This window comes from Gracilinanus agilis, chromosome 1, assembly GCF_016433145.1.
Source record: "Gracilinanus agilis isolate LMUSP501 chromosome 1, AgileGrace, whole genome shotgun sequence".
Lineage (NCBI taxonomy): Eukaryota > Metazoa > Chordata > Mammalia > Didelphimorphia > Didelphidae > Gracilinanus > Gracilinanus agilis.
In genome coordinates this window covers 113,826,651-113,898,739 of record NC_058130.1, presented here as the reverse complement: position 1 = coordinate 113,898,739, position 72,089 = coordinate 113,826,651, and the positions used below count along the sequence as shown (strand labels likewise).

Sequence of the window (72,089 nt, the reverse complement as noted above, 5' to 3'; positions counted from 1 at the left end):
AATACCTAACAAAGTAAATTAAAATATAATAAAATATAAATAATATTGCATTTTAGAACTATAAAATTAGTGGCTCTGTTTCTATTTTAGTTTGACACCACTGGCTTATAGTCTGAGGCTGAAGAAAGCAGGTACATCTGGTCTTGGCCCAACCTGGAATCTGATGTTGATTTAGAACTAGAAGGGGCTTTTTGGAGATCATCTGATCCAATCATCTCATTTTAAAGGTGAGATGAGATTACATACAAGTGGTAAATAGGCAGAGCAGAATTCAAATACAGATCCTGACTCCAAATCTAGGGTTCTTACCAGTATGCTGCTTCCTTTATCAACTAAACCATAGTAGATTCCAGCTTCCTCTGATTCAGTCCAGAAGCCCCTTTAGCTATGACTCACCCTGAACATTCTCCTTACAACTGTCCCTAAACTTCTCTGATCTCAGAACCCCAAGTCAAGGCAACAAGAATCTTAACTTCTTGGCTTCTGAGCCACCTTAACCCCTTTGGTACAAAACCTACCACATCTCATCTCCACTTATCTTTTCCTCCTCTGCCACTGCCACTATAAAAGGATGTCTAAATCTATTATTTGATCCTCCTTTTTCATACATACTGGACTACAAAAAGATGTTTTCTTGGATTTACTCTTAAGGAATACAGAATGCATGTAAATTCAGAAATAACACATCAAAGCCTAAGAACAAAAAGCATGTGTAAAATAAAATTACCTAGGCCTAGGGCATTTGGGGAATGCCAAAGCTTTCAAACCTCATTTTTAACTCAAGTTTCCCAAACCCAGATTAATTTTCATGCTCCTCACCCTAAAGCTTACCCCATAGTACTCAAATCTGAAATGGGATTTAAAAAATATGTATATATGTGTGCATATATATGTGTGTATATATATATTATATATAAAAATAAAATGTACAACTAAAACTGTCCTCAGACAGTTTATATTAATTTAACTAAAGATTTACTTAAAACCAGCCATACAAGTTACAACATAAAATTAATTTCTGATTTATCATGTAACTTCAAACATTTATTAAGGTTTGCCATATCATGAAATATATTTACACTCCACTCAAAGAACTCACCAACAAATGGCCAGCCTATAGCTATTAGTAATGAGTTTCTCAGCACATAGCTAAATTGATCCTTGGAAAACATGCACAGACTATTGCTGAGACTGTAAATAAATTCTTTCTAGCATGGCAAAATTTGTCAAAGGCCATGGTCCACTGGTGTAGCCTTTGAGAATCAAGGGTCGCCTATACAACCACTATGAGGCATCAGACAGCCTGTGTACAGGCAGATGCATGAATATATGTATGGGTATACGTGCACATATACATATGTATATTTGGGAACAGGCGTGTATAAGTTGGCAGATATAGGTTGCAATCTGCATTGTGGGAGGAAACTCCCATGTCCATGACTTTATAGAGCCATATGAGTATAAGTATAGTTTTAAAAGCATTTTCATATGTAAATTATCTTGAGTCTCATAATAACCTAGGCTTTATTGGATTTTATAGGCAGAGCTGGAAGTTTTATCATTCTATAGATGAGAAAAATGAGATATAAATGACACCCTAGATATCAGTAATTTTAAATAATAGCACACTATGTTCAATTAAAATGGAAGAAAAAAGGAAATTAGCTAGAAGCAACTGAATAAAAATCAGAGTTTTTCACTGGCAAAAGAAAAAGGCCCAATGTAATAGAAAAAACAACAGATTTGGAGTCAGAAGACAAGGGTTTAAATCCTTGCTCTGCCACTGTGCCACACTGTGGGACAATGGGCAAGTTACTTGATCCATTCAAGCTAAAACTTTAATTTACAAATCAAAAGAGGAAAAGAACATGAAACCAAAGGAGATAATTTTCTTTCCAGTAAAAGGAAAGGAAAGTTACTAGAGGAGTACCTTTTTTTACTTTTGAAGAGGTTAAATGATACAGAAGGCATATTAATGCCTTATTTATCTGAAATCAGTAGGAAATAACATATGAATTATATTTTCCAGGTAAATGAAATATATACCTTTTAACTGTTAACCTTTTTAAAAAACATTTTGCATATAAGTTCTTCAAAAAGGTGTCATGCCTTCCTCTCTTCAGTAGCACAGTTTACTGAAGATAATTGTCTTTTCCTTATTAACTCAGGGTCATCATCAAAAAATATCACTTATCAAAATAGGTTGCAACACAATGCAATCCTACCTTTGACTTCAAGGCTTACCAAAGGATGGAAGGTTGTTTGTTCCTACATTGATGTGCCAAACTGCTGTAATTTTTCTTTAAAGCTAATTTTATAATTCTCCCCTCTTCTTCATTAAAGCACCAAAGTCTTAGGAGGCGCATAATCTTTTCTTTCAAACCTTTTCAGGAATATCCCACTACCAGGAGTCCTCTACCACTGACATTCATATAACCTCCCATTTTTAATCCCTACTTTCACCATGGACGACCAAAATCTAGGATAGCCATGCGACTTCATTATAAGACTTCTTATATCTTATACCCTCTCCCTCCAAACTCCATTCTAATCATCAAAAGCCTACTCCCACACACTTTTTCTTCAAAATCAGAAGGCAGAAGTTTAATTTGACTTGGCTGAAGCTGAGATTAGCTGACTATTCAGAGACATCAACTAAGATGGGGTCTAAGGACTAAAATAATCTAGATAATAAAATAACCAGAAAAAAAACAAAGATTCAAAGTAAACATGTTATATGTTAGGAATAAAAAAAGCTGTCACATACTTTAGTTTCTCTTATTCAGCCACTACGGATGATGTAGAATGAGAAGAAAGAAGGATGGCTTGGGAGACAAAGGATTTGAGTCTAAATCTCACCTCTACCACATGTTACATTAGACAAATTATACTTAACTTTCCTAGGCCTCAGCTTATTTATCTGTCAAATGAAGGATCGAAGGACAAATAACTTCTGAGTTGCCACACAGCTCCAGATATGAGATCTCTTTGCTTGTACTGAACTACCACTTCTTTCAGCTTGTGAGAGCACCAGAGCATCTAGTCTTCAATCCTTTAATATATAATATCTAATTTACTATAATCTGAAAAATACTAGCACTATTAGAATTGTGCTTAAAATAAGAGTTGAAGATCTGAATGAGAAACTCAGTTATAAGTAAAATATATGAACTGTAATATTTATTTTGGCTGTTCGAAGGCTTGAATTTTTGTCTGCATTTCATAAATTAAGATAAGGGGGAGTATAAATCACAAAAAACAGACAGTTTTAGCAAAAGTAAATAGATACAATATATACATTTATATAATTTGATGGATCCATGATCTGGCTAACAGGCATTTCCTCTACTAATATACAACACACATTTTTACATGATTCTTCTCTGGTTTTCCATAAATTCTCATAAAGAATCTATCAAATACAATAAAAACCTTCCTATGACTTAATATTTCAAACAAGGTTCTCCATCTGTTTTCCCCTCATTTTACTTCAAGAATAGTCTGCCTTTTCTTCTAAACATTTATAACCTTTGTGGTGTGACAGGCTATGGCCAAGTCTAATAAGGAAATCATTAAAATTTCAAGGGGTAAAGTTCCTGAGCTTTGATGAGAACAAAATTTCTGAAGGGAAGTCCCTATCCTATAGAGCCGATAGGATTAAAAACAACAAGGATTAAGGGAATGCTGATGGATGGCACCCTTTTATCACCCACATAAGTCATCAAAAGCATAAAGGCTTCTTTGTTTCACACAAAACTTAAGGCTTTGGACTGTTGACTGCCCCAACATATGAAGCAACCAGCTGCCTCCTCAGACTTGACAGTTCTCCTACCATCCTTTACCCACTAATGGCCACTACTATAAATGTGACCTATGTAGGGGAAAGGTAGACTGAAGATGGAATAGGAATTGAACTAAACTAGAACTATCATCATGTGTCCTTTTCTGTATTCAGCACCGATAGTAGCCTTATTAATTATACAAACCTATTTTTTTTATCATCTTGGTCTTGTGATTTGTGCAATATGGATACCTGTGCTTCCTGAGCTGCTCAGGACAGGTGGTGTCTTATATGCCACCTTGCCCTCAAGTCATCACTGGAAATATGCTTCAGGCCTACATACATCCACAGGTGTATGGAGTTAAGATGGGTTTTAGGGCTAGAAGACACTTTAGACATCTAGCATTGGAGTTTTTAACTTTTCAAATGTGACATAAATGTGACATGAAGCTTTATGGTTCTCTTCAGAGAATAATGTTGTTTGCCCATATTTCTAACTGAAGAAGTGCTATATCAGTTAGAAGTAGTGAAAACAAAGAGGAGATATTTTTCTCACCTACGTTCACAAACCTTTGGGGGCTTATACACAAAGCCCTAAAACATAAACCTCTGGTTAAGAACTGATCCAGCACCACATTTTTATTTCACATATATAAAGAAACTAAAGACCAGAAAGGTTATGGTCACTTATTCAAGGTCGCAATGTGGCAGAGGGCACTGCGACATGATCCCAGGTCTCTTAGTGAAAACTCAAAGGGAAGTTAACCAAAGATGATTCTATGCTTTTGGGCTATAAATGATAAGCAAGATGATTTCAGAAAAAGCTAGAAAGATCTGCAGAAACTGATGCAGAGTGAAATAAGCAGAACTGGGAGAACATCATACACAGTAATAGCAATGTTGTCCAATGATTAACTGTGAAAACATGGCTACTCTCAGCAATGCAAAGATCTGGGACAATCCTGAAAGACTTATGACAGGAAATGTAATATACCTTCAGAGAAAGCACTGCTGGAGTCATCTTTCACATTAGTGTATTTATGGTTTTATTTTGTTATGTATGAGTGAGCTCTTACAATAATGACAACAAGAAAGTGTGTTTTGCATGACAACAAAAAACAAATTTTAACATAAATAAATAAATGAAACAAAGATTATTCCATATATTTAAGAGAGAAACTTCTTCAAGTCAGGATTGGAACTTGGGAAATTTGGGGGGAAACATGAACATTTTTTACTTGAGGCTAAAGGGAATGGAAGAACATCAAAATGAAAGATGAAAAGAAAGGACAATGGTATAAAAGGACTCTTTGATTTCCCCAGAGACAATCTTGAATATATCCAAGCAAGGCTTTTCTTATTTCTTAAAAGTATATTCACTATTTCTAATAGTGAGAAAATGTAATAGGCATCTCTTGCACAGCTGACACAATGAGATTTCTATATTTCAAAACAATTCTTTATTTAATTACCCCTAATCTGTGAAGAACTAGGTCTAAAACTGTGGATTAGGTAAATTTCCATACCTAGTCCTACCTTCATCACCACAGTAACCATCATTATGAACAAAGGTGAGAATAAAACATATTTCTTATTTAAAGATTCATCATAAAACTCAATTTTTTAAGAAATATGTACTTACAAAGGGAAGCTTTCAAAGGCATCTTCAAAGGTTTCCTAGAAAAAGAAAACAAAAATAGTGGGTTTGTCATAATTACAGAACACTGATCCTTAAGGTGAGGAGGAAAAAAAATCTATTATTCATTAGTGGCTGATTCTACATATGGCAAGCCCACCAGTCCTTTATCAGCCACACATTCCAGGCTTTCTTGCTCCCTTCCTTGTGATTACTATTTTATGCCATTTTAGTTTCACCAAAAATCATAATCAAGGTAAATTTTTGCTTTTTTTTCCCCATTTCCCTAGGTCAGATTGACAGACTGGTTCCTATACCAGCCTGATCTACAACTTTAGGAGAGAAGAGGGGTGAGTCCTTCCTCTAACCAACCTCCCAGAGGTTACTAAAGCAAATTCCATTTGTGCCAAAAAGCAAATTCTACCTTGTGCTGCCAGCCTGATCCCCAACCAGAATGAGAACTTCTAGTGCAAAAGTAAACAATCTTCCCTTTGACCTCAGGCCTTCCCATCTCCAGCTGCACCTGTCCCTTATGAGAAGAGGAAAGTTTGTGGGAAGTGAGACTTCTATCACTTGCTACAAAGTTCCTTACCTAATCTCCAATCTTTGGAGGGAAAAGGAGTGAAATGGGATCTCCCATCTGACCATCTGCCTTCTAGCTTGTACTCCAACTTGTCTCCAGCCCAATCTCCAGCTTCCTTTTGTAAAAGTGAAATTTGGGAAAATGCCATCTAAAAGTGTATATTTCTATGGACATGGGAAATTATCAAAACTACATTTCCCGTGATCCAACATGGTCCAACTGGTTTCCGTTTCCGGGTTTTTGGGCTTGGGAAGGCCTACGTCTTGACCCAGGGAAGGGTATATAATCTCCTGGGTTAGGAGGGAGTGGTCTCTTTGCCAGTAGGCTCTTGGCCAGCAGACTCAAGACAGTAATGGAGGCGGCAGTTTTGAATGCTTACGAGCGCGTAGTCTAATTATCTATCAGCATGGCTTTAATTAAATTACTAATATATATATATATTTATACCAGCCTTTATCATTTTTAATAATAAGACTTTAGAAAGAGGAATGGTGCCTTCCACTGAATGATGAACTTTCTCACACCTGGTCATACTCAATATGTCACCACGATTCTGAACCCCTGGTAGGTCATCATTCCCCATATTCTACCACTCAATTCCTTATTCCCATCTCCTCAACCTTCCCATCCCAAAGTTCTAATCAAATGCCACCAACCTGCCTCAGTTAGTAAGCAGCTTTCCTCATTCATTCCCCTCTGCTTACTAACCAAGGCAGATTAGTTGGCATACTCTTTAGTCCCCTTGCCACTTCTATACCCTCCTCTTATTTCTATCATTTAGTCACCCCCTCCTCATTTGAGGCTCATGCAATTCATATATCCTCAATCAATATCCTGGTAGCTGTTGGCTATAGACCTCCAGATCATTCTCATTCCTTCTTCAATGAGTTAAGTACCTGGCTCACAATTTTTCCCTCTTCCCCAACTCCTGTCCTCGTAGTAAGAACTTCAACATTCATACTGACTCTACCTCAAATACCTTAACCACTCAATTCCTAAACCGAATTGCTTCCCAGGGCCTACAGATTCATCCCACCTCAGCCATGCATAAAGAGAGTCATACCCTAGATCTTGCCATCATCTATGAAGGTACCACCTCCAGGGTCAAGAATTACAAGATTCCTTTATCTGACCATAATCTACTGGCTTTCCACTCTTCCCTCAGCCTTCCCTTTCCAAATTCTGCTCTTCATCCACAACATGACCTTTAATCTCTGGGCATTTCATTTCTCTCTCAGGCTAAAATTCCTGCACTAGGAAGCACCTTTGTCATCATCTCTAAAAGCAGCCTGTGAATCATCTTTCCATTTAGCTGCATGTTCCCTTTATTTTCTTTTTCATTTATATTATATAATTAGAAGTTTGCTCCCCAGAACTCTCTTTCCCAGCTTCCCATGTTCCTTTTCACGTTACATGCTAACACAGGGAGGATATATTTGGGTAGCTCCTCCCTCTCTCTTCTCGAGAAAATGAGGCTGGTGGAGGTTGGGTGAGTGCCAGGAAGGAGAAATTTACTCACATATTTTTTACTTAGGCTTTCATACTTTTGTTCTTTTATTTCTTCTACTTTCAAGTTATTATTAGTAAATCTTATAAAATATGATACTTGGAGTTACTGGATATTAATTTAAATCTTAAAATTGGGAGATTCATATAGTTTTATTCATCCAATAATGTCCATTAATTCATTACTGTACAAAGACTTCACACATAAAATGCCGATAGATAAGATAAAAAAAATATTTCTCTGACCATTTTCTACCACCATCACTATGGAAGTAGATGGGGAATACATAGCACTGAAGACTAAGTTGTTTTCTTTGATTCATTCATGAGTGGCCATGGCCATATAATTCATCACTCAGGAACCAAATTCCTAAGGATGGACTAACCTGGTACTCAGACAACAGACTCAATCCTGCTCCTGTTAACATGCCTGAAGTCTTTTCAGATTGGCCAAATCTACCAATGCTTACGCATTCCTGACTTAGCTTTACAAAACTTGGCATCACCTTCATACACTGAAGAATCCTCAAAGGACGTTTCCAAAGGAAAGCAATAATATTTTCATTTAAATAAAAGAATACTGTATTTACTTACTTATTTTTCTTTCTCCACCAATAACTTGAGAATAAAGAATAAATATTTTATTCATATGGGTTTCTTATTTTTCTTTCTTCTAAGCTACTCTAAAATAGGGTCTAAGCTCTCTATAGAAGCTTTAAGTAACATAAAAGTATTTTGTGTCTACTGGGTCAACAAGTGAAACTTTTAAACAATTACTAGTACAATACTTTTCACAGAAAAGGCACTCATATATATGAGGAAAGTTTAGTCCTTGGCTAAAATGGGAACAGAAGAAAGAATTACTGACTGTAAGTGATAAAAAAGAACTCTAAACACCCAATCCAAACAGATGAAAGAGAGAGGAAAGGCCTGTTATTCAATGACTACCCAGGTTACATGGCAAGACAGAAGTGAAGTCAGAACTAATACTGACACACTCCTGTGTCCAAAGCTCCTCCCTTCTGTGTAAATGCAATTAGCTCCAGCCCATTCATGGTCTAAACTCTACTATCAGAGATGATGTCATCCCCACCTCCCTTAGTGGGGAGGGGAGATGAGTTACCCACACGTGACAGTAAGTAACAAATCAAGAACAAGGGACTGCCCTTTGGGCAGTCCAAATCAATGTAGAGACTGCCATTTGTCCACTTGAATTAGAGGTGGACCCACAGGAAGTGACGAGAGACACTATCTCTTCAAGTATGTTGGTTACTTCCTGTTGGGGCAGTTCTGGCTTTGAACTTGGTGCTGAAGGATCTCAGCTGAGACCTCAGGCTGCTTCCACTCTAAATGGTCACGTGGGTAAGTTAGGCTGACTTCCTTGGCCTTCCTTGGCGTTTCCAGACTCTACCTTAAGTAGGCTTCTTGCCTCTCTGATTGCTAAGGCCTTGCGGCTTGTAGCCTAGTTTAAATAGCCTTCCAATCCTCTCTCCGCCCAGCCTCAGGTAGGCCTGGGCTAGTCTCTCCCTCTCTCTATTTCCCTACTTTCTACCTTCTTAATTGTAAATAAACTACCTTAAACCCCATCCTGACTTGGGTCTATTTTAATTATGGAATCAATCTGAACTATTGATTCCTGGCAGCCACACCTTAAATATATATCTATAAAATACCTAAAATCTCTCTCTTACACTTCTTTATCACGCAGTAAACTCTCATTCATTTATTTCCTGTCAAACCCCCTCTCATCCTCTTCTATTACTATCTGTTCTTTATCTCAATTTCTTAAAAAGAATATAGGCCTTTTGGACAACTCAATACACTTCTAAATCTAGGAGAAAAAAACACAAAGAACATAAAGATTTCTTCTTCTGCTTCACATATCATAAATACTAAGGTAGAAGGAAATAATAGGAGACTCTAGTAAAATCTATAAACATTTATTAACTATGAAGAAGACACTGAGGTTTTAAGATATAATGATTTAAGACAGAGGCTAGGGGTAGAGACAGATTTATTAGTCATCTGCATAAAATGGGAGAGAAGCCAAAATAGTATAATTGTTAAGAAAGAACAGTAGCATAAACATTCAACTTATGAATTCAAATCCCTGCTTGCTTCTTTTGCCTCAGAAAGGTTTCTTTTCTGAAGTGAAAGAGGTGAAAGTGAAATTGGAAGAGATTAAGGAATAAGTAGAAAGTAACCAAAGATAGACTACTCCATGCAGAAGTTTAGCAGAAAATGGGAAGAAAGAGAGAGTAGATGATAGATATTTTGAAAAGGCAGTCAAGGGACAGTATCTGAGGGCAGTGGGAAGACATGGATTTATTCACACACTCAAGTAAAAAAGCTAGTAAATAGGAAATAATCAAAGATGAATTTTTAAAAAAAGATGAATTACAAAGAAGAGAAGCCAAGATGGCTGAATAGTAGGAAACAATAGAGTGAACTTTCTCCTACCAAAAAAAAAAAATCTCTCCAAAAATATCTAGAAAATGAACCAGATTAAATCCTGATAGAGAAATCTAAGAATAAGTCACAAAGAGTCATTTTTCCCAGCCCAAGTCAGCAACCAGGAGACAGTCTGAGGTCTGTAAACGGGGGGAAAAGGGTCTGGTTAGGAACACCCCTGAAGAATACTCCAGGGTTCTGGGAGAGGCTATGCACCAAGGCAAAAGGATGTCCTAAATCAATTAAGGGAAGGATTATTCCTAAGCAAAATAAACAGATGTACTGAAATATTTATAGCACTTTTTGAAATGGCAAAGAATGGAAATTTAAGCAAGTGATCATCAAATGTGAAATGGACAAATTATAAAATGGAAAGGTGAAAGAACACTACTGTATTATAGGAAATGATGAAGGGAATGATTTCAGAAAAACCTAGACAGATTTATATGATTTGATACAGAGTAAAGTGAACAGAACCAGGAGAAAACTTTACATATCAGTAATAGAGTAAAAACAATGTTGGAAGAATTAAGAATCAGTATACTGACCAACCAGATTTCCAGAGGATTAATGATGAAACATGCTACCCACATCCTGATAGAAAAGTGAAGGACTGAAGAGTAAAGAGTAAGATGTTTTTTTAGACATGACCAATATGGGAAATCTGTTTTTGACTATATGTTAACAGGGGTTTTGTTTTTTCTTTTATTCTCAATTAAAGACAGGGGGAATGAGAGAGAAGGCAGAAAGTTTTTTTAAAGGAATAGAATATAAAAGATGACTGGAGAGGAAAAAAAAAAAAAGAGAGACAAGAGAAGATGGGATCCTAAATATGTTAGCTCCAGTAAGACAGCAGACTGCCCCTTCCTTAAAAACAAATGAGAAGTAGAAAAAGGAAGGGTACTGAGAGATTTAGAGGTGAGGAAGAAAAGTAGAAGATAGATAGATCATTGATGAGTAAAGTTTTTAAAGAGGTGGCCAAAGGAAAGGAAATGCTCATCTGTCAGTCTGTTTCTAAGGCAACTCTTTCAAAGTTTCACTGCATTGTATCCTACTCATTGTATTCGTCAGATTAGGAATAATGTTGCACAACTGGATAGAACATTTCAGGGGACCACAACCGGCACAGGAGCCATAGTTTGACCATCACTGATCTAGATTATAACAAGCTGTCATTGGTTATTGTATAATTCTGACCTACTCATTTATTACTTAGAAAACATAGTTGAGGATCTCAAAGAAGTTTCAAGACCAGGTGTGAACCAAGATGCACATGTTTTATATCACTACAGCTTCATTTTAGAGAAAGAATACAGTGGAGAAGGTAGGATATCAAAAACAACAGAAACACATATGCCATTCAGAGTAATGATTCATTGCCTAGTTTTATTCTATCCAAATCTGTTCAAGTGATAACCCAAAATTCATGTTAACTTAACTTAATTTTTTCTAAGTTCATGGCATATGGTACTTTTAGGGAAAGAAAAAAAGAAATACTTGATACAAAAGTCAACTATGGAGTCACAAGTACTTCCTACAGAAAATGGCTTTATCTTCCAAAATACTACTTACCTCTAGCACATTATTCTCAACAGCTAACTCCATTAAGTCTTTAGATAACCTGCCAGATGGATCTTGATAGTCATTCATTTTACAAGATCAATCAACTACAGGATGAGCAGAGGTTTTCCAGAGACCTTACTTGAATAAGCGATTCCTTATCTGATGTCCTGGCCTTCTAAGCCAGTTTTCACTAAACATTCTATTTGCCTCTTCACCAATGAAGCTGTGTGTTTAGAATAATAGAATCAAAGAACCCTAAGGCTGTAAAGAATGTTGAAAGGTCACAGAGTCCACTGATCACTTTTGCATTAAGCCACTCTTGAACCATACTAGATTCAAATTTATCCATTTATTAGGCAGGAAATTCAGAGAACATCCTATCACTTTTCTTAGTTCTTGGAATCTTGACTCTTTACAAACTGCATTAATTTCTGCAGAGCAGCCTATGTAATAGAAAGAAATTCTGCAATCCTGGCCTTACATCTGGCCTCTGACACATACTAGTCCAGTAATCCTAGGAAAATCACTTAGCCTCTTGCTGCTCCAGACAACTCTCAAATCATAAATGGTAAAGAAAGTGCCTATGTACCCTAGCAGAGGAAAGTGTCTCTTCTGACAGTTCTTTTTACCAAGGGAATCACAGGTCCAGTCCCCATCGACCAATTAAATATCTATGATATGCCAGGCCCTCTCCTACAATCCAGGGATAATACCAAGAATAACAATCCCTACTTGCAAGGAGCCTACATTCTCATGAGGGACACAAGAATATATAAAGAGATAAAGTTACATAAATACAAAGAGAATATACAAAGTAGTTCAAATATAATGTCATATGGGGAAAAGGCCACTGGCAGTTGAGGGGCTCAGAAAAAGCTTCTCACAAAAAATGATACCTGAGATGTATATCTTAAAGGAAGAGAAGGCCTCAGGCTCAGAGGTAGGAGGGAGCACTCTCCAGGCACAGGGGCCAGTTCAGATGGAGCATCCTTTGTGTGGAGCATCCATTGAAGAATAAAAGAGAAAATCAGTATGAATGGATCAAAAAGTGTAGGGTGAGAGTGGATTGTGGGTGGGATAGGTTAACATCCAATAAGTTTGGAAAGAGACTGTGGAGGGTTTTTAAAGCTAAAAAGAGTATTTTATGTTTTATCCTTTAGGAGTTCTTAACATTTTTTTGTATAATGGCTCCTTTGGCAGCCTGGTGAAACTGATAGACCTCTTTTCAGAATAATGTTTTTAAATGAATAAAGTAAAATATATAGGATTGCCAAGGAGACCAATTATATTGCAATAAAGATGTCATCTTTTTTCTTATCCAAGTTCATGGATCTTGAAATCTATTCATGAGTTCCAGGTTAAAAAGAAGTCCATGACCTGTGACTTAAAATCTTATTTAAATTGTTTGAAAAAGTTTGATCCTCACAATTATCTATGTAGCTTTCATCAAATATAAAATCCTTCTTGTGACCTGAGGCAGTTGGTAATACAATGGACAGAACACTGAACCTGGAGTCAAGAAGTCAAGAAAGTTCAAATCCAGTCTCTCGATCTCAGTTTCTCTTAATCTCTATTTTAAAATGGGAATGGCACCTACCTCATCATGTTGTAAGCATCAAATCAAATGAGTAATATTTATAAAAAGTGTTTAGCACAATCACCTGGCACACAGGAGGCACTATGTAAATACTTATTCCTAAATAAATAAATGTTTATTCCTCCTTCCCCTTCCCTCTTCCTTTCCCATGTTACTCAAGTTATCATTTTATCTCTCCCACCTCCTCCTTACTGTCAAGCTTTCTGGGAAAAATCTACACTTACATTTCCCCTTGGTTACTCCCCAATTTTCTCAGTTCTCACCCTCACTGATCTCTCCATAGTAGTTAATACAGTTGACCAACCTCTCCTTTTTAATACTTTCTCTTCCCATGGCTTTGTGTGATCTCATGGTTCTCCTAATTTCTGACTGATCCTTCTCTACCATTCCCCAAATTCATCTCATTCTGTCATCTTTCTTGTGCATTCTGTCATCCACCCATGCCTACAACAGACTGACTCCCACCTCACATCTCCTTGAGAAATGCTTTCCTTCTTTCAAGACCTAATTCTGAGGGTTCCTAGTCACACAGCCTGCCCTAATCTTCAAATCTCTCTGGATCTCTCTCATAAATTCCACAATGATACAAGTTATAAAATAGCAACAATGTGACATATTTCGTCCCAGTTACAGAACCTCTCTGAGCCTCTATTTCCTCTTGTTTTAAATGATGGACCTGGGCTAGAAGATCATTGAGGTCCCTCTCAGCTCTAAGTCTTACAGCCTAAGAAGAAGCAGTATTTTCATGCCAGGTAATTGACATTTCACACTTGTTCTTCTGTCTCATCAATTCTTATTTTTGAGGGTCTCAGAAAATGAAGTAACAAGTACCTACTGTATTCATTAGCTAGCTCAACTACCTTTCACAGCAGGGGTCGGCAATGTATGGCTCTCAAATTCTGCAGGAGCCATAAAGTCAATTTTTTTTCAGGCGCTGTTACAGGAGCGCACTGTGAGCGCTGTACAGCTCTCATGAAATTACATTTAAAAAAATGTGGCGTTTATGGCTCTCACGGCCAAAAAGGTTGCCGGCCCCTGTTTCACAGTATTATTGGTACATTCATGTAGTATCTGCCATTCAGAAATCTGCTCAGAATGTATTTACAGTCAATCAACTCCCATCGCAATGGAACAGAACACTCAGTTATATACTCCCTAATAGTTTAACCTTTTATTTTCTTTTTCTTTTTTTAATTTATTAAAAGGACATTGCTGCATCTGGAAACCTCTGTTCCCTAAAAATAAATAAATAAATGAATGAATTTTAAGGAAATAGAAAAACTGACTCAGAAATCAAAAAATAGTCATTCTTCTCATCAAGTAAGCAATAAGAAAATGAAAAATTTCTCACACACAAAAAAACCTCTAAGAGTTCTGATATGAAAGTTTATCTCTTTTAAAACACTTGTCTGAGGACAGGTAGGTGACTCCAGTGGATTGAGAGAGCCAGTCCTAGAGACAAGAGGTCTCAAGTTCAAATCTAGTCTCAGACACTTCCCAGCTGTGTGACCCTGGGCAAGTTCTTTAACACCCATTACCCAGTCTTTAGCACTCTTCTGCCTTGAAACCAATACATAGCACTGGTTCTAAAATAGAAGGTAAGGGTGTAAAATAATAATACTAAATACTTGCTGAACAACAACATTCTACATAAAATTGACAGAAAGGCTCATAGCAATCCATTAGCCAACAAGCATATATTGATTGTCTACTATGTACCAGCAACTGTGCTAAGCCCAAGATACACTCAAAAACCTGCATTCTCAGGAGAATGTTGTACACAGAGACAGATACACTGTGGCACAATCGAATATAATAGACTTATCTACTAGCAGCAATGCAACGACCCAGGACAATCCAGAGGGACTTATGAGAAAGAACTGTGGGAGCAGAAACGCAGAAGAAAAATATGTGATTGATCACATGGTTCGATGGGGATATGACTGGGGATGTTGACTTTAAATGATCACTCTATTGCAAATAGTAATAATATGGAAATGGGTTTTGAACAATGATACATGTAAAACCCAGTGGAACTGCTTGTTGGCCCCAGGAGGAGGGAGGGATTGAGGGGAGGGAAAGAACATGAATCATGGAATCATGGAAAAATATTCTAAATTAATTATTTAAATAACGGGATTAAAGTATTTAAAAAAAACAACAACAAAAACAACAACAAAAAACCTACATTCTAATGGCAAGTCACAGATGGACAGGGACTAGACATTTGTGGAAGTGAAAGAACACTAGGGAGCAGCACTTTTCTGCAAACTACAATACAAGAATCGTCCAGAACACAGACAAGAGACTTGCTCAGGGTCACAAAGCCAGCACTTGGACCTAGGTCAACCCGGCTCCAAGGCTGGTTCTCTATCCCCTAAGCCTCTTGTGGGGAGACATCACATAAGCCAAGATGTACATACATGACACATACCAAGTCAATAGATGTTAACAGGGAAAAGAGAGGTTCTCATAGCTGTGGTGAAAGGAAAGGCCTAATGCAGAAAGAAGGTAACGTGAGCTGATTCTTAAAGGATGCCAGGGATTCTTAGTGACAGAGGAGAGAAGCAGAAATTAACCCCTCATATTTCTAAAAAACAAAGAATTCATTAAAAGCATGAGGTCTACCTTCTAAGATTTAGTTCAATATATACTTTTTTTTCTTTTGTAGTCAGGACTTATCGATTTCGTCAGTACAGGAAACTCTCAACAATATTGGTAATTGTTCTGCAATTTAGTCTTAAAAGGCTGTACAGGACACTGATGGATTAAGTGACTTGTATGGACTCAAACAATCTTTTTCAGAGGTAGCATTTAAGCCCAGGCCTTGACTCTGTCTGAGTCCTGTTGTATCTGCTACAACTATGAACTATAGCTGACAAAGATGATCACTATATAGACTTAATCTGAAGACTAGTGAGAAATACCATTAAATGTGATGCTGGGAGCATACGTAAATAGTTTCTACCTTCAAGGAACTGGCATTCTTTTGGGGAGAACATATATATGCAGCATATATACTAAATGTACTTATCCAAATAAATACAGTTCCAACAACCTATGAAACTAAACCTTCATTTTTTCTTCACCTTCACTGATCTGTTCCCTCAAAACTACAAAGGAAATCAAGAGTTAACTTGTGACAGATTCAGAGTTGACAAATAAATATTTTCAGATTTTTCATAAAGAAGTGAACAAACCCCTGTTTCAAAATAGTCTCTTCTGCCTCCACTTTCAATTTGGAGGTTTGGGGGGGGCAGTTCCTTGGAGGACCCCAGCTGAGGGGCAAGAGTGAGGGCACACATATAAGGGGGGGGGTCACCAGGTGTTCACTTATATGCGTAGTTTCAGTCATCCAAAGTAAGTATAGGGCCCTACTGTATTTTGTGTTTTAATTGAATTCTACTGTTCTTCTTTAGACATCATCAAGTTGGCCCTTAATATACCAGCAGAATCATAACTAGGAATGGTAGTACTTGGTACAAAACTGTTTTGGAGGGGAATGGCAGGGGAAAATATGTTCAGTAGCAGCACCATAGAAAACAATCCAGCTGTGAATGTCATCCTACCAGGAAATGGGTAAGCTTGGGGCCCAGAATATAGTCTATGGCTCCAGAAAGGATCTGAGGAAAGAGGGACCCAGGATAAGGAAAAAGCATGCCTCTCTATGGAAGTGTCATTTCTGCCTCCACTCTCCAACTCTTTTGCCCTGCACTTCAAATGCTAAGAGCATAGTCTTGGTCACCTTAATCTATTTACATCCCTACATAACATGAAGGGTCACGGATATTCTTAGGTTATGAGCTGGGCTTATAGGATAATATTTCAAAGGATCTGTGATTTTATCCCTATAGATACAGTACTCTGTCCAAAGTACTGCCCTTTCAAAGAAAGGCCATCTTGGCAAATTACGTACTTATTTATTATAGACTTATTTCAAATCATATATATATTTCAATTATTCTTATGTTGCACAAAACTTGGTGAGAACTCCTTTTTTAAAATTCCCTTTGGAGCTTGTACATTTGTTTGAATATTCTCAATGGTAGCAAATTTTTATCTTTTAAGGATATATTTCATTTGAGAAGAAAGAGCCAAAATTCATTCAAAGCCAAGTCTGGGGAAAGAGATGGTTATGCAATCAATATTAATTTAAATAAAAAACTTTACCAAAAATTTCACTGTATGTCAAACAGAGAAGAAAACAAAAATCAGGCCACAGATCATTCTTTCAGGGTCACACATAATTTCTCAAATACATCTACATTTCTACAAAGTAAACCCAGATTGAGTCTACAAGATAATTCTGCATGACCAAACTAAATCTTTTTACCTTTTCCCTATTTTCATAAGTCTAAAGTATGACTGGTCAACAATTTTGTGCATTGTCTTCATCATGGCTACTATGTTTACAAGGTGTTATCAGCCCCACTGAAAAAACTGAACCCTAGATGTTGAGGAACATACTTCTAAGCTTTTTCTATTTTTGAAGAAGACACCAACATTCTTCCATACTCTCAGGTTCATAATCTTAGCTTTATTTGTGACTCCTTGCCTATTCAGCAATGTAATCGATCGCCAAAACTTTGTTTCTACTTCCACAAGATCTCTTGAATCTGATTCTTCTCCCAAAGTATACAACCATCATCTAAGTTAAGAATCTATCATCTCCTTGCAAGAACTATTACAATGGCTTTCTAACTGGTCTCCTGGGAATCTCTCTCTTCCATTTCTATTTATTTTGGCCACAGTGATTTTTTCTTAAGAGTAGGTCTGCTTATGTCAGTCAATCAATTCCAAGGGAATTCTACTGCTTCTAAAATCAACTATAAAATTCTTGTTTAACTTTTAAAGTCCTCTAACACCTGGTCCAAACTAACTTTCCAATCTCATTTGACATTTCCCCATTATACAATCTCCAATCCAGACAAAATGGCTTTCTCTGTTCCTCCATCCCATATCCATGCCCTTCCTTTTACAAGAAGTCCTTCCTGATTCCCTCCAACTAGCTAGTGCCCTCCCTCTTCAACTACCTAATACTTAATTGCTTTACTTATCTGTATTTATTCATTTTATATAGATTTGTATACATGCTTATCTCCCCCCATTAGAATGTAAGACCCTTCAAAAAAGGAATTTTTCTTTCATTTGTATCCTCTATTCTTACCACAATGCCTGGCACACAGGAAGGCATTTAATAAATTTCTGCTGACTGATCAATATCCTGCAATTAACAGTCAGGACCAAAACATGAATGCAGGTTTCCTAGGTCTAGCCAGCATTCTTTGAACTCCATTATATGTAGAAGACACATTTTAGGAAAGATACTTCAAACAAAGCAGAGCCATGGAAGGTTAACCAGAATCATGAAAGAACTAAAGGCTTGTTAATATATAAGCATGACCAAAGGGGCTAGGGATATTGAATCTGATGAAAAGGAGACTGAAAGAACCTGACACCAGAAAGACTGAAATAACAAAGAATAATTAACCTTTCTTGGTCTGTCCCCAGAAGGAAAAAGGAAAAGCTGTGTTTGAATAAAAATTACAGGAAGGTAGATTTAGGTTACAGGACAGGTAAGCCTTCTTACATTTAGGATGATCCAAAAGTCTTTGCGGGGGGGAGTCTCCTCTTCTCATACAGATCTTCAAGCTTAGACTAGAGGGACAGTTATAAGAAATGTAAAAAGGATTTGACTCCAGGTGCACAATGTCTCATCATCATATTTGCTACCTTTTTTAAACTTTCTGTCAGTCAAAAATTACTATCAAATTGTCAAATTTATCAAATCAAGAAAATTTGGAAAACCTATGTGTAAATTTGTTATTGGACTAAAATAAAGATAAAATAAAGGGAAAAAATTACTATTCAACATTACCTTATTCCAACACGCTCCTTTTACCAAGTCTGTTCACTTACCTCACACACAATTCTATAGCAATTCTTTTTTTCCAATAATGTCAACCTCATTTTTACACCAGCATTACATAAATACACACCTTCTATTCAATGTTCCTTCCAGGACAATACTGACTTATCAAACTAGCAATAAGTTGACAATATGCTGCTTTGTGTCCCTGCTATAATTGCTCTCCCTTTTCTACAAGAAATTTGGTGCGATTACTATTCTTCCATAGAGAAAAAAGTCAAAGGATATGAACAAACAGTTCTCAAAAGAACTACAGATTACTGACAACCACATGAAAGATTGTTCCAAATCACTAACGAGAGAAATGCACATCTAGCTAACTCTGAGGTTTAACTGCCCAACCAGCAAAAAGTTTTAATGTGTACTTTGTGCCTGGCATGGACACCCACAATGTAACCCCTCACAAAGGGTGTGTATTGCCTATCTATTCATTCTCTAGGCTAGCTCATTCATCCCAATCTATCCTCATGCTGGCAAGTCTGGATTTCCAGAAAACTTTGTGGTTATAATTTAAACTCATTCAGGATCCAAGGAAATTCTGTTACCAGTTGTCCATAATCAGTTACTCATCAAGATGACACCATTAGATCTGAAATATAACCATTTACATAACAAGGGAAAAACAATAACAACAAATACATCACAGCTACTCAATATAAAGCAAATTCAGGAATAATCAATACATCAAAGACCACACATACACCTGTGTCACATACACCTACCAATGTAATAAGTAACTGTGGAAAGCGAATGGGCACACAACTTAGAGATACCTTGAAGGGAAGTATATGAGTAAAGAAAACCCATGTGCTTAGGCTAACTCACAAGCGTGGCTTAGCATCATTGTTCCATACTGCAACACCAATACCATAGAACTATATTCACATATCTGTTGGGCAAATTCTTTTAGATTCTCTAACTTATGAAACACTCTGAAAAATTCTTTTAACTCCCAAACCCCATTTTCCAGGCACTGAAGAAGTGTTATACTATTGAATGGGCTAGTTATTCCCATTAGCCAATAATGCCTTATGCAGCCAACAAGCCACCTTCTTTATCTCATTATATATATCAGTCAATCCCAGAGCCTCTACTCTCCCTTTCTACTTTTTCCTCTCTCACTGAAGAGGCTATGCAGAGGGCAACAAAGCACCTTCTCCTATTGCTGATGTAGTAATAGCCCACTAATCAACAACTAGCAACTGAAGCCTTCTTGTCATCTGAGTTTCCAACTGTGGCTTCTGTCAGATCCTTCTCAGGTCTCTCTCCTCAGTTTTTCATTCCAACATAATTCTTCACCATCCCAGCACTTATAAAAGCTCAAATCAGAGGTTCCCTAGCACTCAGGGACCATATTTACCTTCATGAGGTAAAAACTCAAGAACTCCCTTTTTTCTGTCAATTCCAAAACCAAGATTTCTTACTTGAATACCCCATAAACTTCAAATGTTTTCATTTAGTGAGTTTAACTATCTCTTATACCAAAAACAATTATATACATATGAGCATAAGAATCATAAGGCCTCAATTACTTCTCTTCTCAAACAGTTTTCTTACCACTATGGCTCTGAAACTGTTTCTTCAAACTTGCATTGTATACCTTTATATTTAATATGTTTGGGGTTTTTTTCAGTCCATTCAGCCAACAAAATGATTCACATACAAAAGAGACATATATCTAAATCCTATATTTATGAAGTGAAATTGCTTATATTTGCCAAGTTCATTTTCTGCCCCTCTTGCAACCAAATTATCCCTTATAATCATGTTCTGACCAATTGTTTGATGCCCTCTTGGTACTGAGAACTCCCAAAGCTGTTGCTGTTATTCTTAAGGCCTGTCACTGTTGTTGCTGCTATGTGCACTCCCTGGCCAAGCCTCATTCCCATGCCACAGACCTCTCTTGGCAACTTAAGTTTTCTCAGATTGGAAAAATACCTCATTTTTTACCATTGTTTTTAAGATTTGGGAACTCAATGCATATTTGAAGTGACAGACAGTGAAAAATCAAGAATAACAACACCAACATTGAAAACGGAATACTTAGAAGGATGAGAAATTCATAAACAGAAATAATAAGAAATTCATAAAATTTGAGTTTTGAGAAAAAGATAAGACTTGTTGTGAACATGTTGAGGTAGAGATGCCTACACAACATCTAGCTTGCAATATCTAGTGGACAGCTGGATAAGCATGACTATAGCTCAGGGGAGAGACTCAGGTTGTATGTATATATCTAGAAGTCATCCTCACAGAGAAGATAAAAAAAACCCATAAGAACTGATGAAATCACTATGTTAGAGGCTGGAGAGAAAGAAGAAGATATTGTGATAATTAGATTAAGTCTACACTGCCCATCTTTAGAATTAATCACCAAAGGTGAGAACACCTCTAATTCTGGGAGGTCTGTAACCCACGTGTACTAGAGTGAGTGAGGAATCAGAATCCGCTGACCGCCCCCCTAGGCGTTCTATGAGAAAGCGTCTATTGTGATTGGACATGCAGGCTAGGGGAAGGCACAGGAAGTGCCACATAAGTGAGGGAGTTGAGTGAGTGAGAGGTCTATGGCTGAAGAGGGCATCTGGTGACAGACCTCTTCTGGTTCGTGGAGGAGTGTTAGAACTCTGAGAGGATCGTAATAAATTACCTACTGGGTTAGATTCTTATTTCCTTATTTCCTCTCTCTCTTCTTAATTGTAAATAAACTTCCATAAAAGTCAATTTTGACTTGAGATTATTCTTAATTGAGGATTGATAATAGTTCAATCCTCTGGCAACCATCTTTTATTATATTGAACCCATAAAACCCCTTTTTCCCCCTTACAATAAAGCTCAGAAAAGAGTCCCAAGGGACACCCACAATTAGGAACAATGGAAATAGCAATTTCAATCACATGATGAGGTTGGAAGACAATACAAATGGTTAAGGAACTAATGAGTTGATGAAGGAACTGAAATAAATACCACAAAAATGGACAGCCTTCTCTATGGTTTTGGGTGTGAAAGGAAGCTATAGGACAACAATCTAAGGGAATAGTAGATTCTAGTAAAAGTTTTTAAGAATGAAAATTGGACATGTTTATGAAACACAAAGAAGAAAGCAATAGAGAGAGATTGGAAATTAAAAATAAAAGGGGAAGTGATTGTGAAGGCTGGAAAAGAAAGGAGAAAATATAACCAAGTGTTACATATACAAAGGTAGATGGTGGCAAAAAGAGACTACTGAAAAGGAGGGAAAATAAAGCCTGATGTTAAGGATTTCAAGATGAGATAAGTGGGAAATACGCTTACCAAGCATCACAGCAAATGATCTCCATTTTCTTAGTAAAGTGTGAGGCACAGCCCCTCATCAAGAAGACAGAAAGATAGATGGTACAGGAGAGTTGAGAAGAAAAGTTATGAAATAATCTCTGTTGAGTGAGGGGAAAAAATTAATAAGGGAGGAATGAAAGGATTTATACAATTTATTGCATTATGTGATAATGAGATTAAACCTACCCTGCCCATCTTTAGATTTAATCACCAAAGGTGAAAACATCACCACTTAATTCACAAGTTGGGAAGTCTATAACCTACATGTGCAAGAGTGGGTGACAAATCAGAATTGACTGACTGCCCAGGGCAGTCCTAAGCAAAGTATCTGTTGTGAGTGGATACGTAAACTAAGAAGAAGGCACAGGAAGTGACAAAAAAGAGATGCCTTTAAAAGGGTGTGACAACTTCCTGTGAGCCACTTCTTGTTCATTTTCCTGGAGTTGGAGCTTGAGTTGGAGACACTGCTTGCTGGACCTGACATCTAGGACCCTGAGACTTTGGTGAGACTGCTATTAAATCTTTCCTTAGAACTACACATGGCGAGTGAAGAAGGCTGACTACCTTAGCCTCCCTGGAGACACTAGCCTCTGTGTTATTTAAAAGTACGGGGGTTCTATTTGGAAGGATTGACACTCAAGATATGTAGTGTTTGACAAACTTCCTGTGGACATGTGGGGGAACCTTGGAACTACATTTCCCGTGGTCCAACAGGTTTCCTGTTTTAGATGATGTCTTCAAGGTGAGGGACGGCTTTAAATATTGGGAAGTGGCTTTGAAGTCTCTCTTTAGTTACCTGAGCACGGAAAGATACGAAAGGTAAAATGGCTGAGGCGATTTTTGAATAGGTTTCTTACAGGCACATGGTCGATTTATCTCTATCAGCATGACTTGAGTGAGGTTCAAAAAGAGAGATGAGCACAAGTAGCCAAGCAGCTAGGCTAGTCCAGAGAAAGCAGAGGCTTAAGCACAAGCAACTGAGCAGCTGAGTGAGTCAAAAAACAAAGCTGATTTCTAATATATATCCATTCTAATGTCATAACTCAATCCCTCCCCTCAGGACATCTCTGATTGGAGAATGTCACACAGAAAATGAACTCAGACTTCAATCACAGGAAGAGGCAGGTCTTCAGGATGACAAGAGGCCCTCTTCCTTCCCTTCCTGTGGTAGTTGCTTCAGGCCAAAATGGCAACTGCCTAGTGCACTGATGTCATTACCTAATCAAATTCTTGTTTAGAGATAAATAAGAAACAGGTCTATACCCTACTTACAAAAGATCTAGACAAAAAAAATGGAAGACTTAACCAGTTTCATAATCTGGAAGAGAGACTGAGCTTTAAAATAAAACTGTTTTAGGGAATAGGGAGAAAACCAACTCTATAACACAATTCAATATTAATTTTCCACAAATGTATGCTCACCAAAAGCATACAGTGCCATTGTCATGGAGTAGATCCACTGCAGAATTTAAGAGGAATTTTGATTCCTTACAGATAGGAAGGACCTTCAGACATGATTGTTTGTAAATGACTTATCAATGTCCTGACTGTATCAAGCCCTAGAACAGTAATGAGCAAACTTTTTAAAGAGGGGGCCAAAGGAAAGGAAATGCTCATCTGTCAATCTGTTTCTAAGGCAACTCTTTCGAAGTTTCATTGTATTGTGTCCTACTCATTGTATTCGTCAGATTAGGAATAATGTCATGCAGCAGGATAGAACATTTCAGGCCTCCCGTCCCCAATCTGGCCAGAGGGCCACAGTTTGCCCATCACTACCCTAGAACACTACAAAACCTCCTAAATTAAATCCATCATCACTCAATTGAGCCTGGCCTAACTATCCACATAGGAAAAAAAGTTATGAAAAATAGCCATTGTCCAGATTGTATTCAACTGAATATCACCAGTTTATTTCTATATGTGCATCTCAGAGAGAATAAGAGAGTGAGAGATGTATGTCAAAGATTTGGAGCAACTATAATTTATAAATTTTAAGCAATCTTAGATGCCATCTATTTAGTAAAACCTCACCTCTGGCCCCTCTTTTTACAGATGATAAAACAGAAGACTAGAGAAGAGAGAAGTTAGGTATCTTATCCAAAGTCATTCAAGGAAGTCAGTAATAAAAAAGAATTGTGGTCTTTTTTATTCCAAATTCAGTGTTTTTTCTTTTCAGAAAATTACCTCCTAAGACCCATGGCATTATGGGAAAATAAGCCCTTTTCTACCATTGTACACATGCCTGTTACATGAAATTATTATTTTCTTTATAATTCCCAAACTGTCAGCTAGTTTCTCTGGTCTCACATTTCTCTTCTTCCCTCTTCTCATTTCCTAAGCATCACCTTAAAACTTAGAAAGTCAATATGGCCTTGTGGATAAAAAAACAACTTCAGGCAATTAATTAGACACTGAAATTGCAAAAGAGATAAAATCTCTACACTGATGGGAGGATTTTCCCCACCAAGAGCTCCCTACATCAATAAAATCACTAGTATATATCTGGATCTTAAAACTAAAGAGGAGGTAGAGCACTACCTAATGTGAAGATGGGATTGACCCTCCCCTTGCCTACTTTTAAACTTAATCAACCAAAACTGAAGTCACCCCTACTTAAAGTAAGGGAGGTTCACAAACCACTTACTAAAGTGAGATAGCCTCCAGAAGTGACTGACTGCCCCCTGGGCAATGTTAAGCAATTTTAAAGACTGTAATTAGACCCCATAAAGTGGAGGGACAGGAAGTGATGCAAAAAAGGTCTTTAAAAAGAGCCTAAACTTCCTGTCAGGAGGTCTTTGGTGAGGTCTTTGAGCTCTTGAAGGATCTTGGACTGGGACTACAACGTGGAGCTACAACTTGGGTGAGTGAAAAGCTGACTCCTTTCCTGGCTTCTGGAGAGATTAGTTTCCAGAGAGGCCTCCCCTTCTTGGAGGAGGCTCTGTGGGTGGAACACTTGTTTTATTCAACACCAGACCCTCAGGCTGAGGGTCCTCTGGCTGAGGGCTAACTAGTCCTTCCTGGGTTAAGCCAGGGACAGGAGTAAATATTTAGTGTATTAGTTTAGATATCTTACTCTACCCTCATACACATTTCTCTACTTTTACTTTTTCCTTCTCTTTTTGTAAATAAAGCTGATAAGAGTCATTTTGACTTGAGCTGTATTATTTTTAAATTGGCAACCACATTCTCCTATATTTAGTCCAACCATAAATTTAATCCCTACACTAAGAATCCTTAATCATGAAAAGCCCTTGTCCTGGGTCTGCTAAATACAAGAATCCATCTTGAGAATGTTTCTCCTATTTGCAAAACAATCTTTACTTTCTCTCACCTTTCTCCAACATCTCATAAACTTTAACCACAAAATTCAATCATACATCTTCTTTTCTGGGAGATAGTAGGAGAGTGAACACAGAACTATGTACAAAGCTTTTGCTGAGTAAGGTATTTAGTGAATATTTAATAAATAAAATGACAGACTCAGTAGGAATTAGTTAGAGGTATATGAACTTCCACAGGTATTGTTTTTAAGCAGAAATATTAAGATTTTTTCTTTGTAAGGCATACAAAAAAATAAAATTCATTTTCTGAACATTTTCCTTATTTTTTATCCTCAAATTTTTAATTTATTGCTATATTAAATCTGATTTCTTATAGATATAATTCTTAGGAAACAAAAAAATACGAAATGCAAACTGATAGAGAACTGCTCACTACAGAAAATGATCAAAATAAAATAGGAAGTGTAAGGTTTGGATATGCCATCTGCTTTTCAGAATCTGACAGACATAAGTATTTAAAATGTTGAGAATTGCTATTTCTCATAATTTTTTATTGAAATTTCCTACAACTTCTAGGCAAAAATTATTTACAAATACCATTATCATAAAGAAACCACCAGATGTCACTATTAGTATTAATATTCACTTAACCTCAACATCACAAATGCACAGATTTTTCTAAATCCTGTAGTAAGAGGAGTAAGTAGAATCATAAACTGATACAACCATTCTGTAAAATAATTTGAAAGTATACTTCAAAAGTCACTGAACTGGATATGACTTTTTATTTTTAAAAATCTTATGGTACCCTTCTTTTTATTTTTTTTTTAATTTTATTAACATTGTTTTTGCATCACAGATACTTCCTAACAAATACCCAAACAAAACTAACATCCTATCCTACCCACCAAAAAAGTTAATTGTCTTTTTGATTCCTGAAAAAAATAGATGTTCCTTTAACTAGTGGAGACCATTACATTAGACTAGTTTTGTAGCCTCCATGCTGGCATTATCATTGTGCTCATTATGTATCTTGTTCTTTTTTAAATTTATTTTTCAAGTAACAAGTGTTTTAATCATCTTTCCCTCCCTCATTGGGCAATTTAAAAAAATTTCTCAATACACATTTATACAGTCCAATAAAACTAATTTATATATTTGCCAAGCCTGAAAATATTTCTCTTTGTATTTTAAATCCATTTCCATTCTGTCAGGAAGTGAGTAGCATACTTCAATCTTTATTTTGGACTCATGGTTTATCACTGTGTTGATCGAAGTCCTATAGTTTTTCAAAGTTGTTTTTCTCTATAATGTCACCATTGCATACATTGTTCAATTTCTCTCACTTCATTCTGTGTCAGCTCATAAAAGTCTTCTCAATTTCCTCTGAAATTATTCATTTTATAACTTTTATAGCATGATAATATTTCCATTATATTGATATACCACCATTTGTTTAGCCATTTCTCAATTGGAAGATATCTTAGTTTCCCAATTGTGGCTACCATAAATAGAGCTACTATCAAAATATTTGCATATAAAAGTACTTTTCCTCTTTCTCTTTCAGGTATGAGTTTGGTAGTGGTATAACTGGGTCATGCAGAGAATGGTAAATTTCTGGGGATTGTTCCAAATTGTTTTCCAGAATGGCTAGATTAATTCACAGATACACCAACAATGTACTAGTGTACCAGTTTTCCCACAGTCCCTCCAATATTTGTCATCTTCCTCTTTTCTCATTTTGCACACATGCAAACACTTCATTCTATACCGATCTCCAGGACAGCTTATAAAAGAGCTCAAACGATATATGTTACATCTTGCCTTACTTTGATGCTTTAGCAGAAAGACAAGACAGGTTTGTCTCACTATTAACCCCTTTATTTTTTTAGTTCAGAAGTTAAGCTCTATAGGAAAACCTTTAGAACCACATCTAACAATAGTTTTCCCTATTCAATAAAAACATTTTTGGTGGCTTACTATTACAACTTAAAATATAAATACTTCTCAGTCTGACATTAAAAACTTCCCAAAATATGGCTTCCACATACCTTTCCTGTCTTATTTCATAGTATTCCTCTTCTTTCACTTATACTCCATTCCCAGTTAAACTAGTCTAATATTCCCTTTCCCAAACACAACCTTCTATCTCCCACCTCCAGACATTTAAGGCACTCTCATCACTTTACCTCTTAGCAACCTTATTTCCCCTTCAAAGCAAGCTTTAAAACACACCACCTACATAGAATCATAGAATTATAATCCAGGTGGCAAAGTAGAATGGATACAGCATATTGGATTTGGAATTAGAGAACCTGGGTTTGAATCAGAGCTAAGATACTACCACCTACTAGTAAGTGACCACAGGCAAATCACTTAATTTCTATGGGCCTCAGACTCCTCATCTATAAAAGGAGCAAAATTGGACTAGATGACTTATAAAAGCCCCTCCAACTATGACAGCTAAGTGGTATGGTTAACAGAGTACTCATCCTGATGTAGAGAACTGAGTTCAAATCCTGATCCAGATACCTATTTGCTAGGTGATCCTAAACAATACACTTAATTTCTCAGGGCTTTAGTTTCCTCTATTATAAAATGAGGAGAATAATAGCACCTAACTCCCAGAATCCTAAGAATAAAGTGAATTACTATTTGTAGAGCACTTTGTAAAGCTTCCAGTGCTACATAATGCAAGTTATTAATAATGTAGGGTCTGCTCTTTCAGTTCCTTTGATGAATACTCAGTTACCACTCTAGTTAATTTCTTGAAAGCTTGGGGTGAGCCTACTCCTAGACATACATTTTAGGGGACCCTTGTTACTGTCCTTCATTTTGGAGCAAGGATAGATAACCTCTGACAGCTTCCTGTCAGCCATGAAGACTCATTTAACTGGCTATTCAGTCAAAATTCCAAGATATATTTAAGGAACAATCTCTGCCCCATTCTGGCCTTGAAGCATAAAGATGTCTCTTAACTCCAGAGAATTGATGGGTGGGATGATCTCATCCACACTAAGTCACATACCATGAACTCATGACCTCTTAGGCAAGAGTATCTAAGATAGGACCACCTCTTGTTTTTGTCTGCTTTCCTTCGTACAAGGCCTTGACAGATCTCAAAGAGAGTTGGCATCTTCCCCAAGGATCAGCATCATTAGCTTTTGGAACAATTATGGCAGAAACAGTGGCAGAAGCTGACTGGTCAGGAAGGAAAGAGTCAATGAAAGAAAGAGAGAAAAAGACCGAGAAGAAGGTGTCCACTTAACGTTGATTGAGTTGTACTTAAATGTCAGAGAAATGCAAAAAGAACTTATGAGCAGTGTGGTTACAAATGTCTTGACAAGGCTTATATACTAACCACTTATCATAAGAGAAAAAAGGACTAGATTTTTATGTAAAAGGGAAGAGGCATTCCCAGTATGATTTACCTTCATTCTCAGGGATAGGGGAGCCACAATGATGGCCAACCTTCAGTACTTGACTAGCAGTGTGGTACAAAATGTCCTACGACTTAACATATGTCAAGCATCAGAACTTCGAGTCTCATACTAGGTTCAAGTCCTTTAGTATTGGCATTAAAAGTTCAACAATCCTACTTGGATTGGTATGGGGTTTTTTTGACCTTGTGCTCCATGGCACTATGCAGTTTCTCATCAATCCCAATGGGACTCGTTGGTCTCCATGACCTTGTGCTTCTTGCACTATATGATGGCTCTTTTGTTCCCTTCTCCTGGAATCAGGCACAAACATTAGTCACAATCTTATAACATTTATCAATAATTGGCAGGATTCCATAGTCTAAAGCTTTGGGGTATGTATTAATATTATAGCAAATACATTTTAAACATATTACTACAGAATCAAAAATTAATATTGATTATATGTATTTTAAGTATAAGAAATTTAAAAAAAGGAAAAACTCAAATATTCTATTAGAAAGGTAAAAGGCAATAGTAAAATAAAATTCAGGAATTCAATGTGCTTTTAATACTAGTGACATGTGCTTCAAATACAAAAAAATGAGAGAAAAAATTGAATACTATATCGCACTTGCAGGAAGAAAAACAAAAATGTTTTAAAATGTGTATATTTCAGAATCACAGAGGTAAAATATATAATCTACTTGCCAAAAAGTAAGATTCATTTCTTCTTTAACTTTCCTTGATCTGCAGTATGAGTGCAAATGAGGTAGAAAAACAATAATACATTCAAGAAAAAAAATTTTTACAAAAGGCACAAAATATTACAAAAAGGATGGTGCAAATAAAGATAGTAGGAAGGAAGGCAGGCACTGTATTCAAAATCCTTTCCATCCAAAAATGGAAATGTTTTCACCTTTGGTGATTAAATCTAAAGATGGGCAGTGTAGATTTAATCTAATTATCACATAGTTGAGATAGGTTTAGGTTAGATGTGGGATAGATGTAATTAAATCTGAAATTTAATTAGTACAGGAAACTCCTGGTAAGGAAATTCCCAATTCAATCTGGTACTTTTTGTTTGGTTTGGTCTTCATAGAGCTGCCCAGAACATTGAGGGGTTAAATGATTAGCTCAGTTTGCATAGCTAGTGTGAATTAGAGGTGGAACTTGAACTTTACTTGTCTTTGAAGCTTTTTTTTTAAATCTTCTGTGTCTTGCTTCCTCACAGAAATAAAATAAGAGCATTTTTTTTTCATAAAGAAAACTTAATTTAGAACAGAAGACTCACTACCGTTTCTGGACAATTTTAGTAGGATAATATAGTTATTTACTGAGTTTTTCCTATGCCCCAACACAAATAATTTGGCAGGTATCTCCTATCTCTGATTTTATACATACCCCAGATTGGGAATACAATAATATTATGGAATAGAATCAATGAATTGAACATACAATTTTAAAAATTAGAAAAAGAACAAATTTTAAATCTCCAATTAAATACTAAATTGGAAATTCTAAAATTTAAAGGTGAAACTAACAAAATTGAATGTAAGGGGGAAAAAAATTGATAAACCATTGGTTAATGATTTTTAAAAAGAAAACCAAATCATTAGCATCAAAAATTAAAAGGGTGCATTTACCACTAATTAAGATGAAATCAAAGCAATTATTAGGAGTTAGTTTGCCCAATTATATGCCAACAAATTTTGAAATTTCAGAGTTGTACATTTGAAAAATTAATCAAGCAGAAGAGTGTGGAATCATGAGGATGAGGGACCAGAGTGATTAAAGTCAGGGAAACCACTACATAGTCCAAGTATTAGATAATAAAAACCTAAACTAAAGTAGAAGAATAAGAATAGAGAGGACAGAAATTGGAGGAAGAATTGTTTGATTATTTAAATTTGCATCCTCTGCACCTAGAATACTGCCTGGCGGTATTAGGTGCTGAATAAATACTTGATTAATTGGAGCCCAAATAGATGTTGGAGAAATAAAAAGAGAAAAGTCAATGATGATGCCAAGGTTATGTGCATGGGTAACTGGGTAAATGGTGTTGCTACTGACAAATATAGGAAAGTCTGGATGAAAAGTTTGTTAGGGGGAAAAAAATGACAAATTCAGTTCTAAATATTTTTAATTTAAGATGCTAATGGAACAGTCAAATAAAAATATCTATTAAACATCTAATTTATGAACTAAAAGATATTTCATAATTATTTAAAACAATTCCAAAAACATATATTGATTTCTATGGGAAAAGCCCTGTGCTATATGACAATGAAAAAACAAAGATGAATAAGATCAGGACCTTGACTTCTGAGACATCATCTAATAACAGAATATAAATAGGTAAACATATATGATATGAAGAAAAGCACATCATGAGAGTTTACAGAGGGAAAATTCATGTAGGAAGACATAAGAGGAGTAATAACATTTGAGCTGGGTCTCAAAAGCTATAAGATTTCAGTTGAGACAGCCTGGCTAGCAACAAAATGGGAGAGAAGGAGGGGAAAGAAAGCAGGTTTGAAAATGAATTTTTAAAGTATAATTTATAGTTAAAAGGCTTGTTTGGCTGGTGCATATAAAGGGTACATGAAGAAGAGTCACAGAAGACAAGTTCAGAAAGACTGACTGAAGTTTGGATTTGATTTAGTAGGCAATAGAAAGTCTGATAGAATTAGGGAGATCCTTTTATTTCTTTGTAAAGTTATTGGGTTTGGGGAGGTTTTTTTTTTTTTAGGTAGAGTATGTTGTTTCTGGTAGAATATATGGGTCATAGCCTAAAAGAATCAAAAAGCTACCGGAAAAGGTTGTTCTGTAAAGAAATGGTTGTAGAGAAAAAACTAAAAGGATTCCTTTGATATAATGTGGCTGTTAACAGCAGACTTTCTCAAAAGTTTTTACATGTCAAAGAATGCTATCCACCTCCAGAGTAAGAACTGTTGGAGTTGGAATGCAGATGAAAGCATACTATTTTTCACTTGTTTATTTGAGTTTTTGCTTGAGAACCTTGGCTTTACAGAAATTAATGATATGGAAATGTTTCGCATGATAATACATGTTAAAACCCAGATCGAAGTGCTAGTCACTTCCTGTTATGGGAGGGAGACAATTTGGATCATATAACTTTGGAAAACTTAGGTGGAAATTTATTATGTTACATATAATTGGTAAAAAAATTTTTCTTTTAAGTTCTTATGTGTCAATACTCCAAAAGAGATTATTTCATCACTGCTTTGGGTCTCTCCTCAACTAATACTAATAGATCCCCACTTTAGCAGATCTTTGGTCTTCACAAATTGCTGTGACAAATCTTCAGGTTATAAGCCTCTCTAGATTTAAATTAGGTACACCTGATGAAGGTAACACATAGCACAGAAGGCCATACTCAAAAGGCATAATTAACTAACTTATTTGAAGAACCTGGGGTCCCACCAAAATATTTATCACTGCATTTTTTGTAGTTCCAAAGAAATGGAAACAAAGCACATGTCAGGGGATGGCTATATAAATTGAGATACATAAATGTCAGTTAAGCATTATAAAGAGTGCAGATAGAGTGCCCTAACACTGGGAGTAAGGAAGAGAAGACACAAGTTTGAATTCCACCTCAGACACTTTCTAGCTATATGACCTTCAGTAATTCACTTAACTTGCCTCAGTTTCATCAGTAAAATGGGGATAGTAATAGTACCTACCCTATAGGGTTATTGTGAGGACCAAATGAGTTAACATATGTAAAGTGCTTTATAAACCTTAAAATGCTATATAAATGCTAGCTATGATTATTATTACTGTTATTTTATATTTATTAATATTGTTACTCTATTGTGTGCCAGACTTGGCACTAAGTGCTTGAAAAACAAAGGGGAAAAAAGTCTCTGCCCTCAAGAAATATTCATTCTAATGAGGAAAGAGAAGAAATGTAAATATCTAAAATCATACAAGATTCATACAGATTATATGGAAGATAATCTATAGGAAAAGTATTGAGGAGGAAGGAATAGGAAGGCCTCACACTGAAAGTAAACTGTGGGCTTAAATCTTAAAAAAAGCCAAAGGAACTACAGAAGTACTGACAGGTTCTCAGGATAGCCAGTGAAAAGGCACAAATAAGGTAAACAGAATTGCAAAGGAACTACAAGTAGTCCACCAAGAAAGACAATAGAATGTGAAAAGACTAGAAAGGTAGGAAAGTGTCAGATTACAGATTATGAAGAGCTTTAAATGCCAAGGCCTTATCTGACCCTAGAGAGAAAAGGGAGGCTCTGGACCTCTTTAAACAAGGGAGAGAGGGGAAAGCAACATAGTCAAGTGTTTGCTTTAGAAAAATCATCCTCTGGTTTCAGAAAAATCTGGGAAGACTTATATGGGCTGATGCAAAGTGAAAAGGGCAGAACCAGGAGAACACAGTAATAGCAATATTGTAAGGATGATCAACTGTGAAAGACAAAGCTACTCTGATCAAGACAATGATCAGAGTAGATTACAAAGAACTCATGATGAAAAATGATTCCACCCTGAGAGAAATGATGTACTCAATGCAAAATGAGGCATTCTTTTAAATTTCTTTCTTTCTCTTGGAGTTTTTTGCTGTGTTGTTTTTGGTTTTTTTTTGCAACATAGTTAATATGGAAATACTTTGCATGACCTCACATGTTTAATCAGTCAAATTGCTTGTCTTCTTTAGGAGGGGAAAGGGCAGGTGGGAGGGAGAGAATTTGGAACTCAAAAATCTTTTAGATATTTTTTAAAATGTAGATGTAATTGGGAAATATTTAATGAAATAAATAAAAATATATCTTTAAAAAAGAAAAATCATACTCATTCAGTGGACGATGGATAAAGTGGTAAGAGAATTAAAGCAAAGAGACAAATTGGAAAGCTACTTACACAGTTCAGGCAAGAAGTCAACAGGGCAGAACCAGGGTTATAATTGCATGAGTGGAAAGAAGAGAATATACTAGAGATGTTGTAAAAGTGGACATAACAAGAATTTGCAACCAATTACATATGTGGAATGTGAATGAGAAGTGAAAATAACACTAAGGTTATCAATGTAGATGACTGAGAGGACAATGGTGGTCTCAACAGTAATAGGTTTAGAAGAGAGGAAGGACTTGGAATAAAAGATAATGAATACTAGTTTAGACACACTGACATTGAGATACAAAGCCATCCAGTTAGAAATGTCCAGTGAGAGGCCCAAGAGGCAACTGGAAAGGAGAAAAGACTAGGGCTAAATATAATCAGGGAGTCATATGCATAGAAATGATAATTGAACCCATGGGCACTGATGAGATCACCAAATGAGGTAATATAGAAGAAGAGAGGCCCAAGATAGAGCCTTGGGGGATTCCCATAGGTAGTAATGGAATGAAATGGAATATCACAGTTCAAACTGACTATTATTATAAAATATTAATATAATTATATATATTGACATAATATAATGTAACAAAATGTGGTAAGACATATGAACTAATGAAAAGTAAACAGAAAATAATATACATAATGACAACATTGCTATAAATGGAAAGGCCAACAACAAAACAATCTAAACTGAATGCTAAGGAATTATAATGACCAATCCTGGCTCTAAAGAAGAAATGTGGGAAAGTGCCTCTTACTTCTTGGCAGACATGAGGACTTCAGATGCAGCACATTGAATATAATTTCACATTTTTTCATTCAGTTGGTTAACTTTGCTTCCCAAAGAATGATTCTCTGGACAAAGGAGAGCAGGAGGAATATATTGGAAAATGTAGGAGAGATAGCATCAAAAGATAATATAATTTTTCTAGAAAAGAATCTAGACACCATCACAGAAAACTGAGCATTCAAGTTAAATAAAGCCACATCTATATTTTAGGTTCTGAGCGTAAGAGTCTGTGTAAAAATAAGATGAGCAGAGACCTAAGTAATTCCTAAAATATTTATGACTATGTTTTTTCTAAGTATTTTAGTATAATTTGCAATTATCACTTTAAAACTGAACTTTGAAAAATCAAAGGTGAAAAAAAAGCTACTAGATTCTATTCTGATTGCATCATATTAGGTATATTCACATGCACACAAAAAAAAAGTGAAATACACAAATCAGAGTTTACTACATATTCCCCATTTTCCTGACCTTGTCCTAGGAAAGACAGGTCATGACAATTATATGTTCCCTTTCTAGTAAAATATTTTTAAAATATATGGATTGATGTAGGAAGATGAATCTACAAATACTTTGCTGATGGAGCTGAAATAGTCTAATCATTCTGAAAATAAATTTGTAATTATACGAATGACTAACTATACATACCTTAGACCCCCAAGAAGTCAGAATCAAAAACAAAAAACCAATACACATCAAAATATTGAGGCAATACTTTTTGTGATTGCAAAAACCTACAAACAAAATGGGTACTCACATATTGGGGAATGGCTGAAAAAATTAGGGTAAATTAATGTAATGGAATATTACTGTTCAGAAAGAAATGAGAAATGTGAGGAATTCAGAGAACCATGAAAAGATGTATATGCTGATACAAAGTTAAAATCTCAGAAGCAAAATATGTAAAGACAACATAAGTGAAAAAAATGACTAAGTGAAAATTGAATTCAAGAATATATTTTTAAAAAACAGTGAAGAAGAGTAGCATATCATAATGCATAGAAAGTTGAGCTATGAGCCAGTAAGACCTAGATTTAAGTCCCATCTCTGAACCTTATTAGCTCTATGTATGACCCTTGGCCAGTCACATCACTTCTCATCACCCCTAAGGTGACTTTCTAAGAACTATACATTGCAAAGAAGGTAAATCCATCCATTCATCTGTCCATCTTCCAGCCCATGTAAAGGGTGTTCATGACCCTGGAGGAGCTGCACTGGGGATCCTGGCTGGTGGTGCCCACAGGGGCAGCTCTGGCAAGTTGCCTGGTGGCAGCAGCCAAAGCACTGTGCTGCTGGACTATGGAAGAACTCTGACAGGAGCTAAACAAAACCAGCTACCAGCAAGGGTTCGTGAAGAACAATGGGCCAGATCATGAAAGCCTTCCACTTCCAGAACCAAAGGGTAGAAACTGTACTGGCCCTGCCCCTAGCCCAAATGGTCCAGAAACACAAAAGCCAAGAATCATTCTCAGAAGCTGCCATCTACAGCAACTTGGACCAGGCCTAGGAGGTAACCAAGGAGATCAACTTCATCACCAACTGCAAGGTCCAGCAGCCCAAAGCCAGTAGCCTACTCTATGGGATCCCCATTCGCCTCAAGGAGTACTTCCTCTATGGGTACCAGGACTCTTTCACTGGGCCTGTCCTGCAATATGGGTTTCCCAACCACAGAGGATTACATAGTGGTACAGTTGCTGTAGAAGCAGGGGGCTACAACTGTAGCAGCCCCATATTTGGTCATACCCTGAACCCCTTGAACACTGCCAAGAGCCTTGGTGGATCTTCAGGTTGGGAGGATGCTCTCTTAGGCTCCATCTTGGACTTGGGCACCAATATTAAGGGCAGCACCTGATTCCCTTCAATCTTCTGTGGCATCTGTGGACTCAAGGCTATCTTAAACAAAATCAACAAGCATCAATGGACAGTTGGCATTCACCATGTCTGTGGGGCCCATGGCCAGGATCAATAAGCATCAATGGATAGCTGGCATTCGCCATGGCCAGGGATGTAGACAGCCTTGCTCTGTGCTTGCAGGAACACTGCCATGCTCCACCTGGACTCCATGGTGCCCCTTATGCCCTTTGGGGAGGCAATCTCTGCCAGCATAAAGCCCTTGCAGATTAGCTTCTATGAGTCTGACATATATATATACCATGTACAGCCCCTCCATGAAGCAATCAGGACCGGAGACCAAGGCGCTACAGGAGGCCACTGGGCACATGCTTGTCCCATTCAAAGCCTCCAGCATCCTTCAGGCCATGCAGATGCTGATGGCCAGTGGGCTCTTTTAGGATGGAGGCAAGGCCTTCCTGGAGAACTTCAAAAGGGACTAGATACATGCCTGGGAGCCCTGACCATCATCCTCAAGATGCCCTGTTAGCTCAAAGGACTGATAGCCATTCTCATCTGGCCTCAGCTCCCAAGACTGGCCACCATCCTCTGCAACACACATCACAAAATTGAGGAATACCATCACAGCATCATCACCCACTGGAAGAAGCAGAACTTGGAAGTGATTCTGGCACCCATGCTGAGCCCTACCCTGAATATCAGCTACACAGGCAAAACTCCAGGGGCCATCAGATCAAGCTCTATAATGGTCTGTGTGGTCCCTGCCTCTATGGTCACCCAGGAGGACAAGCTAGCATCAGAGAGGTATTGGGGTATTATGGGACACCCAAAGCTCCAGAAAAGCCTGTGGGCATACCTATGGCTGTCCAGTATGTAGCCCTGCTGTGGTAGGAAGAGTTCTGCCTCCAATTCATGTGTAATTGGAAAGGGTGAGCCAAGAGGCCAGACAGGCCACAAAGCCTTTTAAGCAGCCCCTAGGTTGAACTCTAACCCCCAGCCCACCCCAAGCCCCAGTTTCAGCAGCAGCCTTTGGTCTTCAGTCTTTAACTCCAGTTCTTCTAAAGAATGATTGGAACCACTCCCTCCCCCAGGCATCCCAGTCCAGTTCTCTGGGACAAGCTCCATTTTTCTCCCCATCCTCCCTCCACCAATACTCCATGAATTACAGACTAGAAAGGGGGGTGACTAAAAGATCCTTTATCTCACTTTCACCCTAATAATTCCAGGGAGCAAAAGAAAAAAAAAAAAAGAAAGAAAGAAAGGCCCTTCCTGCTCACTTCCTACACTGAAGAAACTATAGATCTCATGTAAAATTAAAAAAAAGTTAGAACAGAAAATGGAGATACCCAAACCTCCTTTCTCATCAAACAGGATTGTTGAAATCATTATACAAGCAAAGGCAGAGAGATTAGAAGGTAGGTCTTCACAATGAATAACTGTGATATTTATTTAAAACAGTAAGATAAACATGGAAAGAAGATAAAAGCTTATGTTCTAAAGAATTCCTATCTCTACAACAAATACCCAGCTTTTTCAAGACTCTTCCTGAGATGACCACTCTCACCAAAAATGATGATTAGCAGGAGGTAAGGAAAACCAAAAGCCCAAATCAAAAGAATTCTGAGTAGCAGATCTTTCTGTTCAACAAATATTTATTGAGTACCCACTATATGTAAGGTACTGTGCTAATAGAGCCAAGAAAAAGCTTTTCCCAGACCCTACGTTACATTTAAAAATCTGACTCTTATGGGTGCTAACAGTCTTCACTGGAAAACATGCAATCTGAACCTCTCAAAATAATGACCTCAATGTCACATCACCACAAACAACTACTCATATTTATGTAGCACTTCAAAGCTTAAAAAGCACTTTCCTTAAAACAACCATTTTAAGTATGTAGTTATAAACATCTTTCTTATTTGTTTTTTCTTTATTAGAGATGAGGAAACTGAGGCTCAAAGAGATGACCTACCCAAAACCCACAAGGAATAAATACCTGAGCTAGGAGTCAAGCCAGGTCTTAGGACTAGACTTAAAGACAGTGATCTTTCCACCCTTATATCATGCCTACATGACACAGAGAGTATAATTTGTTGACATTTTATATATACATATATATATATATATATATATATTCATAAAAACAGCCAAAAGTCTCTCTCTGCAGTTTCCTTTGCGTTGTGCCTGGCCCTAGATTAGGATAAAGGTGTCTTGTTCAGCAATATGTGCTACATTCTATAGAAGATAAAATAAATGAATAAGCCACAGGCCCTTCACTCAAAGAAAAAAAAACATTTACCTTTTGGCTGGGAAGACACATATATAAAAATACAAAAATAAAGGAAACTAGGATTGATGCTATAAGAAAAACAAAATGCTATATCATGTGAATTCAGAGGAGAGGCAGTTTTTATCTTGTGACAAGGAATCTAAGAAGGCTTGATAAAATTATAGGCAGAGATATACATATACACATATATATGAATGATCCCATATTTGGAACTGCGAGGGACCTCAGAGGATATCTAGCCCAATTCCCTCATTTTACAAATAAGGGAACTAAGACATAGAGGGCTTAAATGACTTTCCCAAATAAGTAATAAGTGGGATAGTTGAGATCCAAACCCATGTCATGACTCAGTGGAAAGGTTACTGGTTTTGGAGTTTGAGAGGATTCAAATTCTACCTCTACTATTTAATTTACTCATGGCCTTAAGAAAGTCACTCAATAACTATAGGCCTTAGTTTCCACATCTGTAAACTGAGATTATTTGACTAAATGATCTCTAAGGTCTCTTCCAGCTAGAAAAATATGATCTTATGATCCTTGAGCCATTAAAATTAAAATTTACTGCCTTCTTAAGAGGTGACATTTGAGCTGGGTCTTTAAGAATAGATAGGACTTCAAGAAAGATCAAAATATAAAATATTGTACAAAAGGCAAGTTTGTTATCCTGGGTACAAGTTGAGCCTCTTGATAAATTAATGTATTTTTCTATTACTAAACATAAATTATCAATTTACACATTTCAATTTATATCCCTGACCCACCCCCAAAAGAAAAATTGAGTCATATGGGGTTATTTTTATAATATTTTAACCTGTTTTCTTCAATTTTATCTAAGTTTAATTAAACTAACTAGAAAAAAAAGGCTTATCCAAACCAGGATTAAGTCTGTCAACATTAAACTTTCTAAAACAAAGCCTGTCCTCTGAATCACCCAGGTCTTCTCTATTCACCCTTTATGCTCCTGCATCCCCACTTCTACTCCAAGTAACTAGAAAAAAAAAAGCATTAATATCAATCTACCCATCCCAATATTGACAATTTTAATATACTCCATTATATCAAGCCAGATACTTCATAATAAAATTTCAAAATCAATTCCCCTAATAATTTCCCAATTAAAAAAGATAAAATATGATCAGAAAAAGTTGGAAAATCTTTCCAAAGGTTTACAGTAGCTTGGTAATTTTTCTTTAACATTCTCATACACTATAAAATGTCACCAGGAACAAAGAGGAGAGCTCTTCTGCCCATCTGCAAGGGGGCATTTCTCTACAAACAAGCCTTAACAGTCTATCCAGGTAGATGTCTGCATTCTCTGGTCCTAGAACTTTTCCCTAGATGAATCGTGTATCTATCTTTTTTCTCTCCAACTAAATTAGGAGTTACTAGGAAGCAGTTCTCATTTTTTTTTTACTTCTATAGAACTTAATGAAGAACTGCTAAACGTTTCTTTAAATGTTCACTGAGGTGAAGAATTGGAAATTAAGGAGGTGTCCATCATTTAGGGAATGGCTGAACAAATTATGGTTCAAATTGGTGATGGAATACTATTGTGCTATAACAAATGATAAGCAAGATGATTTCAGAAAAGGCTAGAAAGATCTGCAAGAACTGATTTCAGAGCGAAATAAGCAGAACAGGGAAAACGTTGTACACAGTAACAGAAATAGTGTATGATGATCACCTGTGAAAACTTGGCTCTTCTCAGCAATGCAATGATATGGGATGAACCCTGGGATAAGGACAGGGAGTGCTATCCACCTCCAGAGAAAGAATTGTTGTAGTCAGATTGATGTGGATCAAAGCACATCAAAGTACACAGTATCGTTCACATAAGTGTATTTATGGTTTTATTTTGGGGTTTTGATTATATATGATTGTGTCCTTACGACAATGACCAATATGCAAGTGTGTTTTACATGACAATAAAATAAATTAAAAATAAAATAAATGTTCACTGAATTGAATCCAGTGAAGAAGTCATACAGTGCTCAAGAAGACACTTTTAGCAGAAGTAACTTGGGGAAGCTAGGTATCAAAGAAGATAGAATGCCAGGACTAGAGTTAGGAAAACTCATCTACCTGAGTTGAAATCTAGCTTTAGACACTTGCTAGCTGTTTGAATCTGGGCAAATCATTTATTAATCCTGTTTGCCTCAGTTTCCTCATCTGTACAATGAGCTGGAGAAGCAAATGGCAAACTGCTCCAGTATCTTTGCCAAGAAAACCCCAAATAGGGTCATGAAGAATCATACAGGCCTGAAAATGACTGAACAACAAACTTAAAGATCTGTATATGTTTCCTTTCCCTATTTTTAACTCTATCCTTTATCCTATCCAAGAGCACTATTTTTCCAATACAGATTCTGTGCTTTAGCTCATCTTGAAGTTAATATGTCATTGCTACATTTGTTTTCTTACATAGATTTCCTTATGCTCATTCTTGAGCTGGGAGTGAAGAAGTGACAGAAATTATAGTGGAAGAAATGTCTGGATTGAGACAAGTGTAGAAAAAACAGTGGGAGATGTGAAGTACATAACCAAAGATCTTAACCTTGGATCCAGAGATCTCCAAAGAATCCGTAACTAAACCTCAAGGAGCCTATAAACTTGAGATGGGGAAAAAAAAAAAAAAATATATATATATATATATACACCTTTATTTTCACCAGTTTCTAATTTGTTTAGTATTTTCTTCAATTATTTGAAAACATTATCCTGAAAAGGGCTTCACCATACTGCCAAAAGGATCCCTGATGCAGAAAATATTAAGAACCCATGGTATACACAGACAGATGACTGGGTAAACTGGATAAAAGAACTTAGGGAGGAAATTTTCACAAATAGGTTATAGACATTTTTTAAACCCTTACCTTCTGACTTGAAATAAATATTAAGTACTGATTCCAAGGCAAAAGAGTAGTAAGGGCTAGGCAGTGGGGATTAAGTGACTTGCCCAGGGTCACATAGCTAGGAAGTGTCTGAGACCATATTTGACCCCAAGATCTCCCATCTCTGGGTCTGTTCTCAAGTCACTAAGCCATCCAGCTGCCCCTATATTACATATTCTTCAAATATTTACTGTCTAGCAATATTTTGTTTTACTCTTTTGTCTGTCATTTTTATGTGGTCATATAAATCAATTCAGTTTTTCATAGATTCTAACTTCCAGAGGCAAGGATAATTTCTGTAATTTTCTTTTTCCCTACAGGCTCAGAAGGGCAGATAGGGAAGGAAGTAAAGAGAATGCCAGAACAGTTTGGAAGATGGTGGCCTCATACACTTATCTGTGGGACGCTGAGCAAGTCACTTAACTCCATTTGCCTCAGTTCCTCACCTATAGAATGAGCAGGAGAAGGAAATGGCAAACCATTCTAGTATCTTTGCAAGAAAACTCCAAATGGAGCCATGAAGAACAGAAAGTACAAGAGTGATTAAGTATTCAATATATTTTTCTGATGGAAAGAATAAAGATAATGAAAATGATAATGTAGGATTTTAAGAAAACAACTGAAGAAATCAATCTAGGAAGAAAAAAATTAGAAATCTGAAATAGAAAAGTAGACCACAATAAAAGAGAAAAAGAATGCTATTCTTCAGACACTAGAGGAGTTTAAAACCAAAAATAGGTATATTCTATATTTGCCAAAGTATCTTCCTTCCCAAGATCTATCTATCCAATATAGTATGTCATTTCTCACAGAAACCCAGAGAAGAAGTTAAGAATTAATACCCTAATTGCAGAGAAAAATTAACCAAGGCACAAAGGGAACTTGCTAGCCCAAGATTAGACCAAAAAGATAGCCAAAAGCTATGAATACTAAAAAGTATGTAATTCCTAAAAACAGATTTGAATGGCAATAAATAATCCCTTTAAAGATTATCTTTTGCCTTTATGTGTGGTTTACAAGTTTCATAAGTAATGAAGAGCTTCAACTATTCACTAGGCTATGTGGTTATAATTTTGGCATTATCAAATTACTGGGCAATGTAATTAAAAGTACTATCAAAAGGTAGGTTCAGGCTAGAAAGTCCTTCAATACATCAAAATGATGATAATATGCCTAAATAGGAGATTCTAAGCTAGATAGGGCTTAAAATAGCATAGTGAATAATATATTGGGCAAGAAGTCAGTAAGCTCCCCATTCAAAGCCCCATCTTTTGACATTTTGAGTGATGCAAATACAAGGCAATTGCTTAAATCTTGAGCCTCAGGTATCTTCAGTTGTAAAATAGAATTAATAATACTCCTAGTGCCTACCTCCAAGCTCAAATGAAAGTACTTTACAACCTTTAAAGCATTATAAAGCCTCAGCTGCGTTTATTATTAAATCTGCTTCCTTCTGTTTAGTTATCCCATCGATGGAAACCAAACCCAGCAAAATGCAAAATCCAGACGGTTTTCTTGGTCCATCACTTATACAGTATTATGAATTACACTTTCTAGCTCAGCTGCCAAAAATACGGGAAGATCATGTAAATAAATCAACAGGTCGGGAGTGCTGGCCCTGAAGGTGTTCTGACAGGACGAATGAGGAAGTGAGTATGAGGCAGGGTGTATCCCTTACACTGACAGCCCACAAACCTCCTTTTCCTTTTCCTCACCCTCATCAGGCTTCTTCTGAGCCCAGAAGAAAGGCATGGGGGGATGCAAGGAAGAGGTAGAAACGATGATTCTCTGGTCCACCGGCCGGCCTGCCTCCTTCCTCCTCCTGCTTCTGCATCCCAGTGTGGCTGTCTTTTCCAGGCCAAGGACGAGCCAAGCCTGGGGGGCGGAGAGGAGGACCCCAGAAATGGCAGAGCTCTATCCCCCCACCAAACATCTATGACGGGAAAACGGCATTCCTCACTTCTCGGACGTGCACAAGGGGCAGGAATAAACAAGAGCCCTGAAATGATCCCAACCTATTTAAGCCAGAAACCGCTGCCTTCTTTGCCAGACTTCTCTTTCCTTTTCTCCCTCCTCCTCTTCCTCCTTCCCCTCTCCTCCCACTCTCCTCTTCCTTCTCTCCTCCTCTTTTCTTCCTCTTTCCCCCTTCCCCTTCCCCTCCTCAGGTCTCTCTTCGCTCTTAAGTTTCTCCCCTCGCCCTCACACAACTTGCTGCTCCGCCGCGCCGGTGCTCTCACCCTGGCCTCGGAGCCACCTGCCCGGCCACCTTCGGAAAGGAGCCACCCTTGCTCGGGGCCTCAGCAAACCCAGGGCTGGCTTCCTAGCGCGTGCCTCCGGCCTCCTCAGGGCGCTTCGAGCTCCGCGCTCGGGAGCCCCGGCACCCCCAGCCCAGTCTCTGCCCCCAGTGGCTCGGTAAACGCGGCCCCAGCCCTAAGGGTTCGGGAAGGAGTGCGGCGGTGGGACCGCACCGATCGCCTCCCGGGTTTTCCCATCTCCGCTGTGTACCCCTACCCAACCCCGTACCTCATCCACTTCATGCTCAGCTCCATTGCCCACGAGCGCCATATTCTTACTGGTCCTTCTCCCGCAGCTGCTGCTGTCCCCGACCCGACAGGGATCCCCGAGCTGCCGCCGCCTCTCAACTCTGGGTAGTGGCCAGCGGGCGCGAGCGTTGCTCCCTGAGCTCCCCAGTCCGCCCAGCAGCACGACTCCGCTGCTTGCGCCGACTCGGGGGCGGGGCCACAGGAGGCGGGGGCCTCAGGGGATGGGGGGACTGCCTTCCCCAACTCCTCCAGCCCCAGGATCCGCCCCTTCACTCCATCCATTTCCCTCTTGGGCTCATTCAATCGGACCCATCTCAGGCCCCGCCCCCGCCTCTTCCTACGCAGCAAACCAGTTTACCGATTCCGTCCCCGCCCCTCCTCGAGCCCCGCCCACTTCCCCCGGCTCCTGCTGGGTCTTCACCTTGGCGACTTTAACCGTAGTTTCGTGCCCCTCTACTTCCACCTCCCGCGAAATCTTGAGCAGCCGCTAAAACTCTGGGTCGTTTACCTGCTTTGTATTTGTCTATATTCCTAGTTACGTTGCGTCTCAATTTCCCTTTCCTTCTAGAGATGTTCTCGTCTCCGCCCCTCACATACGCAAACGCTGAAAAAGGTGGAGAAGATTGCTCCATCCCTGCTTGCTTGTTTTTTCCAAATTAGAAAATTTTAAAAAAAAAAACGATGTTTAATGAAGGATAAAGAGAGTCCAGGACTAGAAGGATCCCCGTACCAACAAAACCGAGGTCATAGATTCGGTCTCACCTAGGCTCCGCGGTGTAGTAGGAAAAGTACTAAATCCAAGCAGCTGGTTTCTACTCTGCTACTTAGTCACTATACAATCACGAGAGAGTCATTTCTCCCTCAGGACCTCAGTTTCCTTCTCTCTGAAATGACGTCGTTTAAAGCGGTAGTTTGGGAATCGGAGTACCTGCATTTGGTTGACAACCTGTGTTACCTTCAGCAGATCACTTAAGTTTCCCTAACCTAAAACTTCCTCATCCTTAACATGAGATTTTCAGATGAGGTGATCGCCTCTAATTCTAAACCTGTGATTCTGTCATCTTAATAGTCTCCAGCAGCTGCAGTCCCCACGTCTTGGGATGAGATTTAGAAACTGAGAGGAGAGCCAAGTGGAGAGATGAAGTCCAATTTAATGAACAAACATCCTTATTTTTAATCTTCCTATTTGTATTACATCTGTGTTACACACATATGGGAGTCATAATTTTTCCTTGAAATTCTATTTTTTTAAACAAAATATGCCCTTATTTGAAAGAAAAGTAGTTATTGCTCAGAAGTTACTCAGAAAAAATGGACTCAACTTGAGTACTAAAGCATAATTTGTTTTATGCATTGGAGAAGGAGGCAAGATTTAGTAATGCATGATGATTCTCATTTATAAGGTTTCATTTCCAACTTGAATTTTTTGGTGTACATTACCTTAAAAATGGCACCTTTCACTTATCCTTAAGAAAGCAACTCTCTTACTCCTAATTTTGACCTCTTTAAATTCTGAAAGAATATAAAAGTAACTTTTTTTGTGTGTTATCTTGTAATAAAGATGCCCCTTTTAAAAATCTATTCCTAATCATAAAGATGCCTAATTCTCCCATGGATCCTTGACATAAAGAATAAAAGCCAAGGTGAATAGTTTTTTGTGTATAAGATGGTTGTTTTAAAAGCTCTGGATCAGTCTCCACTACTACATTCTGTTGAACCATAATATTCCTCACAATGTAAACAAGTTACCTAACAACTTTTCTGATACTAGTGAGTCACCTAGAATTGAGCACTCCTCATCCCCACTCAATAAAATGGTCTTTAGACTCAAGGGTGACTTCAGGCCAAGGGCCTCCTCATTTCTATCTCTGTGATAAACTCCAGTTCAAGGTCCAAAGGAGAAGGCAAAGGCTGGGACAATAAAGTCACCTATTCCAACTGTGCACTTCTCTCTCTTTCTTCTCAGCAAAGTAACTCCACCCAAGAACACATAGCTCTCATCCTCATTCCTTCCAGTTCTCCCCACCCCCTCATCCTTTTTCCTGCCCATCCTTCCTGACCCACACATAGCCCTGCCTTTCGTAAGACTATGCAAGTTTATTTTCCCAAATATTCATTTCTGTCCACATAGTAACTCTAGTCCTGGGTAACATGTCTACTCGCTTACCTAGTACTCCTCTGAGAGTTCAAAGAGTCATCCACAACACACACAAAAACATATCCTTCTGGTAAATTAGAAATGTTGACCAATGAGTATTCATGAATTCCACAAATGTACTCAGTCTCAATCTGAAACATGAAAAAAAGGAAAACACTGCCCTAGAAAAGTATTTAATTATAGTCAATTATGGCTCAACCATGAATATTGAACTCAAGCACCTAATATAACTTGCCATGGAAAATATCAGTTTTCTTTTTCTATATGAATGTAATCCTGCTAGTTCATTAATTACAAATGTAAAACAATCCTTAAACCATAAAAGAATAGATTCATCTTTAAAATAGATTTCTGTTGCACACAGCATTTCCTTACCAGTATGCTATTATATATCACACTCTAATAGTCAAGAGAGATTATTTGGATATTCCATATCATTAGAACAATTACCATAAGAATTATTTATTTACTGTAACTGAAATATTCTGATGGTTTACCTACCAAAAGTCATTTGTGATTATATTCATATAATCCTATATGACTACGAGAATTTGATCTTTAGTATTTATTCCTGAACCTAGTGAGGGTCACAATCAGGATGGTTTCACTGGTCTGTTATTACTGTTGTTGTTTTACTTACAAAATTACAGTATAATGAGTACAGTATTTGTTGGATTTGGAGTCAAAGGCTCTAGATTTAAATTCCTGTTTTCCTATTTATTACTTGTGCAAGGCACCAAGGGAAAGATACTTTACCTCCTTTTGCTTAATTTCCTCACCTATTGAAATATGTAAGTTATCTGACTGGTTTTATTCTCTGTTGCAGTCTTTTTTTCCTTTCTCCTAACACAATAAATGAAATGGTTGGACTAGATAATCCCTAAAATTCCTTCCAGCCTTAAGACATATGATACTAAATTTGTACCTTTGAAAACAAAATGGATTGTGTGACATTTGTATGCATCACTGAAGACTCAGCTAATAATAGCCAGTACCTCCTCTCTCTCCTGAGCTCCAGCCCTGCATCACCAACTGCTTATTGGGTATTTCAAACTGGATATTCCAGATCCAGGTCTCAAACCAAGCATGATCAAAAGAGAATTCATTATCTTTCTATCAAAACCTCCCAATCTATGAAACATATTTATTTCGGTCTTGGGCACCACCATTCTTCTAATCTCTGAAATTCATAACCTCAATGCTTTATTCATTCTCCTGAATTCTCTCCCCTCTTTATTTCTACCTCATGGCTTCCCCAGCTTCTTTCAATTCTCAGCTAACATCTCACCTTCTGGGAAAAGAGTTTTCTGATTCCCCTTAATGTTAATGTCCTCTCTCTGAAATTACCCCTAATTTATCCTATATATATCTTATTTGTGCCCCCAGCTATTTGCATATTGCCTCCTCCTTTAGACTGTGAGCTTCTTGAGATCAGTATTGTTTTTGCCTTTCGGTGAATCCCCAGGGCTTAGCAGAGTGGCTGGCTTATAGCAGTTACTTAATAAATGCTCATTGACTAACTCTCCCTCCTCCCACATATCAAATCATTTGCCAAACATTGTCGTCTCTACCTCTCCATCTTCTTAATCCATTCCTTTTTCTCTACTCACAGGGCCACCACCTTAGTTTCTGTCCTCATCACCTCTCCCTTTTGACTATTAAAATTGCCTGCCTCAGATCTCTCCCCATTCCATTAAGCTGACTAAGTAGTTTTCCTGAAGCCTAAAACATGTCACCACCCTACTCAATACTACTGAGGGGCTCCATGTTACTACTGGATTTAACTATTGACAATAAAGTAAAATAAAAATTCTTCCATTTAGTTTTTAAAGTCCTTCCCAACTTGCTTCCAACCTATCTTTCTAGCCTCCAACATTACTATTTTTCTCTGTACTATATGGTCCAGCCAATAACTTTCCCTATCTGCCTTACACACATAGGAAGTACTCTTTTCCCTTTCTCCAGACCCCTTCATTAATCATTCCCAATCAATCAGTAATCATTATTAAGCACCAGCACTTAATAAATGTTTATTGATTGATGGATGTGCTAATAAGCACTGGAAAGGCCTCCCTCCTCATCTCTACCTCATAAAATCTTTCACTTGCTTCAAGAGGAAAAGGGAACAAGCATTTATTAAATGCGTACTACGACCTAGTCACAGTGCTAAGAACTTTACAAATATCTCATTTGATCCTCATAATAACCCTGAAAAGTACTGTTATTATCACCATAAAGCAGTTGAGGAAACCTAAGCAAATAGAGATTAAAGGTCTTGCCCAAGATCAGACAGCCAAAAAATGTCCCAGACGGGTTGAACTCAGGTCTTCCTGATTCCAGACCCAGCTCTATCTCCACTATACCATTTAGCCACACAAAGCTCAGAGCACCATCTTCTTATAGGAAGCCTCTACTGATTCCTCCAATAGCCAGTACCCCACCTCCCATACTTCCTTATATTTATTTAGCATTTATTCATACTTTGTGTGTGCTCCTTTTCTAACATGGCATCTTTGCTGAAATAATGTAGACACCTTGAAAGCAGGAATGTTTCATATTTTTACCCTCATATCTTTGTTGAAGGCACCTAATAAATCTTTGATGATTAATTTATACAATAACAAACTTGGAAAATATGTACATTATCAAAAGGGGATAATTCTGGAAGCTGTGCTCATGTTGTAGGGGGCTTGAGTTGAACCCCTTGGGTTTGGGCAGGGTACCCTTTGCAAGAATACAAGACTCCATAACTTAACTTAGAAATAAAAAGAGAAATTTATTACTTTGGAATTCGTGTTGAATTTGGCTAGGACAGCATACATGGAAAGCTGCCTCTTAGAAGTCATCGATTCTAGGATCTTTATACTCTTTACAACAGTTGATATGTGGGTATGTTCTCAGGCAGAGTGGGGGGCGTGGTCATCTGACTAGGATCTGCCTGAAGACATAGGGGGTGACCTTCATAGTTTAGGGGACAGATAGATGTCCTAGATACAACCCAATGGTATCTAGGCATAGCCTGGAGGTGTATTTCTATGTCCATCTCAAAACCTTAAGGATGAATCCTCTCAAGGTCTTATCAGATATTTAGGATTAGTAGTCACAAAGATATAAGAAAGCAAAAGACTTTTCCTGCTTACAGTTTGCCTGAAATACTTATATAATTTGAGGGTACAATGTCCCATGAAATGGTTTAAAACTTTACCTTCAAAATATATTCATTTCAGGGCAGCTAAGTGGCACCAGGTCTAGTCAGGAGGACCTTGGTTCAAATCTGGCTCCTGTCTTGTTAAGGGAATTTGTCTCATTAAGAGATTGTGTTTGGCTTTGCTCCTACGCAAGGACACTCTGGCATCACAGTTTTCAGTAAGAATTATTTATTAATTATAAAATGGGCAGTGAAATTGAAAGTTGATTTACAGCAACAATAAAATATACAACCAAGAAGTATAAAAGCGAAAGCAATAAGAGCATAGATAAGCCAAGAACACATCACCAAATCTGGGGAGACACCAACTCCTGGGTTCACAAGGCTGGGGGTCCTGGTACAGCCACCCAGAGTCCCGACTGGGAAGGTCCCGGGCAGAGCATCCTCTCCACGGGTGAGATACCAGAGGGCTGAGGGCACCGTGAGGACCTTTATGGGGGTCGTAGACAAAAGTGGCTTTTGGCCAGTATGCTTGCATAACCTGGCTAATCTTGGCAAGGAATGAGGCATGTGGGATTAAAGCTAAAGATGCTGGACTAAACAATTTTGGGTCTGAGAATCTTCCCGAGAGAGGGCCAATCCTCCCTGAAAGATCCATGGGACTGTTTACAGTTTTTCAGGAGTGGCGAGTTCCCAGAAACTATCAGCATCCACCTGGGGCCCAGCCAGGGTCCCAGGAGATATCCTCCTTCACCCCGACCCTTGAACCAATACCACGTGGTCATATCTAGGTCCAGAGCTAGGCCTATGCTTGTATAAGCTTTCCAAATTCATATATGAATCTTTCAGCCCCAGGTACTTTGTAGCTGTGTGACTCTGGGCAAGTTACTTAACCCTATTTGACTTTCCTTTGCCCTTCTTTCTTAGAGTTGATACTGAAACAGAAAGTAAAAGTTGGTTAAATTTTAAAATTCATTTCACCAAAATAATTTGGTGAAATGAAGAGTACAAAGAAACTAAAGACAATTTCTTTGGACTTTGATTTTTTTCATTTGTAAAATGAGGATTTGGGATTAGACGGTCTCTAGGTTCCATTCCAGTTTTGGATCTCTGGTCCTATGATGCCATCATGAATCCAGTGGATACAGAACCCATATTGCCCAGATTAAGCTATATAGTTCAATATACAATATACAACATACAACATACAATCTATCAGGCACTGCTGATGGAAAATGGAACAAGGTCCAAGAAAGAAATCTGGTTCACTCCCATTTGGAAAACCATACAATACTTTCAAAGACCACAAGCTGTTCTTTTTCTCTAAGTGTCTCCCTTGACAAATAGAGTGTAACAAAAATGTGAGTGCAGTTTCCTGGCTATAATGGCTTAATGATAACTGCACTAAGACTTTGGGGACATCCTGTCTTTTCCCAATTGTGCTACATAAATGCAGAGCATGGAATATTATGATCTCAAAAGAATAAAAATTACCACTGACCAAAGGGATAGTGGAAGATCTCTAGAGTCCTAAACTGCAATATTAAGACATAAAAGATTAAAAGATTCAAGAGAAGGCTTCAAGCAGCTTGGATAGCTCCTATATAGAAAATTTACAGAAAGAGATGGACATAAATAGAATTAAGATAAGAGATGTAGGCAAGTTCAGATCTGTATCAACAAAAGTAATGATCACTTGGGTGAGACTGAAGTACATCAATGATAGTACAATATGAATATACATTTGACTTTTTTTTTTTGTCTAATCCAGAGGATTGATGTAGGGAACTCCCAGTGAGCAAACTTCTTCTGAGGCTAAATGGCAACTGTTCTGAAGCTTAAATAAAGTTTAAAGTTAAATAAAATTTAAGTTAAAATAAAGTTAAATAAAATTTTTAAAGTTCCCCTGGGCAAGTGAGAGGTTACATAACTTGTCATGGATCACATAGCTATAAGATAGCAATGACTAATCTTGAACCCAAATCTTCCTGACTTTGGGACTGGTTCTCTGTTCACTAGTCCAGGCTACCTTAATATTTTGATATTATAATCTAAATTACAAGAAGAAGCATTTATTAGACTCATACTATATGTAAGGCATTGTACAAAACACTGAAGATACAAAGAAGACAAAAATAGTTCCTCCTCTCAGGCAGCTCACATTCTAATAAGAGAGACCACAAGGAAACAATTATCATCCTGTATGTCTGCACACACAAGATCCATACAAGATAAATTGGAGGAAATCTCCAGGAAGACATTAGCAATGGCAGAAAGTGGAAGGAGCAGAAAAGATTCTTCCAGAAGGTAGAGTTTGAGCAGAATGAGGGAAGAAAACCAGTGAGCCAGAAGGGGAAACAGAGAGAGAGCATTTCAGGCACAGGAGAAAAGGGAAAGAGCCAGTGAAAAAGCTTAGAGTCAAAAGATAGTGTCTAGTGCAAGAGGGTTACTATATCATAGAATAAATAGAGGACAATAAAGCATAAGACTAGAAAAATAGGAAGGAGCCAGTTTGTAAAGATCTTTGAAAACCAAATAAGGGGTTTTATACCTGATTTTGGAGTCAATAGGAAGTCATTGAATATTATTGATTGGGGGAAGAGTGATCATGACCATAACTTCATTTAGAAAGATTACTTTGATGCTGATTAAAGGATTTTCTCAAATGGAGGGGGTAGAGTGATCATGATCATATCTCCATTTAGAAAGATTACTTTGATGCTGATTAAGGATTTTCTCAAATAGAGACTTGAGGCAAGGAGAACTAAGAAGTTCCTGCAAAAGGCCAGATATGAGCCTATACCACGGTGATTGCAGTATCAAGGTACAGAAGAGATCCAAAATAAGAGATCTTGTGAATGTAGAAACAACAGGACTTAGTAACAGATTGGATATGTAGAATAAACTCAAGTGTGGAGATGAGAATGTCACCTAGGTGTCAGGCCTCAGTGACAGAGAGTATGTTAGTACATTAATAGGCAAGTTTGGAAAGGGGTAGAGTTTGGGGTGGGGGGAAATAATAAGTTCTGTTTTGCCCACCTTGTGTTTAAGATATCTACAGGATGTCCAGTTTAAGATGTGTAATAGTTAGTTGTTGATATGATGCTGAAGAGAGAGTTTATGTGATACAATGGAAAGGTTAGGTCTGGATAACTAAATCTCAGAATCATATACAAAGAGGTGGCTGAATCTATGTGAACTGATGAGATAGTATACAGGAAAAAGAGAAAAGGACCTGGGATAGACCTTCATGGGATATCCACTATCAGTAGGCATCACCTAGAGAAAGAGCCAGCAAAGAAAATGAAGAAGTCACACAGATAATAGGACAACCAAAAGAGAGAAGATTCATAGAAATCTAGAGATAAGAGAGTTTCAAGGAGAGGACACTGAAAGTGTCAGAGATTGCAAAAAGATCACAAAGCATGAGACAATTGAGAAAAAGCCACTAGACTTTGCAGTTGAAAGGTCATTGGTAACTTTGGAGAGTGCAGTTTCAGCTAGTGATGAGGTCGGAAGCCAGACTACAGAGAATTAAAAAGAGAATAAGAAAAAAAAAGGAAATGGAGGCACCTATCCCAGATAGCTTTCTCCAGGAGTTTAGCTACAAAAGGGAAGAGAAATAAAGGACAGTATTGAGCAGAAATGATAAGAACTAGTGAGGGTATTTTTAAGAAGGAAGGAGAGATGTGAATGTAAGCAGTAGGGATGAAACCAGTTGGCAGGGAAAGATTGAAAATTAATGAGGGAATAGGGATAAAAGAGATAGCAATATGCTACTGAAGACAGGATAGAATGGGATTGAGGGTCCATGTAATTTGCTTATCCAAAAAGAAGGTCCACCTCTTCATATGAGGCAAGGGTGAAGGAGATGATAATGGAGGAAGAGAAGGGTGATATAGGATGAGAAGGAAGGAGAAGGGAAACACCTTGGTCAATGGTCTCAATTTTTTCAATGAAATATCAGGCAAGGGTCTCACCTAAGAGAGTAGGGGTAGAGGGTGCCATGGGAGGTTTGAGAAGGGAAGCAAAGGTTTGGAAAAGTCACCATGGTAACTAGAATGGTCAATCATGTAGGTCAAAGGATTTCATTGCTGTAATGAGGACCCAATTAAAATTGTATCACATAAATTTGTAATGGACCCAGTTAGCATGGTTTCATTACTTTTTTCAAGCTCTCTGTTTAGCATCCTGGGAATAACTACAAAAGAAGCAGATGTTATCAGTGACACATGACTGGGACTTGCTAAGACATGATCAGAGAAATGAGGTGAGGGAGCAAGTGACTCAAGGTTAGAGTATAATGTAGAGTTGAACTGCTTCACCAAAGTGTGGGCACAAGGAAAGGACATTCAGTCCAAGTTCTGGAGCTTAGCAAAAAGATATAAATCTGAGATAGAGATGATAATTTAAACCACAGGAGTTCACCAAAGGAGGTATAGAGAAATAAAGGAAGAGGACCTAGAACAGAGCATTAACAGACAACCACTGTTAGAAGAAGTCAGGATCTTAATTCAGAAAAGAAGAATGAGAAGTAATTAGGTAGAAGGAGAAAATGAGAAGAAATTTAATCTTAGAAATTCAGATGAAAATATATAGGAAGAAAGAGTCTTCAACAGTTGGACACCATAGAGAAGTCAAGTACAATGAAAACAGAAAAGTCCACAAGATTTAATCATTAAGAAGTCATTATACTATAATATTATTATTCATTATGGACTTCTGTACTAGCAGCAATGAGATGATCCCGGACAATTCTGAGGGATTTATGGAAAAGAAAGCTACCCACATTCAGAGGAAGAACTGCTGGAGTAGAAACACAGAAGAAAAACAACTGCTTGAACACTTCGGTTGATGAGGACATGATTGGGGATGTAGACCCCAAATGACCACACCAAAGCAACTATCAATAATATGGAAATAAGTCTTGATTGATGATATATGTTAAAACCAGTGGAAATGCGCATCCGCTATGGGGGGAGGTTTTTGGGGGAGTGAAGGGGAAAGTAAGAATATGAATCAGGTAACCATGGAAAATTTTTCTAAAAAAATTAAAAAAATTTTTAAAAAGTCATTAGAAGACAGCTAGGTAGCTCGGTGAATAGAGATCCAGGCCTTGGAGAAAGGAGGTCCTGGATTCAAACTTGGCCTTAAACACTTCCTAGCCTCATGAGTCATTTAAACCTAATTGTGTAGCCCTTAGGGCTCATAGCATCAATTCTAAGACAAAAGGTAAGGGTTTAAAAAAGAAAAAGAGGTCATTAGTAAACTTGTAGAGTTTAGTTTCAATTGAATTGTGAGGAATAAAGCCAAATTTCAGGGGTTATGAAATAAAAGAGTTGAAGAATTTTAAGCCATCTGTAGAGAAAATCATTATAGATTGCTAGTGTAGACAATCAAATTTTTTCCAGGAATTTGACTTTAAAAAGCGGGAGAAGAAATATAAAGCAATGCTTGAAGGGATGGTTGGGTAGAGGGGATTTTTTTGTTTTGTTGTGTTTTTATAATGACTAGAGGAGACCTGGACATGTTTGTAAGCAGCAGAAATGTGAATGATTGAAGGGGCAAGCTTCTAATGAAAGTAGAGAGGAATGGGAAGAATATTGAATTAGGAATTAGGAGAAGTTTTATTCAAGCTACTATTGCAAACTAGCTGTGTGACCTAGAGTAAGTAAAATCACTTCTCTGAGTTCCTATTTCTTCATCTATAAAATGAAGGGATTGGATTAATATATTCCTACTAGACTAAATCCTAACAGCCCACCTGACTCCCAAATAGGCTGCATCATTGGTAATTACCCAATTAATTCTATATCAACCCTAGTGAAATGCTGTTAAAGTTATTTCTTAAATCAAAAACATAAATGCATATTTTAGCATTGTTTTAAAGGAAGAATAAGTCATAAAAATGTAAATTAAAACAAATTTCCTTTTGATACTTAAAATATATTTTAGTTTTCCTTTGGCTTAATTCTTTTTTTAATTAATTAATTTAGAATATTTTTTCTCTTTGGCTTAATTCTTATCTTTCACTTCACAGTTAGAAATCTTTAATAATCCAGAATATAGATAAATTATTCAATTTTCAGATCCCCTATAATGGCTTTATTATCTCATATATCTAAACATGGAGGACAGATGGAGTGTCATATGAGAAAAGCAGTGAGGAAACCCATGTCCCTGGATCAAAGCATACCTGGAAGGGAGGAAGATATTAGAAGACTGGATATCTAGGAGGAAACCAAATTATAAAGGGCTTTGAGGGCCAAATAAAATCAAATTTTACATTTGATCCTGAAGGTAGTGATGTGCTAGATCTCCAAATAGCTCTCAGAGGCCTAGTTGGTATGATTGTTGTTTGTCATATTCAAAAAGGACCATACTGACCCTACTGGGTGATGTCTTCTGACTCATGAATAAATTGGATTTTAGTGCCTACAGTTAAATTTACAGAGAGAGCATTTACAACCACTGAAGTTACAAATAGTTAAATCATGGATCAAGTTAGTGTTTTGTTAATTATATAGACTTAAGAAAGTGATGGAGAAAATGTTAATAATACAAACCTCTCCACCCCCCACCCTTGTTGTTAAAACATTTATATGCCAAACTCTGTTTAGAAGTGATAGGAAGTCACTGGAGGTTATTGAAAGAGGAAAGGGATGACAGTAAAGAACTGTAAGGCCTTGGAAAGATTTTCTGCTTTTAAAACCATGTATTGGAAACATTTCTGTAGAGAATAAATGGGCTAACACAAGGCTGCTTACCTAAATAGAGTCAGCATTCCAGAGAAGAATCTATAAGGCAATATCATTTCCTTCACTAGAGACCTTTTTATTTTCTCTAAGAAATGGTGCTCATAAGAGGAATTTCTTGCTCAGGGAACACAGAATTTAAATTTATTCTATTATTAGGAACTGAAGATGTAGTAAAGGTAATGAAATTCAGGCTATAGTGAAGAATAATAATTCATATTTGGAAAGTATTTTAGAGTTCCCAAAATGTTTGCGGGCATTGTCTCATTTGATCCTCACAACAGATTCGTGAAGACACAGCTTCTCTGTTCCTTCTTAATTTTTTAATTAATTAAATTATTTTATAATAATTAATATTATATATCACATATAAAAATAATAATTCATTTTAAATTAATCTCTGATTCCTCTTCTCTCTTAATTCTAGAACCTTCTTTATTTATTTATTTATTTATTTACTCATTTCCTGTTTGTTTATTTATTTTCTATTTATCCTGTATGTACCTTACTTTGTATATATTTGTTTGCACAGTCTCCCCCATTAGATTGGAGCTCCTTGAAGACAAAGACTATCCTGTGCCTTTTTGTATTCCCACCCCATCCTAGTTCTAGCACAGTACCTGGAACTATAGGTGCTTATAAAATGTTGATTGATTGATAGGAAAAAATTATCTCCTCTATTTTTTATATGTGAGGAACTTAAAACACAATGTCTTATGATTTGCCTTTGTCTTGCCTTTGCTCATATCAAGTACTCAGTTCTGCCTATTAACCATGCAGTAGTGGAAAGAACATGAAACTGATACCCTCTGTATAGGTAAGAAGACCTGGGTCTAATTCTACTTCTACTTATTATTTATCTGTGGGATCTAGGGCAAGTCCTTTAAGTCCTTTGCTCTCTTTAAGTCTCAGTTTCCCTATCTATAAAATGAAGGAGTTTGGCTATATAATTTCCAAGGTCCATTCCAGTTCTAAATCCCATATACTTTCTACCACATCAAGCTGCCTCTTCAATGAAGAAATTTGAAGATTGTCGACTTTACAGCTAAAAGGTACCTTAAAGGTAAACAATGAAATTTTATCAAATTCTAAAAGAATTCCCAGGTAGAAAAGCCTTGGGAACTGCTGGTCTCTATAAAAGGGATGGAGGTGTGGGGGTGAAGAGGGAGAGTTCCAGGATTTGGGGGAAAAATAAGGTGACTTTCTTTTATACACAATGTCAGCTGCAAGAATATAGTGCTAGGACCCAACACGCACTAAAGATGAATAGTGTCACTAGCACAAATTGAAGGCTTCCTAGATGGAACATAAAGGGGCTGTTATTCTCCCAAAAAGCTTTCAAACAGAGCTGCATCTTAGTAATTATTCCAGCACTGAACTACATCTCCCAGAAGCCTTCGGAACAAAGAAAGCACTAAGTGGGAGGAGGTACATCCCAGGTGCCTACCTGGGGGTTTTTAAGAGATAGAATTACCAAACAGATGTGTGGCAGAACTGGAAAGGGCCAAGGAACACCAGAGCTAGGAGCAAAAATGGTTGAAGATGTGCAGCTTTGAGCTAAGTCCTTCTCTGTGGAGAAAAAGATGGCTCTAGAAGGAGATGGCACTAATATTTCCCATCCCCGTGAAAGACCAGAAAAGCCCAATATCAGATCCTAAAGTTTTAGTCAATGGCAAATTTAAGAATATTGGTTATGATGTCAAAGTGCCCAAGATCTCATCCACGACTTGAATTTAGAAACTACATTCTAGGAGAATATTACCTCTCCTATGGAAGCAAAGTTCCTATTGTAATGGACAACCTTCTCTCCCAAAATTTCCATCTTCCCTAATTTGATCTTGAAGTAAGGCTCAACTCCCAATCTTCCATCCTTGGAAGAAGACAGTGTGATTTGTTTGGGGACTCATGTGGTGGAAGTGTTTGTTGATGATATATTTCCTTGATATTTCAATACTTGCTTTTTCAAGTAGATTGTTCTTTTTCTTTACTACTGACATGAAATCTTGGTAATTTCTTAAGAACAATTTACTCAAAAAAAAGTGAGGGGTGTCCCTGAAATCTGGCAAAGAGAGCTAATGAAAGTATCTGACATTCAGGAAGTTACAGGGAAAGCAGATCCCTGTGGTGGAATATATACCTTTGTCATATTGGTAAGAAGACTAGAAAGAAGGGATCAACAAGACCAGAAATTATATCTGGAAAACCCTGGCATGGGGAAGAGGTAGAATCATAGTATGAATAAACCAATATCAGTAGCCAGGAATAGGGGTATTAGAACTGAAACATCAGAAGATGTAAATAGTCCAAAGTGGATGAAGAGGGAAAACCATGAACAGGACCGAAATCTAGAGGGACTACAGAGAAAAGTGAGCTCCAGGGTTTAGGATACAATAGCTTGTCATCATTTATAAAATTTTCTTTTTTAGCTGCACTTGGTTGCTCTGTAGTCAGATGTATTTTTTTTAATTTTCTGGCCAGCATTCACTGATGCTGCCCTCCAGCAGAAAAACCCCCATTCCCAACCTACTCACTGGTTTCCATGAAAACAAATGATGCCAATTTAGGGCAGGCACAGTCTGCTTTTCAGAAACTAATGACCATGTGGACAAAATGATTACTTTGACTTGAAATATAGGGATATTATTAGATCACAAGCACACTGCCAAGATTTTAGCAAGCATGACTTTGGCTGAATGCCTTATAACCTACTAACTGAGAATTTTATCTTCTAACCAAGAGATTGTGATGCAAAGGGTAAATTTGAAAAGGTATAATTTTGTAGACCAACTAGATTGGAAATCATGCCAAATATTGAGACCCTTAAATTTACTCTGTTTAGTCCAACTAGAAGGCATTACTGAGACTACTCAATACTGAGCCAGTGGCTGTGAGGGATACGCAAATATAAAAAAAAAAAGTTTCACCAAGTAAGAAACTTACAGTGTTGCTGGGTAGAGAAAATGCACACACAGGAAATAATACAAGACAGTCAACTACAAAGACCAAATTGTATGGCTGAAACTATTAGTATTCAAAGAACAGGGAGTTCAAGGAACACAAGATTACCCTGAGAAGGCTTCATTGAAGACGATGAGATTTCAGATATTAGTGGCTTCAAAAACCTTTAGTTAAAGAATAGGAAAGGAAGCAGTCACATAGGGAAAGTCTTTGCATCAAATATCTCTAGTAAAGGTCTGATATAAAAGATATAAAGGTAAGGAAACAAATATATAAAATCAAGAGCTATTTCCCCAGTGGATAAGTGGCCAAAGGATATAAATAAGCAGTCTCAAAAGAATTACAAAGATTATTTGGAAAAATTCACTAAGAATGAGAGAAATACAAATCAAAATAATTCAGGTTTTACCTCACGCTCTGCAGATTGACAGAGATGGCAAATGGGAATAGATAGTATTGGAGGGGCTATGGAAAGATGGACACACCATTGCACTATTATAGAGTTATAAATTGATCCAACCATGTGGGAAAGCAATTTGGAATTACACTAATAAAGTGACTGAAATTTCCATTTCCCTTTGATTCATTATAATATATATTCCAAGGAAATGAAAGACAGGAAAAAAGGTTCCATATACCTCAAAAAATTTGTAGCAGTACCTTTTTGTAGTAGCAAAAAGCAGGAAATAAAAGTAGGTTCTTATCTCTTGGGGAATGGCTAAATGAATTGTGATATATAAAATGTAATAAATATTAGTCAGCCATAAGAAAAAAATGAATATAAAGAATTCAGAGGGTTTTTTTTTTATAAAACCTTACCTTCTGTCTTAGAATCGGTTTTACAGGAGAAGAGCAGTAAGAGTGAGGTAATAGGGATTAAGAGACTTGCTCAGGGTCACACAGCTAGGAAGTATTGAATTCAGATTTGAACCCAGGAACTCCTCCCATCTCTAGACCTGGCTCTCTATCCATTGAGTCACTTAGCTGACCCTAAATCAAAGATTCATGGGGAAGGAAGACTCCTATAATACACATGAGGAAAATGAGGAACAGAAAGATAAAGAAATTTGGCCAGGGTATTTTATAACTGTACAAGATTGATTTTTAAGTAAATAATATAACAAATTAGTGCTATGAGTTCAGAAAAGGTTTAAATGACTATGGGCTAACGCGGTATTAAAAGACTTCATAAAGGATAAGAGATTGATCTGGGCCATCAAGGATAAGTGGAATTTTTGCAAATAAAGAGAAGGTAGGAAAAGACATTTCAGAGAGGGAAAATTGTGAGTAAAGGCCTGGAGATAGTAAAGCACAAGATATCTTGGTATCTTCTAGGAATAGTAAATAAACCTGTTGATCCAGTGGGCAAATTCACACTGAGAAAGAATGAAAGACAAGACTAGAAAGGTATGTTCATATTAAACTGGGGAAAATAATAATTCAATAATACTAAAATATTTATCTAGCAGCTTAGTATTAATTTTTGGTTTTATTCAGATGGGTTTTCTGGGCACTAAATCAGAAGCTGTGATAAGAAGACTTTTTACCAAGTCCCCCACTATATAGGAAGAGAAGTCTTATTTTCTGCAAGAAGCCTTTCTCAGTCCTCTTTAATCTTAATGCCATCCCTTTGAGATTACACCCATTTATCTTGTTATTGCTTGTTTGTAAATAGTTGTCTGCTCGTTGACTTTCCCATTGGATTATGATTTCCATGAGGAGAGGGATGGGTTTGGGGGGGGGGATTTTTGTGTGTTTTGGGGAGGAGAGAGATTGATCTTTCTTTGTATCCCCAGCTTTTATCTATGTGCTCCACACATAGTAAATGCTTAATAAATGTAAATAACCTGATCTGTGAGTTTCCTTCTACTTCTAAATCCTATGATTCTAAGAAACCTGTGAGTGGTATTACAAATATGCTTTTCCCTATTCTATCTATTGTGATTTAAAGTCATTAAGTGGCTTGCCTAGAACTGTACTGCTAGTATCAGAGCTAAGATTCAAACCTATTACTGCTGACTCTAAGAGCAGAACTTTTTTATTTTTGCACATGATATATATTTATTTTTAATTAAGTATATTTATTTACTTAATTAATTTAGACTATTTTCCCATGGTTATATGATTCATGTTCTTTCCCTCACACCCCTCACACCCTCTCCTGTAGCCAATGAGCAATTCCACTGGGTTTTACATGTGTCATTGATCAAGATCTATTTCCATATTATTAATATTTGCACTAGGGTGATTGTTTAGAGTCTACATCCCCAATCATAACCCCCTCGAACCTTGTGATCAAGCAGTTGTTTTTCTTCTGTGTTTCTACTCCCACAGTTCTTTCTCTGGATGTGGATAGTGTTCTTTCTCAGAAGTCCCTCAGAATTGTCCTGGATCATTGCATTGCTACAAGTAGAGAAGTCCATTATATTCTATTGTGCCACAGTATATCCATCTCTGTATACAACGTTCTCCTGGATCTGATCCTTTCACTCTGATTCAATTCTTGGAGGTCTTTCCAGTTCACATGGAATTCCTCCAGTTCATTATTACTTTGAGCACAATAGTATTCCATCACCAAAAGATACCACAATTTGTTCAGCCATTCCTCAATCAAAGAGCATCCCCTCATTTTCCAATTTTTTGTACCACAAAGAGCATGGCAAATATTTTTGTACAAGTAAGATCAGAACTCTTGACACAAATCACACTATCATGCATCTTTGTGCAATTCCCTTTCCCAGACTTAATAGAAAGAGAATATCATTTACATTGGAGCAATCATGTTTTCTGATTAATGAGATTTCAAACCAACAGAGAATTTCTCAGTGTAAAGAAAGGACAGCTTCCCTTAGGACCTGTGTCTTCTCCTAGTTTCTAATGGGCTATAAATGATGATAAATTGCTATAACACTCTAGAATGTAACATAAAGGTTTTTGTTTTTCTTTAATTCTATTTCTGTGCTATTTTCTTTGGCAAGATTGTCTTCTCAGCCTGTGTGTCTAGAACTAAAATGAGTTTAACCTTCAATTAGCCCAAACTCACATTTCTTGGGATTTTTCATTTCATCTTCCAAAAGAAGCTAAATTATAGACAGAAACAAGATACTCAATTACAGCAGCAAAAATCAGGCTAGCACAGTAAAACGAAGGGCCTAGTGAATTGCCAATTAATCTTTGAACTCTATGAAGTAGATAGACAATACCTTTCAGGTTGGAGAAATCTGTTCCAGAGTCAGATAGGCCTTATCTTCACCTTTGCTTCCTTAAAGAGACCCAGTAGGCTAAACTCATCAAATACAACTCTCTAAATGAAAAGGTACCTGACCTGATCTTCAGAGAGCATATGAATTGGTATATAGGACTTGATATAATCTCATTTCCTAATTATTTCTGATATAGCTTTTCACAGAATTGGCAGAAGGAATTCATATAGAGTCATTAAAGATTTCTTTTGTGGCTTATGCTAAGAAATGCTGGAGGGAGAAATGGAGTGACTGAGAAAAACTGTATTATTTGCCTTATCTTGCTGGAATCCAGGCTTCCATATCACTACTCTAATTATTCCACCATGTCACTGGTTGAAAACTCTCCTCCCTCTTTCCATTTATCCCATTTATGTTGTCTTCCACCTCTACCTCCCATTAGAATGTAAACTCTTTGAGAGTACAGACTTTCTGACTTGTATTTTTATTCTTGGGGTCACAATATAAGTACTTAATCAATAGTTTGTCCATCCATCCATCCATCTACCCATCTATCTCTCCAGTCTGTAGATAAGCATCAATTAAGCACTTGCTATATACCAGGCACTATGTTAAGCACTAGGAATACAAATATATCACAAAGATAGTCCCTGCCTCAAGGAGTTTACATTCCAATAAAGGAAAACAACACATAAAAGAAAGTTGAAAAAGGGAAAAGAGAAAAGGCGAAAGTACCCACAGCAAGGAGCTTGGTCAAGAATGAAGACATGGCTGACCATATGTCCTGAAAATAACGATCCTTAGAGGAGCAAGCCAGTCAGAGGAAGAGGCCACAGGGGCAGAAGATACTTCTAATATGTATAGTTTAAGTGTAGAATAAGTTTCCAGGGTGAAAAGGTTTCTTTGGCCCAGTAGAAAAAGTGAAGAGAATCAGGACTAATTTTCTCAGCCTTGTTGAAAACAAATTATAAAATAGAACTTTAGGGCAGGAAAACTTCAAAAGCAAACGAATTTGATTGAGACTGAAAAAACGAACATTCTCTATATTTATCTTCTTCACTTATCTCTTTTATTAGCTCTTCTCTTTTTTACTATTCTACCTCACATAAGTGCCTCGGAGGGCATTCATATTGCTTCATTTCCTTTTTCCTCTCAGCTGCCAATCCAATAGACATAGTAGGGGTGCCCCTAAAGGTCCTCAAAATTAGGAGAAGTGAAACTAACCTCCCTCCTAATACATGAAGAATTGCTCCTAAACAGTCCATGTTCCACAGAAAGCAGAAAAGTATCTCCCTGCTCTGCTCAATACCAAGAGACAGATGACTGAACACTTTGGCCCAAGGGACAAATGGATCCTCCAAAACATTCATAAGACCCATACTAGGAAGAACATGGCAGAGAAGGAAAGATGGGAATGTCTCATCTCCTTATCTCCATTACATAGCTAACAGGATCTGAATTATACGCCTCATCTAAATTTGTTATATACTATTGCATATTCCCCTTCTGCAAATACATCTCTAAAGTCTGTTAATAATTAATGACAATAATCAATGTTAATCAATAATCAATTAAAGCCTGTCAATAATCAATGTTAATATACAATATGTGTATTTGTATATCATCATCACAACTTGATTGGGATTAGATTTAAAAGTTGGCACGCTGAATTTGGGTTTCCATATTTTCCTGATGCATGTCATTTTTTTGGAGGGATAACTTGAACCAAAAATGCCAGCATCTATCAAGTATTTGTAATTATTGTTTATTATCCTGTGCTTGCCGACTGTAAGAATTTAATACTAGCCTGCACCCCTTTTCTTTCTCTTGGTTCCCTAAGATAAATCTTGGATTTTAAAGGTAAAGTTTCATATTGAGTTTGAAAATAGCTCATACTCTGATAGAGGTTGCAATTCAATCCTACTCATAGATTGAATTAAGAACAAAAGTTTATTCTTTATTTCTCAACAAACTACTTAAGATAAGGGGGACTCAGGCATACACTGGAGGGACAGCAGAGGCCTCATGAGTCCCAGGTGCCCAGAAGACCTTTTCCTCTTGTCCCACCTCTGGCATCCAGAAGACCCACCTCTGATCTGGACTAAGGTCAGAGTCCACCAAATCAGAGGGATGTCACAGGGAGCATAAAAAATTGGAGTGTGGAAAAGAAGTAGGTCTCTTTAGCCTTCGAATAATGGTGAGAGGGGGTGGCTAGGTGGCTAATGTGGCTGCTGGCTGGGAGAAGGCAGCTAAGAGAGACACAGTGCAGGCAGGTAAGCGCTGGCCAGGGTAGGAGGCTTATGAAGGGAGCAGTCAGCCACATGTGGCTGGTGCCTATTCTTTCTCTGACCTGCTCTTAAAATTATTTAATACATACACAATAATTAAGATACAGTCTTCAGAGAATTTTAATTTTAACAAACCATACCATAAATGGGAATAACTACTAGAAATATTGATAACCAAGTCACTAGAAAAACTCAGAAATGCCAAATCATTGTGAGCCTACACCTCCACCAAGTCTAACACTCATATTTTATGTTATTGGTAATGATAACCCTGTCAAAGTATGTGAAATAATAGTAGCAGCGAACATCAAGAAAGATGGCAATAGGCCCAATGTAGCGTTTTGCTAGGTGGCTTGGTACCCTATCATAGGCACCTTTATCATTTTCTTAAGCTGAAAATGATGTCTAGGGATATCTATTCAACTGAAATACAAATAGCTAGCATTTATACAGTGATTTAAGGTTTGCAAACCACTATACAAATATCATCTCATTTGATTGTCACAACAATCCTAGGAGACAGAGGCTATTATCATCCTCATTTTACAAATGAGGAAACTGAGGCAGACAGCATTAAGTGACTTGCTCAGGATCATTCAGCTAGTAAGAGTCTGAGGCAGGATTCTCTGTTTCCAGGTCCAACTCTCCCTGTGCCACCTAAAATGCCTAGAAATAACACCCTGAATGCATATTTGAACCAGAAGAGCATCAAAGTTTGGCAGGCTATTAATAATGAAAACTAAATCATTAGAATTCAGGATCATTGTTTTTGGTTTCTACATCTGCATTGAAAAATGAATCTTTTTTTTTCATTCTTAGCATTTGGGACCCAGATTTATTGTTTTATGTCTCATTGTAGATTTAGAGGGTCACATCTGTTTTTTTATATAACCCTTTGGACTCAGTTTTTAGGCTTTATATTTTTTGAGCCACATATTTAAAGCTTAATGATTCTATGATGATGCAACATTATGTTAAAAGAGATATTAGATTTGCTTGGATAGCAACCTGTTGTGTTAGGAATGCATGCTCTCTATACAAGAAAATTCTGCCCAAACTAATAGAGAAGATCCTGAAACTCATCATATCTCAAACTGAATTCATTATGTATCTCCTAAAACCTCCTTCTTCCACACTTCCCTATTATTCTCAAGGGCACCAATGCAAAAATATTAAAATATCAACATTACTGTGTGTTTACATTATAAAAGAGTTCTTCGGTATGTTAACCCCAAAGCATTAATCAGTGGAATTTCAATTCCTGGCGAAGTTGTAGCAACACTGAAAGAGATCACTAGGGAGACATTTTTTGCAGCTTTGCATAAGGGCTAGAAAGCTAACCCAGAATACCTTGGTTCAAGTACCTCTTCTGACATTTATTAGTTTTGTGACACTGGACTAGTCACTCAGCCTCTGAGAACTACCACCTAAGAATTCACTAAGACTATAAATTGTAAAGAAGGTACAGACCTGCATTGGCAAAGGATCTCTACTAATGAAATCACTGGTCTAGTCCCTCCTCCTATCACTCCAATTATTTCCCATAGGTGAATACCCACTCCAACTTTTTTCTGTTCCCAAAAGGAAAGGAACTGGAATGACAGTATTGCCCAGTTGGAAACAAAGGAGTTACTGACAACCTAACAATTCTAAAACACAATCTCCATTTTTTTCTTTCCTCTTAGATTTGCCTCTCTATTTCAATATGCATGTTTCAATCTGTATTTAAAGACTGTCACTTTTCTGATAAGAGGTGAGTTTTACTGTTGTTCACCTTTGTGTTGAACAGCATTCTAAAGGTTTTCCAAGTTGCTTTTTTTTTCTGTTTTGTTACCATTATATACATTGTTCTAGTTTGGTTCACTTCTCTCTCTATCAGTTCATAAATATCTTTTCAGTTTCTTTTGAAATTGTTCACTTCACAAACCCCATTTGGGGTTTTCTTGGCAAAGATCCTCGAGTGGTTTACCATTTCCTTTTCCAGCTCCTATTACAGATGAGGAAACTGAGGCAAATGGTGAATGGCATGTTTCATCTTCCCTCCTTTGGACTAGTAGTTTACCCTGGTGTTGATCAGAATTCTAAAATTTTTCCTAGTTGTTTTTCTCTGAAATAATACCATTATATGCATTGTTCTGGTTCTGCTCACCTCATTGTGCATCAATTCATGAAGGTCTTCCTATCTCCTCACAGTCAAGCAGACATGGTTAAATGAAGAAGGCAAAGGCATAGCATAGCAGACTATGCCAGATCAGAACCTTCTGATGAGAAGTACTCATTGTCTCATTGTTCCTGCTGTTTCCTGCTTGGTGCTATGTGACCCACTCTGTTCTGACCTCCCCCAGGGCTTTGCATCAGCTCCTTGACCTTCTAGATTTCTTTACTCCAATGACATCTGTATCTTGCTTGACCCCAGGCTAATGTTTGACTCATAACTTGGGATTATAGCTAAATCCCATCCTTCTCCCCCTGGGTCTGCTTTCCCTCTAGGATTTTTTAATCACTATGAGTCTTTCCTAATAGATACAAAAGCCTAACAGTCTTTCCCTACAAACATCAAGATTGCTGGAACATTAGAGCGAAAAGAGAACACCGATCATTTTGTCCCATCTGCTCATGTTACAGAGAAGGAATTGGAGGTCCAGAGGGAGAACTCACCCAAGATCACACAGCTAATAAGAAACAAAGCCAGAACATGTGGCTCTCCATATTGGGCTCTCTCCATAAAGAACAGAACCCATGTCATTTTGTTTCCTTTTTGAATAAATAATTTAGTCTGGGTGTCTTATTACCTTAGCTTCCAAGAAATTTGAGCAACCCAAAGCCAGGATTTATTAATATGAAAATCCTCAGGCTTCATCAAATCTAATATGACTTTTAAGAGAGACTATTAATGGATCAGCCTTTCATCCCTGTAATTAGAGTGTGTCCTAAATAGAACTTTGCCTTTCAAATACTGTTTTCTGTCAACATGGACATTCAGCCGGAACTCTTGTTGTCATGGAGACAGAGGATTGAAGCCCTCTGTCAGATGTGTTCCACTTTTTTAATGGATTCCTGGTGTCAGAGCTATTATTTAATGAATACATGGCTTTACTTTGATTTTTCTTTGAACTGACATCCTATTTCCTGTCAGATTACTGATTCAAAATTATTTTATTTTGTGAATTTGTCCATTTAAAAAGTCAGTATGTTTTTACCTCCGAGAAGCTTTCTGCTAGTATTGTAATATAAAAGATAGAGAGGATAGCCTAGAAAGTAGGAAGAAGATTCAAGTCTGATGCTGGCTTTACATCTACCCTGGGCAAGCCATTTAATCTCTCATTGAAGCTGGGAACTCTCTAACATAAGAAAATGCAGAGAAGATGCCAGCCTGTAATGTTGAAGGAAGCTCCTCCCTGGAAGCTCTCTAAAATGTTAAAACCACAGGTCCAACATACAAGAAATCAGCAAATCCACCTTAGATGGCCAGTGCCTTCCAAATTAATATTGCTTTTAGAATAAGGAAGATTCTGGTTCATTTGGCATCTCTGATGATGGCATCTTTGGTAGCTTGTAACCATGGGCAAGTCACTTTTGAGTCTCAAGTAACCTTATTTTTAATGGGGTTTTTTTCTCTGAACATTAAGTATCAGTATAACCATTTCAGTTTTCTTGACAACTATATGCATTTAAATATATGAATTTGTATTCATAAAATGTCATAACATTCTTCAGTCACTCTTTCCAATTTTCTATTAATAGATTTATGAATGTACTTTGTTGTTTATCCATTCATTCCTTTTGCTTTTTAAAAACCATTTACATACATGATCTCATTATTCCTAAAATTTATGTTATTGAATACCTGTTTCTGCAGTTTAACATTAAGTGACCTCTTTTCAACAGTTCTCTACAAGTTATTTTCTTATTTGAGTGATATCCCTTTCTTTGGAAAGATCCAGGTCTATGTATCTACCTCCCAGCTCAATAAGTCTATCAATAAACTGGGAGGGATTTTCATCATTTTTTTGCTTAAGATTATCAAACTTCATCCTTGTACCAGGCTATCAGAACAAGCCCTCATTGCTGTTAGTAATACCTCCCTAGCCTGTGTAAGGATGGGGGATGGGACAAAAAGAGCCAGAAGAAGGCCATTGGTGACAGTTACTGACAGTTAAGACCAGAGGGGATTCTGGAAATTCTCCAGAGGAAGAAGGAGAAGGAAGGACTTCTGGCAGAGGACTAAGAGAGGGAGGAGGAGAATATCTCAGCTCGAATCCAGTCCTGAGGGCTTCTTGAGGATCTTTCTTTGGACATTGAAACCCTGATTCCCTGGTCAAAGATTCCATCACTTATCACCCAGCAAGACTTCAATCATCAGCTAAGTTTGAGACTCCATTTTGGAAGAGATTCTCTTAGGCTCCTTCCCCCATTACCCAACCTTGCTGAGAGACCCTTTCCAGTCTAACTTACAGTTATAGAAAAGGATAGAAATAGAAACAAAAGGAGAAGGGACAAGGGGGGAGATGCTTAGGAGTGGGAACCCCAAAGATTCCCATCTGAGTGACGGACCCCATAGAAATAGAGAAGAGCACACCCAAAAATCCCTCTGCCCTTCACTCCTTTCCCCAATCCTGGAATTGTGATTAATAAAAGCCATTCATTAGTCAGATAGTGTTCCAGAGTGCCTGAGATTCGAGGGGGGGAGGGAATCATAGCTTGGTCTAACTGCCTCCATCTTGGAGCCAGACCACCTGCTATGAAGTTGGCTGACCTTGGGTGGTGCTTGCATGAACCCTGCCCTCATTTGGAATCAGATTGGGGTCCCCCATACCTCCTCTTATAGGGAAGACTTGCCCCTAACTCCTGTGGGACAGCACAACCATCCAGGTCATCCAGTTTAGGGGTGACACCCCCTCAAAGTCTCCCAGTGCATATTTGGCAAGAGGGGCGAGCTGGAAGAGTCTCACCTCATAGACTCTGACTCTCTCTCTCTCTCTCTCTCTCTCTCTCTCTCTCTCTCTCTCTCTCTCTCTCTCTCTCTCTCCCCTTCTATCATAATATTTGGGTACAGGCTCTCTCTATTGTTAAACCTGGCATAGTTTTAAGTAATCTTCCTCATTGTTCATATTCTATTTAGGGTCAGTCTGGGGCCAATGAATTGCTCTCCTTCCTTGGGTCTGATTAACAAGAGAGATAATTTTATTTTTCTCTCTTTCTGTCAAAAAAGCTTGGAGAAAGTTTTCTATATCACTAAGCCAAAGGCTGGACATTATAAATTTTGTCTAGTCATAGTAGATCAGCTGACCAGATGGCTGAAAGCGTTTCCTAGCACCTGAGCCACATTGGCTTTTGTTGCCAAGGCAGTCTTAAAAAAGATTATTCCTTGCTTTGGCCTGCCAGCACATATTCATTCAGACAGGGGAACTCCTTTTACCAATTCGGTTTTGTCTCAAATTTATTCATGTTTGGAAATCACTCCCAAATTCCATGTATCATATCATCCCCAGAACTCAGGTCAAGTTGAGAGAGTGAATAGAGATCTTAAGATTATGATTGGAAAATTGTGTACTGAGACTCACTTAAAATGGCCTGAAATTCTCCCTCTAACTCTATTTTATCTCCAAAGCAGGCCCCGGGGGAGATCTACACATTTCACCATTTGAGATGCTTTTTGGACATCCTCTCATATGGCTAAGCCTTTTTTCTCCTGCATACATGTCATTACTGGGGGGTGGGGGGGAGAGAGACACTTCTATTGTTTCCTATATACAGGATTTACAGTTCAAATTGCAAGAACTCCATGAATAAAGAGCTGCAGTACAAGCAGAACCTCTAGACTTCTCACTTCATGACCGACACCCAGGAGACAAGGTATACATAAAAATTTTCCAGCACACTGGAGCAACTCAGCTTGCCTGGGAAGGTCCATTTCAAGTACTATTAACCACATTAACGGTGATCAAAATTGGAGAAATGGACTCTTGGATTCATTGATCATATGTAAAACCTTTTTTTGACACTGATTGACTGTATCCTCTCACATAGAGACAAAAGTCCATAGACAATTTGGACACTGTTTTGGCTGACATATTGAATTCCTGAATTTTTTATTATTGCTTTTCTTTTTATTTTCAATAGAATATTTTCCCCTTTCTTATTTCTTGTACTTAAAGTACATATAATCAATATTAATCTTTTTTTATTTTGCAATAGAATAAGTTTTAAATATCCATTTGCTCTAATATCAATGGATACCCAAAAGCTTTAGACTAAACCTGCCATACATTGATAAATATTATGGGACTTTGTTTAACAATTATGACTGATTCCAGGAGAAGGGATCACAAAAGAGCCATTGTACAGTGCAAAAGAAGCACAAGGTCAAGGAGACCAACAATCCTTGTGGGATTAATGAGATTGGCACCAAGACAGACAACTTCTTTGAGGTTCAAGGTAGCGGCTGTTTAACATATGTAAGATGCAAGTCTTCCCCATGCCACATTCCGACAAGTACCTTAGTTTGGCTGCCATTTTGACTCACCTGTCTCTGAGAATGAAGTTAAAATCAGACCAGGGAAACATACTTCCCTTTTACATAAAAATCTAGTCCTTTTTTCTCTCTTACAGTATGGCAATTTTCTGTAGTCCTGGCTGCCAACATTTTATTACTGCATTTGTCCTATAGACTTGTGGGACAGAAATCACTTTAATTGGACCCTAATACAAGGACCTGTTGTGGATTTATTCTTTCTTACTCAAAAATTTTTATACATAGATTTTGATATTTTGATTTTGATTTTGATTTTTTCTCCCAAAGTTTAATTTTTTTATTCTATTTGTTTTTCTTTTTTTATGTTTTTGGTTTTTGACACTTGGCTCATATACCCCATAACTCAACCATGTATCCTGAGTTGATCCAGATGTTGGTCAACACCCTTCTCAAGGGGGATTGTATAATTTTCATAAAATCCAAGTTTTAAACATTTTTGAGAGAAATTTCAGAAAAAGAAGCCCACTAATTCCTTGAATCAAGGAAGTAAACTGGTTGGAGAAAGTGCCATAAATAAACCTACACTGCATCATAAGAACTTTGGGATGGTAATTGTTTGAACTGAAGTGGGTCGAACATATCATTGATTCTGAATGTAAACTCTTGTGCCAAAGGGGACTGCCCCCAATTGACTTTTTGTCAATGTGCCTAACAAACATTGGTTTTACTCTCTCTCTTCTATTTTCCTCTTATCTCCAATTTCCTCTTAGAAAGTGCAATATTATATGCACCTTTAG

The 72,089-nt window shown here is 37.4% G+C and overlaps 1 pseudogene; it reads left to right on the top strand.

Moving 5' to 3' along the window:
* The first annotated feature begins 35,926 nt into the window (after window positions 1-35,926).
* Window positions 35,927-37,707, top strand: LOC123230846 (annotated as a pseudogene).
* The last annotated feature ends 34,382 nt before the right edge of the window (window positions 37,708-72,089 follow it).